The sequence below is a fragment of the Triticum aestivum genome, chromosome 4A (assembly GCF_018294505.1).
Source record: "Triticum aestivum cultivar Chinese Spring chromosome 4A, IWGSC CS RefSeq v2.1, whole genome shotgun sequence".
NCBI classification, from domain to species: Eukaryota; Viridiplantae; Streptophyta; class Magnoliopsida; order Poales; family Poaceae; genus Triticum; species Triticum aestivum.
This window is the reverse complement of record NC_057803.1, coordinates 493,000,118-493,072,206: the sequence shown is the minus strand read 5'-3', so window position 1 is coordinate 493,072,206 and position 72,089 is coordinate 493,000,118. Positions and strand designations below refer to the sequence as shown.

Genomic DNA, 72,089 nt, shown 5'->3' with positions numbered 1-72,089 from the left:
TCCTTTATAATCACCCAGTTACGTTGTGACGTTTGGTAGTACCCAAAGTGTTCCTCTGGTAAACGGGAGTTGCATAATCTCATAGTTATAGGAACATGTATAAGTCATGAAGAAAGCAATAGCAACATACTAAACGATCGGGTGCTAAGCTAATGGAATGGGTCATGTCAATCAGATCATTCTCTTAATGATGTGATCCCGTTAATCAAATAACAACTCATTGTTCATGGTTAGGAAACATAACCATCTTTGATTAACGAGCTAGTCAAATAGAGGCATACTAGTGACACTTTGCTTGTCTATGTATTCACACATGTATTATGTTTCCGGTTAATACAATTCTAGCATGAATAATAAACATTTATCATGATATAAGAAAATAAATAATAACTTTATTATTGCCTCTAGGGCATATTTCCTTCAGTCTCCCACTTGCACTAGAGTCAATAATCTAGATTACACAGTAATGATTCTAACACCCATGGAGCCTTGGTGCTGATCATGTTTTGCTCGTGGAAGAGGCTTAGTCAACGAGTCTACAATATTCAGATCCGTATGTATCTTGCAAATCTTTATGTCTCCCACCTGGACTAAATCCCGGATGGAATTGAAGCGTCTCTTGATGTGCTTGGTTCTCTTGTGAAATCTGGATTCCTTTGCCAAGGCAATTGCACCAGTATTGTCACAAAAGATTTTCATTGGACCCGATGCACTAGGTATGACACCTAGATCGGATATGAACTCCTTCATCCAGACTCCTTCATTTGCTGCTTCCGAAGCAGCTATGTACTCCGCTTCACATGTAGATCCCGCTACAACGCTTTGTTTAGAACTGCACCAACTTACAGCCCCACCGTTTAATGTAAACACGTATCCGGTTTGCGATTTAGAATCGTCCGGATCAGTGTCAAAGCTTGCATCAACGTAACCTTTTACGATGAGCTCTTTGTCACCTCCATATACGAGAAGCATATCCTTAGTCCTTTTCAGGTATTTCAGGATGTTCTTGACCGCTGTCCAGTGATCCACTCCTGGATTACTTTGGTACCTCCCTGCTAGACTTATAGCAAGGCACACATCAGGTCTGGTACACAGCATTGCATACATGATAGATCCTATGGCTGATGCATAGGGAACATCTTTCATATTCTCTCTATCTTCTGCAGTGGTCGGGCATTGAGTCTTACTCAACTTCACACCTTGTAACACAGGCAAGAATCCTTTCTTTGCTTGATCCATTTTGAACTTCTTCAAAACTTTGTCAAGGTATGTGGTTTGTGAAAGTCCAATTAAGCGTCTTGATCTATCTCTATAGATCTTAATGCCTAATATGTAAGCAGCTTCACCGAGGTCTTTCATTGAAAAACTTTTATTCAAGTATCCCTTTATGCTATCCAGAAATTCTACATCATTTCCAATTAGTAATATGTCATCCACATATAATATCAGAAATGCTACAGAGCTCCCACTCACTTTCTTGTAAATACAGGCTTCTCCAAAAGTCTGTATAAAACCAAATGCTTTGATCACACTATCAAAACGTTTATTCCAACTCCGAGAGGCTTGTACCAGTCCATAAATGGATCGCTGGAGCTTGCACACTTTGTTTGCTCCCTTTGGATCGACAAAACCTTCTGGCTGCATCATATACAACTCTTCTTCCAGAAATCCATTCAGGAATGCAGTTTTGACATCCATCTGCCAAATTTCATAATTATAAAATGCGGCAATTGCTAACATGATTCTGACAGACTTAAGCATCGCTACGGGTGAGAAGGTCTCATCGTAGTCAATCCCTTGAACTTGCCGAAAACCTTTTGCGACAAGTCCAGCTTTGTACACAGTAATATTACCATCAGTGTCAGTCTTCTTCTTGAAGATCCATTTATTCTCAATTGCTTGTCGATCATCGGGCAAGTCAACCAAAGTCCATACTTTGTTCTCATACATGGATCCCATCTCAGATTTCATGGCTTCAAGCCACTTTGCGGAATCTGGGCTCACCATCGCTTCTTCATAGTTCGTAGGTTCATCATGATCTAGTAGCATGACTTCCAGAACAGGATTACCGTACCACTCTGGCGCGGATCTTACTCTGGTTGATCTACGAGGTTCAGTAGTATCTTGTTCTGAAGTTTCATGATCTTCATCATTAGCTTCCTCGCTAACTGGTGTAGGTGTCGCAGAAACATTTTTCTGTGATGTACTACTTTCCAATAAGGGAGTAGGTACAGTTACCTCGTCAAGTTCTACTTTCCTCCCACTCACTTCTTTCGAGAGAAACTCCTTCTCCAGAAAGTTTCTGAATTTAGCAACAAAAGTCTTGCCTTCGGATCTGTGATAGAAGGTGTATCCAATAGTCTCCTTTGGATATCCTATGAAGACACATTTCTCCGATTTGGGTTCGAGCTTATCAGGTTGAAGCTTTTTCACATAAGCATCGCAGCCCCAAACTTTTAGAAACGACAACTTTGGTTTCTTGCCAAACCACAGTTCATAAGGCGTCGTCTCAACGGATTTTGATGGTGCCCTATTTAACGTGAATGCAGCTGTCTCTAGAGCGTATCCCCAAAACGATAGCGGTAAATCAGTAAGAGACATCATAGATCGCACCATATCTAGTAAAGTACGATTACGACGTTCGGACACACCATTACGCTGTGGTGTTCCAGGTGGCGTGAGTTGCGAAACTATTCCACAATTTTTCAAATGTACACCAAACTCGTAACTCAAATATTCTCCTCCACGATCAGATCGTAGAAACTTTATTTTCTTGTTACGATGATTTTCAACTTCACTCTAAAATTCTTTGAACTTTTCAAACGTTTCAGACTTATGTTTCATTAAGTAGATATACCCATATCTGCTTAAGTCATCTGTGAAGGTGAGAAAATAACGATATCCGCCACGAGCCTCAATATTTATCGGACCACATACATCTGTATGTATGATTTTCAACAAATCTGTTGCTCTCTCCATAGTACCGGAGAACGGTGTTTTGGTCATCTTGCCCATGAGGCACGGTTCGCAAGTACCAAGTGATTCATAATCAAGTGGTTCCAAAAGTCCATCGGTATGGAGTTTCTTCATGCACTTTACACCGATATGACCTAAACGGCAGTGCCACAAATATGTTGCACTATCATTATCAACTCTGCATCTTTTGGTTTCAACATTATGAATATATGTGCTACTACCATCGAGATTCAACAAGAATAGACCACTCTTCAAGGGTGCATGACCATAAAAGATATTACTCATATAAATAGAACAACCATTATTCTCAGATTTAAATGAATAACCGTCTCGCATCAAACAAGATCCAGATATAATGTTCATGCTTAACGCTGGCACCAAATAACAATTATTTAGGTCTAATATTAATCCCGAAGGTAGATGTAGAGGTAGCGTGCCGACTGCGATCACATCGACTTTGGAACCGTTTCCCATGCGCATCGTCACCTCGTCCTTAGCCAATCTTCGCTTGATCCGTAGTCCCTGTTTCGAGTTGCAAATATTAGCAACAGAACCAGTATCAAATACCCAGGTGCTACTGCGAGCATTAGTAAGGTACACATCAATAACATGTATATCACATATACCTTTGTTCACCTTGCCATCCTTCTTATCCGCCAAATACTTGGGGCAGTTCCGCTTCCAGTGACCAGTCTGCTTGCAATAGAAGCACTCAGTTTCAGGCTTAGGTCCAGGTTTGGGTTTCTTCTCTTGAGTAGCAACTTGCTTGCCGTTCTTTTTGAAGTTCCCCTTCTTCTTCCCTTTGCCCTTTTTCTTGAAACTAGTGGTCTTGTTGACCATCAACACTTGATGCTCCTTCTTGATTTCTACCTCCGCAGCTTTTAGCATTGCGAAGAGCTCGGGAATAGTCTTGTTCATCCCTTGCATATTATAGTTCATCACGAAGCTCTTGTAGCTTGGTGGCAGTGATTGGAGAATTCTGTCAATGACGCAATCATCTGGAAGATTAACTCCCAATTGAATCAAGTGATTATTATACCCAGACATTTTGAGTATATGCTCACTGACAGAACTGTTCTCCTCCATCTTGCAGCTATAGAACTTATTGGAGACTTCATATCTCTCAATCCGGGCATTTGCTTGAAATATTAACTTCAACTCCTGGAACATCTCATATGCTCCATGACGTTCAAAACGTCATTGAAGTCCCGATTCTAAGCCGTAAAGCATGGCACACTGAACTATCGAGTAGTCATCAACACGCGACTGCCAGACGTTCATAACATCAGGCGTTGCTCCTGCAGCAGGCCTGGCACCCAGCGGTGCTTCCAGGACATAATTCTTCTGTGCAGCAATGAGGATAATCCTCAAGTTACGGACCCAGTCCGTGTAATTGCTACCATCATCTTTCAACTTTGCTTTCTCAAGGAACGCATTAAAATTCAACGGAACAACAGCACGAGCCATCTATCTACAAACAAGAATAAACGAGCAAGATACTTATCAGGTACTAAGTTTCATGATAAATTTAAGTTCAGTTAATTTACTTAAAGAACTCTCACTTAGATAGACATCCCTCTAATCCTCTAAGTGATTACGTGATCCAAATCAACTAAACCATGTCCGATCATCACGTGAGATGGAGTAGTTTCATTGGTGAACATCATTATGTTGATCATATCTACTATATGATTCACGCTCGACCTTTCGGTCTCCGTGTTCCGAGGCCATATCTGTATATGCTTGGCTCGTCAAGTATAACCTGAGTATTCCGCGTGTGCAACTGTTTTGCACCCGTTGTATTTGAACGTAGAACCTATCACACCCGATCATCACGTGGTGTCTCAGCATGAAGAACTTTCGCAATGGTGCATACTCAGGGAGAACACTTCTTGATAATTAGTGAGAGATCATCTTATAATGCTACCGTCAATCAAAGCAAGATAAGATGCATAAAAGATAAACATCACATGCAATCAATATAAGTGATATGATATGGCCATCATCTTGTGCTAGTGATCTCCATCTCCGAAGCACCGTCGTGATCACCATGGTCACCGGCGTGACACCTTGATCTCCATCATAGCATCGTTGTCGTCTCGCCAAGCTTGTGCTTCCACGACTATCGCTACCGTTTAGTGATAAAGTAAAGCATTACATCGCGATTGCATTGCATACAATAAAGCGACAACCATATGGCTCCTGCCAGTTGCCGATAACTCGGTTACAAAACATGATCATCTCATACAATAAAAATCAGCATCATGTCTTGACCATATCACATCACAACATGCCCTGCAAAAACAAGTTAGACGTCCTCTACTTTGTTGTTGCAAGTTTTACGTGGCCGCTACGGGCTTAAGCAAGAACCAACCTTACCTACGCATCAAAACCACAACGATAGTTTGTCAAGTTGGTGCTGTTTTAACCTTCGCAAGGACCGGGCGTAGCCACACTCAGTTCAACTAAAGTTGGAGAAACTGTCACCCACAAGCCACCTCTATGCAAAGCACGTCGGGAGAACCGGTCTCGCGTAAGGGTACGCGTAATGTCGGTCTGGGCCGCTTCATCCAACAATACCGCCGAACCAAAGTATGACATGCTGGTAAGCAGTATGACTTATATCGCCCACAACTCACTTCTGTTCTACTCGTGCATATAACATCAACATATAAAACCTAGGCTCGGATGCCACTGTTGGGGAACGTAGTAATTTCAAAAAAATTCCTACGCACACGCAAGATCATGTGATGCATAGCAACGAGAGGGGGGAGTGTGATCTACATACCTAGTAGATCGACAAGGGAAGCGTTTGATTGATGTAGTCGTACGTCTTCACGATCCGATCGATCAAGCACCGAAACTACGGCACCTCCGAGTTCTAGCACACGTTCAGCTCGACGACGATCCCCGGACTCCGATCCAGCAAAGTGTCGGGGAAGAGTTCCGTCAGCACGACGGCGTGGTGACGATCTTGATGCACTACAGCAGCAGTGCTTCGCCTAAGCACCGGTACAATATTATCAGGACTATGGTGGCTGGGGGCGCCGCACACGGCTAAGGAATAGATCACGTGGATCAACTTGTGTGTGTCTAGGGTGCCTCTGCCTCAGTATATAAAGGACCAAAGGGGGGAGGCTGGCCGGCCACATAGGGCGCGCCAGGAGAGTCCTACTCCCTCTGGGAGTAGGATTCCCCCCCCCCAATCCTAGTTGGAATAGGACTCGTGGAGGGGGGAAAAGAGAGAGAGGGGCCGGCCCCCTCTCCTTGTCCAATTCGGACCAAGGGAGGGGAGGGGCGCGCGGCCCACTATGGGCTGCCTCTTCTCTTTTCCACCAAGGCCCATTAAGGCCCATCTAGCTCCCCGGGGGGTTCCGGTAACCTCCCGGTACTCCGGTAAAATCCCGATTTCACCCGGAACACTTCCGATATCCAAACATAGGCTTCCAATATATCAATCTTTATGTCTCGACCATTTCGAGACTCCTTGTCATGTCCGTGATCACATCCGGGACTCCGAACAACCTTCGGTATATCAAAATGCATAAACTCATAATATAACTGTCATCGTAACCTTAAGCGTGCGGACCCTACGGGTTCGAGAACAATGTAGACATGACCGAGACACGTCTCCGGTCAATAACCAATAGCGGGACCTGGATGCCCATATTGGCTCCTACATATTCTACAAAGATCTTTATCGGTCAGACCGCATACCAACATACGTCGTTCCCTTTGTCATCGGTATGTTACTTGCCCGAGATTCGATCGTCGATATTCCAATACCTAGTTCAATCTCGTTGCCGGCAAGTCTCTTTACTCGTTCTGTAATACATCATCCCGCAACTAACTCATTTAGTTGCAATGCTTGCAAGGCTTAAGTGATGTGCATTACCGAGAGGGCCCAGAGATACCTCTCCGACAATCGGAGTGACAAAACCTAATCTTGAAATACGCCAACCCAACATGTACCTTTGGAGACACCTGTAGTACTCCTTTATAATCACCCAGTTACGTTGTGATGTTTGGTAGTACCCAAAGTGTTCCTCTGGTAAATAGGAGTTGCATAATCTCATAGTTATAGGAACATGTATAAGTCATGAAGAAAGCAATAGCAACATACTAAACAATCGGGTGCTAAGCTAATGGAATGGGTCATGTCAATCAAATCATTCTCTTAATGATGTGATCCCGTTAATCAAATAACAACTCATTGTTCATGGTTAGGAAACATAACCATCTTTGATTAACGAGCTAGTCAAGTAGAGGCATACTAGTGACACTTTGTTTGTCTATGTATTCACACATGTATTATGTTTCCGGTTAACACAATTCTAGCATGAATAATAAACATTTATCATGATATAAGGAAATAAATAATAACTTTATTATTGCCTCTAGGGCATATTTCCTTCATCGGCAACCTCATGAAAAAGGATGTAACAAATGACAGTGCCGGGAGTAGCAAAAAATCAAAACCGGTGTAGCAAAAAGTGGTACAACATGATTCTATGTAACGCCCTCGATGCGGCTATATCTCCCACGTGTCGAAGCACGACTTAGAGGCATAACCGCATTGAAAGCAATGTCGCAAGTGAGGTAATCTTCACACAACCCATGTAATACATAAGGGAAAGACATACATAGTTGGCTTACAATCGCCACTTCACACAATTACATGAATAAAGCATTACAACATCCAAGTACAATCAAGGTACGACTATGGAACCAAAATAAAAGAAGAACCCCAAATGCGACAAGGTCCTCGATCGACCCCAACTGGGCTCCATTACTCATCAACTAGAACGACACAACACACAAAGGACAAGATCTTCATCGAGCTCCTCCTGAGCTTGGTTGCGTCATCTGCACGGACTCATCGACACCTACAAACTGGTTTTGGAAGTATCTGTGAGCCACGGGGACTCAGCAATCTCGCACCCTCGCGATCAAGACTATTTAAGCTTATAGGTAAGGCAAGGTAAATATGTGGAGCTGCAGCAAGTGACTAGCATATATGGTGGCTAACCTGTTCACAAAAGAGAGCGAGAAGAGAAGGCAAAAGCACGGTCGAACAACTATGATCAAGAAGTGATCCTAAAACAACCTACGTCAAGCATAACTCCAACACCGTGTTCACTTTCCGGACTCCGCCGGAAAGAGACCATCACGGTTACACACGCGGTTGATGTATTTTAATTAAGGTCAACTTCAGGTTTTCTACAACCGGACGTTAACAAATTCCCATCTGCCCATAACCGCGGGCACGGCTTTCGAAAGTTCAATCCCTGCAGGGGGTCCCAACTTAGCCCATGACAAGCTCTCACGGTCAACGAAGGAATAGACCTTCTCCCGAGACATTCCGATCAGGCTCGGTATCCCGGTTCTACAAGACACTTCGACAAGTTAAAACAAATCCAGCAAGACCGCCCGAATGTGCCGACAAATCCCGATAGGAGCTGCACATATCTCGTTCTCAGGGCACACTCAGATGAGACATCCTACGAGTAAAACCAAACCTCGAGTTGCCCTGAGGTGGCCCCGTAGTCTACTCGGTCGGACCAACACTCAGGGGAGCACTGGCCCGGGGGGGTTTAAATAAGATGACCCTTGGGCTGGCCGACCCAAGGGAAAGAAAAGGCTAGGTGGCGAATGGTAAAACCAATGTTGGGCATTGCTGGAGAAGCTTTATTCAAGGCGAACTATCAAGGGGTTCCCATTATAACCCAACCGCGTAAGGAACGCAAAATCCGGGAACATAACACCGATATGACGGAAACTAGGGCGGCAAGAGTGGAACAAAACACTAGGCAAAAGGCCGAGCCTTCCACCCTTTACCAAGTATATAGATGCATTAATTAAATAAGATATATTGTGATATCTCAACAAGTAAACATGTTCCAACAAGGAACAACATCTCCATGTTCCAACAAGTAACAAACTTCAATCTTCACCTGCAACTAACAATGCTATAAGAGGGGCTGAGCAAAGCGGTAACATAGCCAAACAACGGTTTGCTAGGACAAGGTGGGTTAGAGGCTTGGTTCAACAATATGGGTGGCATGATAAGCAAGTGGTAGGTATCGCAGCATAGGCATAGCAAAAGAGCGAGCATCTAGCAAGCAAAGATAGAAGTGATTTCAAGGGTATGATCATCTTGCCTGAAATCCCGCAAGGAAGAAGAACGAGTCCATGAAGAAGACAAACGGACGTAGTCGAACGGGTCCTCACAAACGTGACGTTATCGGAACCAACCCGAGGAAGCAAACACCGGAAAGAAGCACACAACATAGTAAACAACCAACACATGAACATGGTATGATATGCGGGATGCGGTATGCGATGCATATGCATGATTTGACAAGAGATGAATGAACCTGGCCTCAACTTGGAAATCCAAGTTTGCCACTGGAAAGATGAGATGAAATCGCTTGAAAACGATATAAAGAACGCCGGAATCGGAGTCACGGTTTGGAAATGGCAAGCGATTCAAAAATGACACCGGTCTGCGATTTACAGCAAGTAGCCAACTAAATGCAACGAGATGAACATGCTACAGCACTCAAACATGGCAGAAAAATACATGGCAGGAATCCATTCATGAAGCTTAACAAAAGACTAGCACTGAGCTACGGCCAATTCATCCATTAACAGGTTCAAACAAGCATGGCAAAAATGCATTTGATAAACAGATCTCAGACTTAGTGAATTTAACACAAGCCTGGAATTCATAACAGGTAGCACACTTTGGAGCAATAAAACTATATGCTACAGGACCTGAACATGGCAAAGTAAAGCATGCCATGGAGCTACTTAAAGAGCTTAACAAAAGTTCCTTAGTGACCTTGAGCCAAAAGGGATCAGAAAATACATTTGCAAGCATGTGAACATGGCAAAAACATAATCAGTTCTCAGACTTAGTGAAAACTAGGACATGCAAAATCAGATATCAAGTAGGCATGTTTACGAGCTCGATGCACTCACTACAGAGCATGTCATGACAATCTAAGCATACACCCATCAAGAATACACATTATGCAAGCTATACATGGCAAGAACAATAACATAGCATGCACGGATCAACTACAACATCATTGGCAAAATCGCTAACAAGTAGACAATCTGCCCAGATCCACGAAATGGCAAAAGTAGAGCTCGATTGACTCAAGCTAGGGTGCTCCATAATTAAAAACAAAGACATGGATGGATAGATCACTACAAGATTAACAAAACATCCTTACTGATCATCCTCAAAAGAGGCACGGATCACTAGGAAACAACATGAACATATGGCATAATGAGATAAACAGATCAAGGACTTAGTGGAAATGCTAAGTCCCTGAAATCAGCATTAACAAGTGCACCACTTTGCAAGCTTGTGCTAGTCACCACACACATCACAAAAATACATGGATGGCACCACTGGAAAGATGGAAAAGCCTATAACAAAACATATGTAGAGCTCATGGGCATATCATGCACACAATAATCATGGCAAAAATGACAAATATCTAAATGGAGCAGCAGATCTGACAATTATCTCAACTAGCATTCTTCCAACAGCATTTTGGGCATCAAGATGAACTCAAATGAAAATGATGCAATGAGATGAAATGATGTGCTCTCTGAGACGAACATTTTGATATGCTATATGCATGAATCGGAGTTGCGGATGCAAAGTTACAACATGATGAACATGGGCATATGAATCTGGAAACTTCGGGGACTTAGTAGAAATTTGGACCTCTCCGAGAAAGTCAACGGGACGGAGCGGTGCAGGACGGCTCGGTGCGGATCTGAACGGGGTGTTTGGTTCGGGGAGTGGTGGATCTGGTCCACCTTCTTCTCCGGTGAGGCACGAAACTCCGGCGAGGACGAGGAGGTCCGGCGAAGACGGCGATGACCGGAATTGATGGATCCGGACCTCGACGAGGTTCGGCGAAGACGGCGATGACCGGATCTCAACGAGGGCGGCACGGTGAGGTAGCAACCGGCTGCGGGCCAGGAGGCCGGTGGCGGACCTCGGGATATGAGGCGGCGGTGCCATGGCTTCAGGCGGCGGGGTGCGGGCTTCGCGGCGGAGCGCGTGGGGCGAGGCGCGAAGGCGGCGTGCGAGCAAGGCGGCGGGATGCGGTGGCCGGCGGCGAGCAACTCCGGCGAAGACGACGGAGTCCGGCGATGCTCCGGCGGCGGAGTCGGTGGCTGATGGGCGGTGCGACTCTCGGGCACCCGGGCGGTGCGGCCAGCGAGATCCGGGCCGGGCGGGCCGCGCCTGGGCCCGCAGGGCCACGACGGCGGAGGAGAGAGAGAGGAGCCGGCAGGATTAGGTGGCGAGGCATGATTGGAGGTGGGAGGCGGCGGTGATGACGTGTTGCGACGTGATTCGCCGGAGTGAGGTGGCGGCTGGACGCGTCCGGCGGGCGCGGACATGTCCGGTGGCGTGCGGGGAAATCTTTAGGGTTACATCTGCGCGAGAATTTCGGAGGGAGACACATATTTATAGGTAAAGGGAGTTAGGAGAGTTCAAATGAGGTGCGGTTTTCGGCCACGCGATCGTGATCGAACGACCGAGAGGATGGATGAGGTTTAGGTGGGTTTTGGGCCATTTTGGAAGGGTGTTTGACTGCAACACACACGAGACCTTCTCGGTCCCTCGGTTAACCGTTGGAGCATCAAACGAAGTCCAAATGGTACGAAACTTAACAGGCGGTCTATCGGTAGTAAACGAAGGCCGCTTGGCAAGTCTCGGTCCAATCCGGAAGTGTTTAACCCCCCCACACAAAAAGAGGTAGAAAGGGACACCGGGTGACATAGGAGCGTCGGATTGCAAAACGGACAAGGAAAATGCTCGGATGCATGAGACGAACATGTATGCAAATGAAATGCACATGATGACATGATCTGCAATACATGACATGCAAGCAAAGACAAGGCAACAACAACGAATAACTGGAGGACACCTGGCACATCGGTCTCGGGGCATTACATTCTAGCAAAAGAACATGGCAGGAAAATTTGGTTAGTTCCGGCAAAATACGAAGACCGTGGTATCAAAAGTACACTGGTTCCAGCAAAAACAAATACGGGAGCAAAATCTGGGGTTGGTTCCAACAAAACCCGAAGATACTAGTAGCAAAATTTAGAGCTGGTTCCAGCAAAAAATGCCTGGTTCCAACAAAAAGAACTCGAGTTGTGCCATGGTCGAAGACCTGCGGCGCTCCCATGGTCAAAGACATGTGGCGGCCACTACCACGCCGCACCGATTGCACGGTTGCAGCTCTCCATCGCCAGATGCCAACAGATGCAGCTCCACCGTCAGGTGGTTGTAGCACCACCAGCGACCGGTGGTAGCATCTCCGGCGAGGTGGTTGCAACTCTGACGCCCCAACGGTCACCGCACCTTCGCGCCCAAATCCGCCGGCGGCCGCCTTGCTTGCAGCATCAGCCACACCAATCGCTCAACGCCCTCGCCGTCTTTCACAGAGAAGAGCAAGCGCTAGGCTGGCGAAAAGTGTTGCGGCGCTGTGTGGCCAGAGGAACGAGGAGAAAAGGAAGAGATAAGGTCCAGGCATCTTTTGGTTCATAGGGTAGGAATGTTATAGGAATAGAAATATCATAGGAAGTGAGATGACATGTCTCTCAATTCCTATAGAGAAATAGATGTCATTTGATGCATAGAATAGAAATTTTTCCATTAAGTCTTAGCTAATGTTTTTTTCCTTCAAAACGTGAAGGATTGATTCCTATCCTACATAGGAACAGGAATTCCTTCCTACAAATCAAAGAGCTTTAAAGAAATTTTTCCTATGCAAATTCTATCATATAGAAATTCTATGAGATTCATACAAACCAAAGGAGGCCGGGGAAGGGCGGTTCATGCGGACCCACAACAACACACGTCTCGTGCGGGATCGTTTTTGCGTGGATGTGTGAAGCCAGCGTGTCACGCGGACGGCCGAAAGGTTCCGCCGGTGCTCCGGCTCGAAACATTTACCAAACTAATTAGGGTATTATGGAGATGCAATTTCAACTTTCCAGTCTTTTACATTACCACATTTTAAATCTCCCAAGCAAACCTACACTTTCAACACTTCCATAACTAATTGAGAAGTCTTGCAGATGGTCAACTATTCAACTCATGGGAGCCTAGTGACATAGTGTGATTGAAGCGCTCACATACACACTCGTGTAAGCTCTTCTTTTTTTGCGGGAATCGTGTAAGCTCTTCGTTGGAGCGATATAGAAGTTGGGGATAATACGTCCCGAAATTGTGCTTCAACTAACATTGTACACTTGCACGACACCCCAGCACCAACTACCAGTCTGCCCGGGTCTTCATGAGTCTCTCTTTCGATGGGAGCACCCACTGCTTAGTTGTGATGATGAAGCGCCACAGATTTTGCACAGTGCATTATTACTAGTACATGATGCCCATCTACAAGTTCCCTTCCACACAGAGCAAAATCTGGTGTGTGATCCATTTTCCTCTTCAATATATTGTTTTGTGCTCCGACCGCAACCTCTGCTAGATTCCACCCAAAGACAAACCTTTTGAAGGGCTAGCACCTGCCAAATAAAATTCCAAATCTTACGCCCTTTTTCCTGAAAATAGACTCCTTTCGCCTTGCTTCACAAGTTTGATGTGATCACACATTCCCTGTTTTCTCCGGATGCCAAGTACCCACTTCGTTCCTAAATATTTGTTTTTCTAGACATTTCAAATGACTACTACATACGAATGTATGTAGATATATTTTAGAGTGTAGATTCACTCATTTTGCTCCGTATATAGTCATTTGTTGAAATGACTAGAAAGACAAGTATTTAGAAATGGAGAGAGTAGTATATTCCTTAATACAGCTCCAACATCATGTGGGAGAAAAATGCTCCGAATAAACCAATCATCACCGGTCCCACCTATGTATTCAACTGCCTTACCCAGTGAAGACATGAACGCAACCTCAAATCTGACACTTTCACCAATCCATCATCTGGTTATCATGCCAAATTTTGTACTTTTGAAACCTGATCAGATCCGCCAAATCATAACATGTTTTAATAGAGCTAAGCCATGCTCCACACCCTGCTGCGGCAGCGAAGACAACATCCGGAAATTAAGCCGTGGCCAGAGTATATACCATTTGGAAAATGGTTGGCCTTCAGAACACTAGCACATGAACTCTCATTGAATAAGCCTGCAGTCTTGTCTTGCCCGCAATGCTTGGTTGAATGCCCGTAAATCACCAAGACCGCCAAAATGCTTCGAAAGTGAATTTAGTTTGCAGCACATCCATGGCAAGGTGAGTGGGCGACTATCGTGTCAGCCGATTTTGCTGCCGCGCTAATATTCCTCTCGTCCCCATCGACCTATAAAAAGGCTTCCAGGTTAATCATTCACAAATTTGCTTCGTAATTTGATGTGGCTAAGTCGCATTATTTCTTCTTCTTTTTTTCATTACCTTGGTCCTTACTAGTAAGCGTGCACGCATAACACACGTATTCTAATAAACTACAATAAAAACATTAACTATGTCTTGTGTTTTTACCTGAACATTTAAATGCGTGTCGCGCCCAATGATTTCTATATAGTAATTTATTTTAGATCAAGTCATAGGTCTTGTTTGACCGGTGAAAGACTTCCATTGTTGAAATGTTGTGATCCCAAAATTCCAAAACTAAAATACGTAAAAACTCACGCATGTAACACACGACCAATACACATGTCTTCACATAAAATTAACGATCACATAAATATATCGTAATTGTTAATTATTACAAAATATGTAAAAATAACAACTAAGCAACATTATCAAGCAAAATTCATCTATTAAGCCGTTGTTTGTTGGAGTGACAAACGGCGAAAGGATAAATGATTGCGACATGAGCTCAACTTGTGACGAGGAGTTGGATGCTTTGGGTTTGTTAGGAGGTCTTTCGACAATCATACAATCGGGGGATCCGTGTTGGTTTCATCACCATCCAAGTCTTGGTTTCTTATATCGTCATCATTGAATTCCGAGTTGACTAAAATCACAACTAATTTTGTTCTAAAATCTGTCATATGAACCTAAAGTGAAGTAGTAATAATAAGACTTAGTTTTCAAATAATGATACAACACAAAATAATTAGTATCATGATACCATGCAACATATACCTGTTCGGGAGTGTCGGACAAACTATCTCCTATGAGGTACTCCATGTAATTTAACATGCAGAGACCACAAGATGACCTAGATGATAAAGAAATTTTGATATGCTTAATAACAAGAATATTAGAAAAATATTAATATTATAACATGATGATGACTGAACCACATAGTCATACCGGAGACGCTCGATAAAAAAAGAATTGAATAACGTTTGCCGCTAATATAAATCAAATGACCTAAAGGGCTATCAATAAAAATAATTGAATTTATGAACGCATATTATTTTATTTAAATCAAATGAACAAAAAAAGCTATCAATAAAAAATGAATTTGTGAACGCATAATTTATTTGAGAGGAACCCATATAATTATTACTTCACCAAATGGGTACATATAAAATTTTATTCAGATTTCACTCGCGCGTTGTACGTGAATGCAAATTTCTTTTGAGAGGAAACCATATGAAAAATAAAACAAAATAGGCACGCCCAATAATTCATTTGGTCGATGATATGTTTAATGTGGGTGACGTAATCAGGCCACACAAAAGCAGCCAGAGGTCGAATTGCAAAAAAGAAAAAACCAGAGGAACACTAATAAGGAGCAGCGGGTGAAAAGTAAAATAAAAGAACGGGCAGCGGTTGATTCACATTAGTCCCTTTCTCACAACAGGATGTATCCCATTTTTTTTCTTTTGCAAAATGGATGTATTCCGATCTGAAACACCTAGCACTTGATTTCTCCAGCGGTGTGTGTGCGGTGAGAGACACAGGCACCCATCATTTTGCTTTCTCCGCCAGCCGCCTACTCTGTTGCATGCCGCCGCCTCTCCCGCCACAACGTCGCCCGGCGCCCCCCTACCCCCCAACCCACACCACCACCACGGCCTCGCCCCTTCTCGTCCTATCCCCACGACGGCCTCGCCCCACCGGCCCTTATCCCCACGACGGCCTAACTCCGCCAGCTCCTGTCACCACCGCGGCCTTGCCTCGCCGCCAACCCCGCAAATTTTCCCTACATCGACTTTGCTGCCGCCATCCTACCGCCCCAGAGCAGATCGAGATGCGAGCTGCTGGACACGATGCGGGAGGATGCATCTCGAATTGGACGGAGATCCAGTGCGTTGACGTGCCCGCTGTAATCATCGCCCCCCGTGTTTGGCTCACACAGTTGCTCCGGGAAGGAGTTCGCAGCTCGCGTGCATGCTCGGTTGCTGAAGGTATGCGTTTGTTTAGATGTTGTTAATGCACCTATGGTTATCAGTGGGGATTTAGTCTGATGACATTTTTGAGGCAACCATGTTGTGACAAAGCTGATTGATTTGTGGATTTGAATTCTGGGTGGCTTAATTTGTCACTATCAGCTATCTATGATTGATGTTGAGTTGTTGCTTTTTGTGGCTGTTGCTTGATTAGTGTGGTATTCTCATGTTGTAATGTCGCATTATTACTGGCACTAAGTAACAGAGAGTTCCAGGGTCACAACTAAGTTGGTATCTACACTATTTGTATCAGAAATACATGTGACACCATCATTTGACATCTAAACATTGCCGATGCTTATGCCATTGTATGCACAACAGGCGCCTTCGCCACATTGTCATTCATTTGTGAGATGTTTCTCTTTCTCTATGTTGGCATGGATGATATATAGAGTAGTGGAAGATTGTTAGTGAAACACATTCCGGTATGCTATCTATCTGATTCTTTCCATGTGTGTAGTAACATATTCGTTGTTCAAATCCAGAAATTGTAACACATTTTCTATACTACTATATGCAGCCCAATGAAATGTATCGCCTTGAGCTCCATTATTTAGGCCAGATCACATGAGAGATGTTGTGTCAATTGCATTGGCATCCAATAAGGTAAAAGCTCTGAGTTATATTAGGAGGCGTACCCATCTGTCTGAAGACTGCTCTTAATATATTCTTCTCTTTCTCATGTTGTAACATTTAGATCAGTCCACTTATCGAATTTTAATTCCATGTGCTCGGATGCATATTTGAATAAATCATCCAGTCCCTCTAGCTGTTGTACCAACAAATGAAAAAGTATAAGCATCACAAGTGAGAAATAAAGAAGAAGAAAAACTACATATGAAAAGATGGGGCAGTAGGACTAACTACTAACCGTATTAGTGAGGTCTTTGCAGTTCATTGATGGGCCTAGCGAGTCGAGCACTTGAACACATAGTTTTCTGGCATTTATAACACATAGGTACCAGTGAATGTCGTCCATATTTATTGGAATGAATATCTGAATAAAATGATTATTTTAGTTGTACTCCTATGTGGACGAATCGGTCGTTCTCGCTGTAATTCATAGAAATATGTAGAAAACTAAGACTTACCATATCATTTTCCAAATACTCTTTGCCTCTGTTTAATACCCATTCTGGTGTGGCATTCGTGTCATCTGAGGATGGATAGCAATCGATCTTTATCATCTTATAGATGCATGCATTCTCTAAGAACACACTTCCACCTGACCTCACTTGTAGATGCTCCGTAGCCAATCACAATCTTCATCAGCTGTAGAAATTGAGTGACTGTCAGTCAGGAAGTCAAAGATTGGATATGCAGTGTTTCATGCAGCTGGCATCACCTGTGTCAGATTGTTTTTGTTCTCCAGTTGTGAGGACTACTGTAGATTTGGCTCGACGCCGTTTGTCACGTAGTCTTTGTAATATACCTTGTTTATGTTGCTCATATCGGGCACTTTCCCTCTGCCTCTTGAGTGCTTGTTTTGCTTTTGTATAATAAGTGTTAATTAGGTACAAGACAACATGAGCAACAGTGTTTTGTCAATCAGATGTACGGTGTAAGTGTAAATTATGTATGATAGTTAATATGAGCCATAATTGAGTACCATATGAACTGCTGCATCTGTAGGCTTGAAATGGCGGTCGTAACACAGTCGGTTGGGAGGACTCAATGTCAGAGTCGATATTATGAACATTTTCCTTGTTAGAACCGGCACTATCCGGTGTTAATGAATTTGGAGCATGAAGTGGAGTCTGATCACTCATTATCATATCAAGAGGTATGCCTGCATCATAATTGTATGTACAATGTCGGTTGTTGACACACAAACTAAGGTATTATGTTTGACAAGAGAACACATGACCTTCCGCAGCTGGGGTGTGTCGTTGCTGGGTGACAGTAGACTGCGCATTGGGCATGTCCACAGTGTCAAAACATGTCCAAAAGAACATGACTTTACTTGTGATTCATGAAATGTATGATAAAGAACATAGAAAATGGAATAACCAGGCGACATGGCCATGGGCGGCTTAGATGGAGTGTTGGTTCCATTTAGAATAGCAGACGTGGCTTTCTTAGATCCCTTGCCTCCTGTCTTAATTTTTTAGTATTGCATCCCTGTTTACCTCTCCCTCTATCTCTGTCTCTTTAGTTCTTTTGGATCTGTTTTTTGACCTATGAGGCAACGACATATTCTGGATTTACAAGATTGAAGTAGGTAAGAGTACGTGATAGATGTATTTACCTGAATTCCCGTTGTTCGTCAGGTCCTGAAAGGGAGTATGTGCCCCACTATGCTTAGAGGATGCCATATTGTCAACTCAGTTTGTCATGCAGATCATGATGTAATGTAAGTATCAAATTTCATAGTACAAATTACAGACTGTCAGATTAAAAGAGCAATTTCCTTTTGTCTTCTGACTGATCATCTATACTTGCTAATTCAAATGATGTAACATGTGCGCTGGCAGATCAGAAAGTAGTCATATGTCCTCAGATGTTGCAGGCCACACGGGGTGATGACACCGGAGGTAGGGCAGCACGCCGGGTGGAGGAGGTCGTGGCCACCAGGGGCGACGGCGGTGTGGAGATGACGACGGTACGAGGAGAGGTAGGGCAGCAAGGCGGGTTGAGGAAGGACGTGCACCAGGGTGGAGGACATCGCGGCCACCAGGGGCTAAGGCGGCGCCGCGACGGCGATGGGGCGAGGAGAGGTAGGGCAGCAAGGCGGGTCGAGGATGTCCGCCAGGTCGAGGACGTCGCAGACACCAGCGTTGATCACGGGGGTTCATGGCGTGGTGGCGGCGTAGATCGTGGAGGTGTTGTTTAATTCCCAGGAGTTGTCATCGTGGGGGTGTGTAGCATCCTGAACGGGGGAGTCTGTCGGCAGAACATTTGTTGTGAACCGTCGATCTGATTGTAGTATGGTTGATCTAACGTGGACAGTTGGATGATACCAAGTGGGTCTGATCGGACGTGGGGGTTATCCCGTGTGCACTTTCTGATGTGGATGTAGGGAAAGTCATATTTGGTCTTTTAATAGTAGTATAGATATAAAAGTATAGAAAAGGAGTAATTTTAGAATACCCGGATGAGATCAAAGAATTTATTTTGGTGGCTGCTACAAATCTACCGGATGATTTCTTTAAAAAAAAAAATCATCCGCCTAGCATGCCGTCCATTTTCAGATTCGTAACCGTCCGATCTCCCCTACAGCATCTCGTCCTTTCTCACGTCCAAGCTCCCCATTGTAGCACAGCAGCACCCTGACCACCAATTAATGCCACGAAATAGCAGCGCCTCTGACTCTTCCCTTCCGCACCGGCATCTGCGGGGACGGCGTTGACTGTAGCATCAACACTCTCTCCGGCGACTCTGACGGCAAACTGCATCGCAACACTTCCCTGCTGCTGCCACCGATGCTCCACGAGCGACCAGTTCGCAGCAGGCTACTTGTAGCAAGGGCTCTCTCTCCGACAAGCTACAATGCGGCACTCCATGGCAGCGCCGACGGCCAGCGACGAAGCTCCATGGCAGCACAGCGCGACGCGGCGAAGCTCCATTGTAGCTCCGGCGAAGCTCCAATGCAGCCAGCGAAGCTCCATTGCAACTCCGGCGAGGCTACATTGCAGCGCCAGCTATGCTTCCGACGGACCGGCGTTGCTCTGGTGCAGCTTCAAGGCAACATCGCCGGAGTTGCATTGCCCCCGTCAGCCGCTCGCCGCGGTCACCATCGCAGCGCCGACGACGCTCCGGTGCACCACTGTACAGCCTCGACAGAGCTTCACTGGAACACCGGCGCCCCCCACCCCTCTCTGTGAAGCTCCATAGGCGGCGACGGGTGCTGTGACGCAGCATGGCGGCCATGTCGGTAGCTCCGACGCAACGCATGGTGACGATGATAGAAGCTAAGATGTAGCACCGGCGGCCATGGCGGATGCTGCGACGCAGCGCGTGGTGACAACGACGGAAGCTGAGATGCACCGCCGGCGTCCATGGCGGATGCTGCGATGCATGCGCTCCATTGCAGCTCCGCCGCCGGGGACTTGAAGCACCAGCAGCGTTGCCTCGAGGTTGCACCGCAGAGTTGTGCGTGGATGAGTTGCTGCGTCGCCGAACCAACGGTCGTCGTAGAGCGTTGCATCACATCGTCGGCAGTGCCGACGAGCGACCGCCTCCCCCATGCGTGTGTGTCGCCTCCATGGAGTTGCAGTGTGGCTCCACCGTCCTTCATTATGCCGCGCGATGCAGCAGGGTGGTTGGCGCCGTCGCCTTCTGGTTCGCTTCCATGAACTTGTCGTGTTTTGCGTCGCCATGGAAGCCTCTCTACGAACAGAGACGGGGAATAACGGGCGGAGGAGAGACGACGTGAAAGGCTGCAGCTGGGAACGTGTCGATCAATGCGCCTGGTTTATCTTTCCCTGTTATCATCCGGTAGATTCTAAACGTTTTCCATTTATTTTTAGTAATGCAGCACATACAGTAGTAGCGTGGGGGCATTACAGCGTTTATGAGAAGAAAACAATATCATACCGAACAAAGAAATCACAACACAAAGGGGATGTAGCTCAAATGGTAGAGCGCTCGCTTTGCATGCGAGAGGCACGGGGTTCGATCCCCCGCATCTCCATATTTTTTGTTTTCACTTTGTCCCCATGTTTTTCCTTTTTGAGTATCCTTTCTTTTACCTGTTGTCCATGTTTTTATCAGAACGAAAAATACCACCTCTGGAAGTCTACATTACCCACAGAACACATACGCGAAGCTTCATTGCCATTTCTTGGACGACGAGCTAACATGAGCGTTTGTGGCGGTGAGAAATGGAGGTTATTTTGCACGGTCAGGGTAGCTTTGCTCGTTCGTGGGAAGGCCGGTTCATCCCTATCCCCAAATAAAACAACGTGGATTTATATTAGTTTTTTGCGGATTTATAAGTAGAGAAATAACGAGCGCCTCACAATGATCATCTGGTCCGTATCAAACTGAAACAAATTAACATTTTCACAAGGCCATGGTTTATTTCTCTGGTTTCTTCTTCCCTCTGGTTCTCGTTACCGGGGAAAAAACAGTGTCAACATGTGGCGCAGGACACCCGAAGCCCGTCGTATCTGAACCATTGCGAATGCGATGTGGTGCCCTCATCCGCTCCCCACCGCAACTGGCATGAACACAACCGCACCTCAAAACTCCTCCGTAACCTCTACCTGTGCTCATTCCTCGGAAGTACTGCACGGCTGCCGCCTCATGGCGGCATCCACAGCGTCGTCTAGCCCCTTGACGGCCTTCCTCCATCGGCACGACGAACGGAGCCGACGTCGCGCAAGGTTCGTCGTCGCGGCAAGCACGGCGGACGCCGAACCATCCCCAGAGGCTACAGCCGCGGCGTCGACGGCAGGGCCCGGGATGAAGAAGACGGTGGACACGAGGATACACTGGTCCGACCCGGACGAAGGGTGGGTGGGAGGAAAGGCTAAGAAGGAAGGCGACGGCCGCAAGGACGAGCCGATGGGGCGACGATTCGCCGACCTCATCAACAACCCGTCCGAGTCACACTACCAGTTGAGCTCAGACCAACAGAATTCACCCTGCGTCTCTTGTCCATCTGCCTGAAACTGACAGCACCAGATTTTCTCTGGCATAACCAGGTTCCTAGGAATATCGCCTGGCGCGGACTTGGAGGAGATCAAGGCGGCGTACCGGTGGCTGTCCAAGGAGTACCACCCGGACACGACGAGGCTGCCGCTCAAGTCGGCGTCGGAGAAGTTCATCCGGCTCCGGGAGGTGTACAAGGTGCTGAGCAAGGAGGAGAGCCGCCGCTTCTACGACTGGACGCTGGCGCAGGAGGCCGAGAGCCGCCGGCTGCAGCAGCTCAGGTCCCGCCTCGAGGACCCCTACGAGCTCGACCTCCAGAACTACGAGCCCGTGCCCGACACAGTGGATCGCCTTGGCGGGAAGAACATGGAGCTCAGCGACCAGGCCATGACAGCCCTCGCGTTCGACATCGGCATCATCATCTTCAGCATCTGCTGCATCATCTACGCCCTCTTCTTCAAGGAGCAATACTGATAGAACAGAAAGATGCTGTATGGTAGTACTGGACTACAGACACGAATGATATAGTATATGCAAAGGTAATAGCAGATAATATGTCATATAGCGTATGATGTAACATGAAATACAAGCTAGGAATCACTCATAGGTATTATCTCAACAATCCTATAATTTTGTCCAAAACTTGGATGTTTGAGTGAATGAGAAGCTCTCTTCACTTTATTAGGGCAACAAGTATGTAAATCTAAAATACCAAGGTGCTAAACAGGGCAACCTTGTCGTGCTATACTACTCTTTTATCTCTGGTCAAAGTGAATGGAGAACAAAAAGAGGAGGCAATCTCAGGCATATAGTTGAAACTGTTGCCTGAGAAGGGTCATTCATCTTTCAGAATCGTCGCACTCGATGATCTTGACAACAGAAGAATCACCGATCTTTTCAAAAATAATCACCCTGTCGTATGGCCTTATTATGCCGACTGACCGGCCATAGTTCAGTGCAAGTTTTATCCCGTATTCTTCCTTGGTGAGCCCACCAGTTTCAGCCTGTTAAGAGATAAAAAATATTAAGCTTGGACTCAGAAAGTTAATAGCTGTAATAAGAAAGTTCAATGCAACTCTCAGATAGTTGCTCCGTAGACAAAAAGCATCCTGAGCCACCATATATGCTTAACATTGGAAATAACAGAACTTGCTCTGGTATCACCAAGTAAGAAGTGCATACATACCTCGTCAGTACTCCCCATCAAAGGGTAGACACCTCTCACAGAAAAACATTGCCTCGCCTGTAACAGTCAGTAAGTGTAAGTTTACGGATCCCTTTAAAGAAAAACACATACAGATAGATACGCCTGTTACTTACCTGTGTCGTGCCATAAGAACGCCACTTCGATGGATCAGAGCCCTCGCGTGGGAACACAACTGCTAAAACTGGCATTGGGGCCCTGTATTTAGCAATTAACCTGCAGAAGACGATGCATCAAGTAAAGATGATAGCATATTTGCATGACAGAAACATGTCTAATCAAGTGCTGATCTTGTGTAGTATAGAGCACCTAGCAGCTCTCCCCGAGAAGGTGAACACAACAATTGCAGCAGCTTTTACTTTCATTGCAGAACGAACCTATATGTACACAAAAGATTGCTATTAATGTTCTATAACAATAGAATATGTCCTGCTTAATGATTTAGATGTATTTACCGCTGATGATGCCACAGATTCTTCATGGGCCATTGGTTCACCTACATGCCTCACTACTTTCTTGAAGTGAAGTGACTGGTTATACACGGTCTCAGCCTAGAAGAATGGTATCATTGATCAGCCAGTCAATTTAGATGAGTTTACAATTATTATTACTCCCACCGATCCAAAATAATTGACGCAGTCAAAGTTGTACTAAAGTTGCATCAATTAATTAGAGAGTACTTTATTTGAGAAAATATTATTTCACAAGTTATTATTGAATGAGGTAGGAACGTACTTCTGCACATATTCTGCCCACAGTACGCACAGCATCAACAGGATACTGCCCTCGAAGTGTCTCCGCACCGAGCAAAATGCCATCAGTTCCTGCAATGAGAGCAGTATACGAAATAAGTACCTACAAATATGACTAGTTCTAAGAACAGTGCAGGTTTACAGACCATCTAGGACAGCATTTGCAACATCAGTAGCTTCTGCGCGAGTAGGGCGCAGATTGTCAATCATGCTGTCCACAACCCTAGTAATGATCACAGGTTTGCCGGCCATGTTGCATTTATGAATACCAGTCTTTTGGGACATGAACACCTGAAGAGCCAAAACTGTAGGTTATGAAATGAAGCAACAATTAAGGAATCCACTGATATTAAAGTATCTGCTGCCTAAAACAGCTAGATGAGTTAGTTTTAACTTTAAACTGATAAGAACATAAATGGTAACTTTTGCACCATAAGAACAAAGATATTCTTGTACAGACATTTCTGCACTACTCCCTCCGTCCCAAAATGTAATAGCGTCATAGTGTCAAAAATGATAACTAGTACTATCATTTCAAGGCAACACACCACCGTGAGTGGAAATGATTAGACACATAGCTGAGAACACTTAGGGTTTACAAGGTGCAAAATTTGGGTATTTTGAGGAAGACCAAAATTTACCCTCTCTGGTGGGAGGTCAATTCCCAGGTCTCCTCGCGATATGATGATACCATCTGCCTCTTGGAGAATTTCATCAAAATGTTCCAAACCCTAGAAAGAAAGAAAATACTGCACGATGAAATTAATCATAATATAACAGTGAAACAAACAGAACAGTATCATCATAAAAACAATAGTTACCTCAGCATTTTCAACCTTCGCATATATCTGTGTGTCTTGAAGATCATGAGATTTTAAAAAGGCTCTAAGCTGCACAAAAAATATATTTGAGGATCAGCAGTGTTCCCCCAGCTAACTAAGCTTCTATTCAATTGACTGGCAATTGATTCATATTTGAAGTCTAAACTGTAGATACATACAAGAGCTCATTCATGAAATCCCATCTACTCAATTGACTGGCAATTTGCATCACTAAGCTTCTAAGAATCTAATTGCTGTTGAGTGCACATAAGAGCATGAAAAGCCTCTAAACAAGGTATTACAAAAACCATGGAAAGGAAATCAAGAAGCAGGTGTGTGAATAACTATATGTATGATTCAGGTGCAAGAGTGGATGATTCAGAAAAGAAAACTCACCTCCCTGACATCCTCAGAAGAGCGGGTATGGGAAAGCGATATAATGTCAACACTGTTTTGCAGCCCCCATGTTGATATGACCTATTGTAGGAAAAAAAAAGGTGCTTAGGATGACCGGGAAGATGTGAATTTATAAAACAGCATCGACAAATATGTATTTTACGTGCAAGCAATCTTGAAATAAACTATTTCCTCTATTTTCTTTTACTTGTTTTGGGAGCCTTGGCGCAGTGGTAAAGCTGCTGCCTTGTGACCATGAGGTCATGGGTTCAAGTTCTGGAAACAGCCTCTTACAGAAATGTAGGGAAAGGCTGCGTACTATAGACCCAAAGTGGTCGGACCCTTCCCTGGACCCTGCGCAAGCGGGAGCTACATGCACCAGGTTGCCCTTTTTTTCTTTTACTTGTTTTGGACTTGGACAGAGCATCCAACAGACTAATAGATACTCCCTCCGTTCACAATTATAAGATGTTTTGGATATTTTAATATGGACTACATACGGATTGAAATGAGTTAACAAACACACTTAAACATGTCTACATACATCCGATTTAGAACAAAGTTAGAATATCTTATAATAGTGAACAGCGGGAGTACCTTTTAACACTTGTTCTATTTTATCAAAATATGATTAAAAAATGATGGCATTGAGTTTTTGTGATGTGTTTAAATATTTGTGTAGACATTGGTTGTCAAAGTTTTAGAGGGCTGATTGCACACATTCAAGGACGGCAAGTAAAAGAGACAAAAGAGGAAGCAAGTTGAACTTCTAAAGAACGTTGTTTAACAAATCCTCAACCAAGTTATTTAACAAATCCTCAACCGCAACTAAAGATCAACAATAGCCAGAAAGAAGCAAGTTGCCATTGTATTTACGATTTTATCCAACATGGGATCAGAACAGATTGTTTGGTTTGTGCAGCGTTTTAACTTGTAATGCGTGACTCGTGAGTGGTCTCTTCCACTGAACAAGTCATAGCTTTATACCATTAAATGTTGGTAAGAAAAAAACTTTAACAGATAAAAACAAACAAAAAACATAGTTGGGGACCTTATATTACTACAAAAAGTAGCTAGTCGAAATATTTTGTACAGGAAAACATTGCGATAGATTTATGAGAGTGTATATCTGAGTAGTGTTGTACAGAAACTCAAAAGTAGTGCACATTACCTGTTTATCATATTCACTCAAAGTGGGCATACTGATATGTACTTGTGAAACATGTAGAGTGAAAATGGGCCCCGACAGTGTAGCTGTGTTCTTCACATAACAAATCACTTCTGCACCAGAAGTCTCCGTAACCTGTAGATTATAGTATATAAGGACATGTCAATATTGGAAAATGTCACATATATGAGTAGAATCTAAGAATTTACGTACTTCAAGCCATAGAGATGTTGTTTCACTTCCTGTGAAAAGATATTGACCAATGAAAAGAGTATCACCCTTCTTCACAACCTGAACTCAAGGAATGAAAACAAAGTTAAATATGCAATATTCCAAATTGTGAACTTCAGAAATAGCAAAAAAATTACAACCAAGTAGTTTCCCCAGCACAATAGAGAAGTCAAATAGATTTTGTTTGTTGCGTAAAATCTATTAATTTTACTTTAATGCCAACATGTAAGTGGTGGTTGCACAGAGCAAAAAGGAACCTAGCGACCTATAAATGCATACAGATAAACATGATTCAAATAATGCATTATAATACTTCATATCCTAATTATTATTTTTATTATTCACTTACTTTTGCAAGATCGCCAAATTTAATTGGTAGGATATCAGCCGAAGGAGCTTTAGAAAGATCTGGTGTTATTGTGACATGATTCCCCCCTATCAACTCGATTGCTCCACCAGTTGAATTGTGAACCTGAATTTCTGGACCCACTGTATCCAGCATTATCTATGAATATTCAGATGAAATTAGATGCTGACATCATATGACTCTTAGCATCAATCTTAAGAGCATCACCATAGAAGCTTATAAAGACAATGTACAAGACAAGCCAAAATAAGATACTGAAATGGTATGAACATAAATGAATTTCTAAATTTTAACTATGACAAAATATTGAACAATGGCAATATGCGAACAGACGGTTGCTGCCTCAAGTCACAGGTACTGAAGATACATTTAAAGTTAACTGAAGGAATATATTTGACCAATGAGGAAGTACCAAAATATAAAGGCATCTCCAAATACCATACATATCTGAATGCATATATTTAACAGTATATATCTCAAGGTGAAAAAGCTAGCTAGGTTTAGCATTTCCCCAATAAACCATTTTTTGTAAGTGAAGGCTTTTCATATAACAAAGCAAATATGCACACGGAGCTGAAATGTGGAACTTGGGAAGATGCAGATTTAGAATATGGTCCATATGTTAGAAAAAAGGTCTGCAAAGTTTACATATGCAGCATCATGAAATAACTAAGCATGGAAAATTAAAGTACAGACTGGACGATAAAAGTTACCACACAAACCAACATAATGATGAGGTGACCGCACGTACCGATAGAAAACGTGATGTGCATGTAGAAAGAATTAACATATGCGCACATGCCCATTACTAAAACATTCCCCAAATGTTCAATGCTTACTGCTAAAAACATAATTGAAACAAATAAAAACACATTCATGAGCCGCACTGTCTCTTATTAGGAAAACATTGTTGCAGACCCAGCGCCAACCAGGGTGATGGAAGAGCAACAGGTCATAAAACAATGTTATGGAATCTGGATGCAGTAACCTTAGTCAACGACACCGTTTTAAAGCGGAGCATTGTTACTATCATCAGAAACACTATTACGGCATAAGTGAATCAAAACAAACAAACCACAATAAGTCCTACAAAATCAATAAAAGTGTGAAGCATGACTCATACATAGGTATTCACTAGGTAACTGTTACTCGACTGGCCCATCACCTTATAGCAATTATAAAGAACTCGACCTTGTAACCGGCTTTTCATTTTAAACTCTGGACTTGTATGTCTACATTGATAAATATGTAACCCATATTGTCAAAACTATATCACTGGCTACTGCTCAGACTACAGACCGGTAAGTGACGTGAATAATCAACAAGATTCAGACTACAGATCCAAATTCAATCCATGAACCACCGAATCTGCCCCCCCCCCCCCCCCCCCCCGCCCTCCTGTGCGCACAGCACTGCTGCACTGCCTATTTCTCCCTTGTGTGCACTAACAAATTTTATCACCCTAACGCACGTAGTAAACCTGTGAGCGTACCTTATATATGAGTATAATGGTATGGTATAGGACCTAGTATACCTATTTTAGAATACTTGCTCAGTTGCTCTACTATCATACAGTAACGCAGGTGATAAACTGATCACAAAGGATATTTTCTTTTCTTTTTTCCTTTATGAGGAAGCAAATAACTGAAGGTTGCGACAGTTTTTATTTCCCAGTTCTCAATCTCCAAGAATAACTTGCGTATCAAAAGATACATATCAACATTTACAGATAATTCATTAAATCAACTTACAGGACATAACTTCTTCACATTCTGTGCCGCTTTCCTCAGATTGTCGAGGGTCTCCTGATGATAAGTAGCATCCTTCCAAGAGAAATCAAACCGCGCAACTGCAAAAATGAAAACAAACACAGATCATGATGATAATTATTATCATCAGAACAAAAGCAGAAAAATCATGACTGGCCCATTGCAATAAATCCAGCTGTTTAAAAGAAAACTGTCGTTAAACCTGACATCCCAGCAGTGAGGCATTCTTCAATCACTTCGACTGAGTGCGAGTTGGGCCCAAGCGTCCCAACAATCTTAGTGAGGGATGGGAAAACTTTCTGCAAAAGAGCACAGGCAATGTATAAGGGTCGCCATCCAGCGTCCTGAAAATGAAACCAAAACTGTCTCCATTTCGTTGCCTCCCACTTGCCAATAGAGGATTCGATTTGCAATTAGAAAATCAGACGACCTTCACAAAATCATAACGGCACATTTTGGTCGCACGCAACAGTAAAAAAACAAAACAAATCCCCAATCCCGCACGATCGCTCCCGTTGGAGACACGGGTCATTCACATTCTGACGAAACAGGTCACCGGTATTTCCGCCACGCCCGCTCGCCCCGGCCTCTCTGCACACCAAATCGGATCGAGACAACCAAACACACACACACATACTGTACATGGTGAACCACATCCAGAGGAAGAAGCCCGAATCCACCCACAAGCACCACGGATACGCAGAGTTCGAGATCGGTAGAGGGAGGAGGGGAGAAATGGTGGAGGTGAGAGGCGCTTACAGGCTTGGCGGGGGCGAGGACGGAGGCGAGGCGGACGGGCTCCTCGAGGAGCATGTGGTTGCCGCCCTGCATCTCCTCCGGGGGCGGAAGGTCGCGGTAGGCTTGGGAGGGATCTGCCTAGGGTTTTGCCTCCCTCGGATGTGACGCGATGCGATCGAGTCTAGCTCCGAGCGGGCAAAGCGAGAGGAAGACGAGGCGGGGCCGCGAGGGGAGGGGAGGAGAGGAGATCGAGAGCGAGGCGTGGGGAGAAAGAAAGGAAAAAAGAACTGCAGACGTGGCATTTCGATCTCGTTTTGTTTAATGAAACAACTGTTGACGGTTTGAAGCGACAAAATGTGGCGTTGATGACAAGGGTGGGCCCTCGCGGAAGGGCCTTAGGGCATATACAATGGTGCTATCTTAGGAGTGCTACATAGGATAAATGATAAGGTGGAGGAGAGAGAACTCATAAAAAAAGGTTTGTCTTCTCTTATTTAAGATAAGACAAGAGATGATCTCTTAGCACAATTTGTCTCACCATGTTTTAAGGAATTGCTAGTTATTGAAGATAAGGCTAAGATATAACTCATTGTAGACATATTTTTTTATCATCTTTAATTTACATGCAAGATTTAAGATAAGACTGTCTTATCAACCATTGTACATGCCCTTAGGCTGGTGGTAACGGCGATACTAGTACTCCCTCCATTCCAAAATATAGTGCGCTCACGCTTCTCGAGGTCTAACTTTGACCATAAATTTAACCAACAAGACCAACTGCGGCGGGAGAAAAAATTATATAATTGAAAACTTCTTTCGAATACGAATCCACTAATATAATTTTTGCTCCCGCCGCAATCGGTCTTGGTAGTTAAATTTACGGTCAAAGTTGAAGCACGGAGATAGAGGAAGCACTACATTGTGGAATGGAGGGAGTATATGATACTACTCCCTCCGTTCCTAGATACTTGTCTTTCTAGGCATTTCAACAAGTGACTACATACGAAGCAAAATGAGTGAATTTACACTCTAAAATATGTCTACATACATCCGTATGTAGTAGTCATTTGAAATGTCTAAAAAGACAAATATTTAGGAATGGAGGGAGTACATCCGTAGTGTATAGTATCATAGCTAACCTCATTTTTTTGTGAGGGTGAAGGGAGTTTATTAAAGAGTTATAGAGTTACAGTCGAGAGGCCACAAGTCCTCAATACAAGGTGGAACCGAGCGCAGCCAGACAGCCGTGGCACGCTCGGTGCGGCTATACTTAGCCAACCGATCGGCAACTCTATTTTGAAGTCTAGTAATCTTTTGAGGAAAAAACTCCCTGGTACCAAGAAGTGCTTTGATCTCCATGACGACCTGTCCATACGCCGAATGAATAAGTGCATCATTTGTGAAGCTAGACAAAACTTCAGACGAGTCCGTCTGAACCACCACCGGCAAGTCAGAGTGTTGTAGTGCTAAGGCCAAACCTTGCATGATCGCATGTAGTTCTGCTTCCAGCGGGTCATTGCAATAGAAGATGAAACGGTAGGCAGCCATTAGGACATCTCCTTTGTCATTTCTAAGCACCATACCAACAGCAGTAGATCCATCCTCCTTCAGGAACGAGCCATCAACTGATAGAGCCACCCTACCTGGCTGAGGCACCGGCCATGGAGACGATATGACCCTGCCCTTTTGGTCTGGTATCGGCATCTCCCGGTTGACATTTTTCCTTTAATGATCTCCTCCGTAGTGTAGCATGCAGCCAGCTTAATGGACTTGTAGTAACTGTTGTCAAGGAATTTGACAGGGGCTGGAATAGGAGGGATCTCCTTCCCATGGATCAGGTCGTTACGTAGCTGCCAAATCCGCCAAATAAACATAAGTAGCATGTCCTGGACATCGGTCGAGCACTTCGCCAGTAAAGTAGTTAACCATTCTCTCCCATCATGGATTAAGAAATCATCCTCCGGGAGTGGCCAGCGGTAGGCATGTTAATCCAGAGCAAACGTGCATGTGAGCAAGTCACCAAGGCATGAAATGAGTCCTCCTCCTCCACCCCACAAATCTGACAGGTTGATCGTGTCGTCAGATGTCTGTATGCCTTGCAACTCTGCGTTGCCAAAGTCCCCGTCACACATCTCCATGTGTTGATCTTCATTTTCTGAGGAACCCTAGACTTCCAGATGTAGTTCCATCCTGACCGGTTCCCATCTGGGGCAGTACTCGAGGCACCATTTGTTGTAATAACATTGTGATCATATGTAGCCAGCTTGTATGCACTCCTCACCGTAAACCCCCCACTCTTTTCCGGGAACCAGGCCAAAAAGTCCTCACGTTGGCGAGGCGAAGTTCTCATTCTCAGGATGTGATCAACATCCATTTGCCAAAAGAACTCCCTCAGCCGAGTCTGATTCCATGCACCATTATCATCCAAAAAGTCAGAGACTCTGTTAAAATGACAGTTTCCCTTAGGAGTTATCGGACGGAAGGAAAACGGCCGGGGCAGCCAAGGGTCGCGCCAGGTGCGGATCATCATGCCTTTACCGACCCGCCAGATGACGCCTTTCTTGACCAACGCAAGGCCATGTAGAATACCTTTCCATACCTCAGAACCAGAGCCCGGGAACACCATATCCAAAAACTGACCAGAAGGATAGTATTTTGCCTTCATCAACCGCGCACATAGGCTATCTGGTCTATCCAGGAGCCTCCAGGCTTGCTTAGCTAGTAGCGCTTGGTTAAACGCCCTCATATCCCTAAACCCCATGCCCCCCATGGGTTTAGGCAGACACAGCCTATCCCAGCTCATCCATGCCATCTTCTTCTTGCCGTTCTCTACCCCCACCAATACTGACGTATCATCCTTGTAAGATCATCACAAATAGAAGCCGGGAGTTTGAAGACACTCATTACATATGCTGGTATGGCCTGTGCCACTGACTTAATAAGAATCTCCTTGTTCCCCGACGACATGTACTGTTCACTCCAATCCACAAGCACTTTCCTCAAACGCTCTTGGAGAGTCTCAAATTTCCCTTTATGCATCCTCCCCTCCGGAACCGGCAAGCCCAAGTACTTGGGTTCGAACGCTTCTAGGGTGATATCCAGCGTGTGTTTAACTTCCTGAATAATATCCGAACGACACTGGCTTGAGAAAAGAATGGAACACTTCGACGGGTTTATGAGTTGTCCAGTCGCCGTCGCAAATGTGTTCAACACCCCTTTCACTAACAATGTCTGCTGATTTGTAGCATGGAAAAATAGGAGGGAATCATCCGCAAATAATAGGTGCGTAATCACCGGAGCACCCCTACCGATCTTGACTCCACTAAGACCATTCTCCCTTGCAGCCTTTTCCACCAATGCAGAGAGAGCATCAGCCACAAATAAGAAGAGAAAAGGAGATAAAGGATCACCTTGACGGAGGCCCGTCGACGAAGAGAAGGATTCCAGCAGCTTCCCGTTAAATTTTACCGAGTATTTCACCGACGAAACACATGCCATAACTCGAGCAATCCATTCAGGTGAGAAGCCCCACTTGGCCAAGGCTTTTTCCAAGAACACCCAATCCACCCTGTCATAGGCCTTGGAGAGATCAAGTTTGTAAGCACAAAGATCCTCTGCACTGTTCCTTATTGACTGGATATGATGAATACATTCAAACGCAATAATAGAGTTATCAGAAATCAGCCTCCCCGGGATGAAGGTGCTCTGATTTTCAGAGATGAGATCATTAAGAATAGGCCGTAATCTGTTGACCATGCATTTTGAGATGATCTTGTATATAACATTGCACAAGCTTATTGGCCTAAAATCTTTCAGGTCCTTGGGATGAGGAACCTTAGGAATTAGCACAATAGCCGTATCGTTAACATCATCCGGCATAACTCCAGACGCAAAAAACTCATGAACCGCAGCAACAATTTCAGTTTTGGGTAGAGCCCAATTCCGTTGGAAAAACCTAGCAGGTAGTCCATCGCGACCCGGAGCTTTGAGGGGCCCGATCTGAAATAAAGCATTAGAGATCTCCTCTTCGGAATAAGGCCTGCATAACATAATGTTCATCTCCTTTGTAACTTTTGGAGCAATGCAATCCAACACCTCGTCCGGGGATAGGGTTGGATCTTTTGTGAAGATCTCCTTAAAATAGGAGTGAGCCATCCTCTCCATATCTGATGGAACACTGCACCACGTTCCATCCTGCATCCGTAGGTGTTGTATCAGGTTCCTACGGGCCCGCCAAACCGCTCTCCGATGCAAATATTTGGTGTTGCGCTCACCTTCCTTCAGCCAGGTGATCCGCGACCGTTGTAGCCATATCATCTCCTCTCTGTATAGGAGCTCATCGAGCTGGTTCATTTTATCCTGGACTGTAGTACGGTCTGCTCCAGCCATCTGAAGGTCTGTCAGTTGTGTGCGGAGCCTCTCAATATCCTTCAACACATTGCCAAACTGGTTTTTACTCCATTCTTTCATATCCTTTAAAACCTCCCGGAGGGACTTGGCCACCGACCCCATGCTGCCTGTAGTTTTGTGTTTGTTCCATGCATCCGCAATCACTTGAGGCAGGCCAGAATCACGTTCCCGCATAATTTCATAACGCAAGGAGGAGGGTCGACGCTGCTGGTCCTGCAAACCCTCCAAGTGTATCAACAGGGGGCAATGATCCGAACATGAGGTGGCCAAATGAACCACCCTTGCTAACGGGAACGTATCCCGCCAGGCTTCATCAGCACAAGCACGATCCAACCGCACTTTAACATTACGGTCAGAGTCCTGGCCATTGTTATACGTGAATGGAATCCCCGAGAAGCCTAGGTCTTCGAGTTCACACACCTCCAAACAATCTCTGAAGGCCACCATCTAAGCTTCCGAGCGTTCTGTCCTTGATAGATGTTCATGTTGCCACAAAGCTTCATTGAAGTCGCCGCACACCATCCACGGCTCGCGCGAGAAAGCTCGAAGCCGGAAGATGTGCTCCCACATACGATAGCGGTTTTCCACCCTGGGCTCTCCATAGACAAAGGTGCACCGCCAAGATGTGCCTGATCCACCATCGACCACACTGACATCAATATAACGATTACAAGAATCATTCACCATGATCGAGAGGGACTCATCCCAGAAGAGTGCTAAGCCCCACTCCTCCCATCACTACTCACACCATGAAAACCTTTCAGACCAAGTCTCTAACGTAACTTTTCTATTTTCATAGTAGCTTGCCTAGTCTTGCACGGGAAGACAAGCTTGGGGTTATTGGCTTTTGAGAGGGCCAAAACCTCACGAACTGTCCGGCGGTCCCCCCCCCCCCCGGCAGTTCCAAACTAGGGCATTCATTGCATCCGGCGGTCTTCCTCGAGGGAAGCCGCCGATCTCTGAGTTGTTGCATATCCTTGGTGAGCTTGACACGTTTGCTGCCAGAAGAGCTGCTCGTTGGCGAGGCATTCTCTCCTAGATCTTGACCGCTGCCATCCGTGATGGCCAGCACCTCCTTCTTGCTTTTTGGTTTGTTTAGAGTATCATCTCCCACACTATCCATATTCAACCTCTTCCTCGCATCCCTATCAACATCCATGATTGTACCCGGGTTCTTCACCGGGCTTGTTGCTGTGTCAAGCATATCGGGGTCCAAAGCCTTGAGGCCAGGGTCCAAAGAAGCACTAGGGCTGCTATTCTTCCTCATCGGGCGAGATTTATCTGCCCTACTTGTAACGCCCGGATAATTAAGCTACAGTGATCCCATGCTAATGGTGCCACGTCACCACGGTTACTGCTACTAATTTATCGTTAGAACAAAAACCGGTCCTAAATTCAAATTCAAATTAATGATAACAATAAAAGTTTTCAAAAATTAAAATAAAAATGTTTGGTTTGTACTAAATATTACAAATGTAATTATGGTGCAACAAACCCATTTTTATAAAATGTCTAAATAATTTAAAATGAGTTAAAACAGAAAATAAAATAAATAAAAGAAAAGAGATAAAACAGAAAAACAAAAGATAAAAAAAAAATAGAAGAGAAACCCCCCCGGGCTTCGGCCCAGCTGACCACAGGCCCAACTGGGCCAAACCCCCCCCCCCCCAGGCCCAGCCGGCCACCCACCCCCTCACCTTATCCGCTCCCCCTCACCCCCGAAACCCTAACCATCCACCCACTCGCCCCCCCCCACTCGCTCCCCCTCCCGATCCAGATCGGATCGGGACCGAACCACCCCGACCCCCCTGCCATCGCCGCCACACGCCTCGCCGGCGTCGCCTGTCCCCGCCGCCACCAGACGCCACCGCGTCGGCCCCCCCTGCGCCCCTCGCCGCCGCCCGGATCGAACCCCATCGTCGCCCCGAGCACCGTCGTCGGCCGGCTCCCCGCGCACCCGTCGCCGCTCGCTGCGCCTGACGCCGCCCGGAGCTCGTCCTCGCCGGCGCCCCTCCCCACCGGCCTGCCTCCTCTACGACGTCGTCACCGTCCTCCTCCTCGCCCCCCGTTGCCCCGAACCCCACGAACCCCCCTGTGAGCCCCCCGTTCTTCTCCTCCGCCTCGCCCCGCACGCGTTCAGCAGCGCCGTCCCGACGCCCGCGGCGTCGCGCCCGCACGCGCGGCACCCGCGCCGTGGCCGGCTCCCTGCTCATGACCGCGCCCGTGGACGCACCCCCGGCCTCCTCTTCTCTCCCCGTCTCCGTCGTCCGTTCCGTCGCGTCGACGGGATTGCCGAACGGCACCACGGCCACCGCACCGCCTTCCCCCTCCTCCCGCTCGCTCGCACGCCCATGGTCGCGCGCCCGCGCCGACCGCAGCTGCGGCTGCCCTTCCCCGCCCCCCTGTGTGCCCGCGCGCCTCGCCGCGGCCTCGTCCCCTGGCTGCGCTCAGCGCTCCCTGCCGGCGCCCGTCCGCGCGGCCCCACTCCGGCGTCGCCTCCGGCTGCCGCGCGCACCACCGCGGCCTCGCCCCGCTCCGGCCATGGCCACGCCGTGGCCACCGGCCTCCCCTGTTCCCGTACCCTCCCGGGTCTGCCTGCACCTGGGCTTGCGCCCGTTCGGGTCGTGCGTTGCGCCCGCAACCACTAGCGACCAGACCCGCTAGGCCCTCTGGGGCCAATGACATGGGGGCCCCAGCCCCAGAACGATTAAAAAAAAGAATTAAAAGAGAATTAAAAAAATATAATAAATAAATTAATAATAAAATTAATTAATTAATTAATTAATTAATTAACTAATTAATTAACTAATTAATTAACTTATCTAATCTTGTTTAGTTTAACTAATTAAGATTAATTAACCTAATAACTAATTAACCTAATTAACTACTGTTAATTAAACTTAATTAGGTTAATTAGTTAACAGTGTATGACGAACGGGACCCACCTGTCAGGGTTGACTCAGTCAACCCCTGTTGACTGCTGACGTCAGCATGACATCATGCTGACGTCATAAATACATTTTTCGAATTAATTAAATAAATAATTAAATTCCAAAATTGTTAAAATCTTTTAAAAATCATATCTTTAACCGTAACTCGGATTAAAATATTTTCAACATGAAAGTTGCTCAGAACGACGAGACGATTCCGGATACGCAGTCCGTTCGTCCGCCACACCCCCTAACCTATCGAACCCGCAACTTTCCCCCTCCGGCTCCTCTGCCCGAAAACACGAAACACCGGGAATACTTTCCCGGATGTTTTCCCCCCTTCACCGGTATCACCTACTACCGCGTTAGGGCACACCGAACACCGCGTATTGCCTTGTTATATTTTGTGATGCTTTGTTTGCTCTGTATTCATTATTTCTTCCCCCTCTTCTCTCCGGTAGACTACGAGACCGACGCTGATGCCACCAGTTCGACTACGGAGTTGACGACCCCTCTCTCTTGCCAGAGCAACCAGGCAAGCCCCCCCCCTTGATCACCAGATATCGCCTATTCTCCTCTATACTGCTTGCATTAGAGTAGTGTAGCATGTTACTGCTTTCGTTAATCCTATTCTGATGCATAGCCTGACATTGTCGCTACATCTGTTGATACCTTACCTGCAATCCTAAATGCTTAGTATAGGATGCTAGTTTATCATCATTGGCCCTACATTCTTGTCAGTCTGCCTTGCTATACTATCGGGCCGTGATCACTTGGGAGGTGATCACGGGTATATACTATACATACATACATACTATACAGATGGTGACTAAAGTCGGGTCAGCTCATTGAGTACCCGCAAGTGATTCTGACGAGGGGGCTGAAAGGACAGGTGGCTCCATCCCGGTAGAGGTGGGCCTGGGTTCCCGACGGCCCTCGACTGTTACTTTGTGGCGGAGCGACAGGGCAGGTTGAGACCACCTAGGAGACAGGTGGGCCTGGCCCTGTTCGGCGTTCGCGGATACTTAACACGCTTAACGAGATCTTGGTATTTGATCTGAGTCGGCTACGAGCCTATACGCACTAACCATCTACGTGGGAGTAGTTATGGGTATCCCGACGTCGTGGTATCAGCCGAAGCACTTCAGACGTCAGCGACGGAGCGGCGCGCGCCGAATTGGACTGGAACGCCACTAGGCTAGGTCTGCTTTCGGCCGCCCTCGCAACGTGCAGGTGTGCTCAGGGCGATGGGCCCAGACCCCTGCGCGCTTAGGTTTAGACCGGCGTGCTGGCCTCTCTGTTTTGCCTAGGTGGGGCTGCGACGTGTTGATCTTCCGAGGCCGGGCATGACCCAGGAAAGTGTGTCCGGCCAAATGGGATCGAGCGTGTTGGGCTATGTGGTGCACCCCTGCAGGGAAGTTAATCTATTCGAATAGCCGTGATCTTCGGTAACAGGACGACTTGGAGTTGTACCTTGACCTTATGACAACTAGAACCGGATACTTAATAAAACACACCCTTCCAAGTGCCAGATACAACCCGGTGATCGCTTTTCCGCAGGGCGACGAGGAGAGGATCGCCGGGTAGGATTATGCTACTCGAGATGCTACTTGGAGATGCTACTTGGAGATGCTACTTGGAGGACTTCATCTACTCTCTCTACATGCTGCAAGACGGAGGCTGCCAGAAGCGTAGTCTTCGACAGGATTAGCTATCCCCCTCTTATTCTGGCATTCTGCAGTTCAGTCCACTGATATGGCCTCCTTACACATATACCCATGCATATGTAGTGTAGTTCCTTGCTTGCGAGTACTTTGGATGAGTACTCACGGTTGCTTTCTCCCCCCTTTTCCCCTTTCCTTTCTTTCTGGTTGTCGCAACCAGATGCTGGAGTCCAGGAGCCAGACGCCACCGTCGACGACGACCCCTACTACACCGGAGGTGCCTACTACTACGTGCAGCCCGCTGACGACGACCAGGAGTAGTTTAGGAGGATCCCAGGCAGGAGGCCCGCGCCTCTTTCGATCTGTACCCCAGTTTGTGCTAGCCTTCTTAAGGCAAACTTGTTTAACTCATGTTTGTACTCAGATATTGTTGCTTCCGCTGACTCGTCTATGATCGAGCACTTGTATTCGAGCCCTCGAGGCCCCTGGCTTGTATTATGATGCTTGTATGACTTATTTTATTTGTAGAGTTGTGTTGTGATATCTTCCCGTGAGTCCCTGATCTTGATCGTACACATTTGCGTGCATGATTAGTGTACGGTCAAATCGGGGGCGTCACAAGTTGGTATCAGAGCCGACTGCCTGTAGGAATCCCCATTCCACACTCCTTGGCCGAAGTCGAGTCTAGACATTGCAAAACTTTTACTAACATGGCTGTGCGGCCCATGGGCCCACGTCGCCATTGGGTGGTACTAGGATCTTTTACTCCTCGACCTTTACTCTGGGATTCTGAACTCTCTTCTATTCGGGTTAAACGATTTTTACAAAAATCTAACTTTAGGTTCTCGAAAATACTTTCTCCCGGAGAGGCCCTTCAGTCCAGATGATCACCGACTGCACCAGAAGATTTCGAAGATACTCTCCGATTTTCTCTTGAGACCTTGTGCCCGTTGCCTTTGCAATTCCCTACCACTGAAATATCCCTATGGATAAATACTTACACCTGTCGTGCTTACTTTTATTCTCAGTCGATCTTGTTATTACAAGATACCCTGAGAATATTTTGTGCCTACTGCCTTGCAGTTCTTTGCCACCTGAATACCCCTAAGAATAACTTCTCGCACCTTCCGAGTATCCGCTCATCCCCAGTTGTTCTTGTGTTTCACAAAAGTCTTCAAAATAATATTCGATCTTCCGAAAATCCTCTGGAGCCTTTGGCTCTTGAAATTCTTGCTTGCTTGCATTATGGTTAATCCCATAACTCTCGTAGTCTTATTGACATTCCTTGTCATTATCTTTTTTGAGTCTGTTGACTCAATATGTTTGCGAATACACGCAATCATCTTTGATCCTTATAAGTTACTTTTCCGGCTGAGCTGCCATTCTTTTAACTGGAATTGGTTCTCGACCAATCCAATTGTCGTCGATTGTACCCCTAAGTCTATTCAGCTTATCCATCCTTGATCAGAGCATTTGCTCCTGATCCCTCGATTTGAAAATCATAATTACTTCGCTAATTAAGCGTTGAACTATTCAGATGTTCTATAAACCGATGCATTTGCAATCTTTCTTCCTCTGATTGGGTATCGATACTCATATCAGCCCCATTTTGGATCGCCATATCCACTGTTGGATTATTACCCGACAGTGTCCTTCATAATTAATCACTTTGTGAGTTCTTTCTCCGATACATAATGCCTTTGGTAAATTGTATCCTTTCCTTTTGTCAACCATGCTCTGCTTTCGGGCTGATGATATTTACTCTTGAAGCTTATGGTATATGTTCGTAAGAAGCCCCGATGGGATTGAACCAACGCCTTCCCTCATCGGTGTGAACCCGGAAGTTTTCACGAGTCATACTCATCTGGTATTTCACCAGGTAAAACTTTCAACACTAATGCCTTTATCAAAGCGAATAGTGAATGGAAGGTTATACATTGAAGAAGTGGGAGTCGACCTTGAACCTTGCGTTCATGCCCAGGGACACGATGTATAACTTATCATGGAAGCTGCTCGTAAAAATAATTATTCCTTTGGTATAAGTTCATCTTATATCTAGGATCTGGCCTTTTGCAACCGTGGTTCCGACCATGATTGTTCTTCTTTGTTCTCCTTTCTCGGACAAGTCAAAATAATTGTCTTCTATGGATCAATACACCAGTCCAACCTTTACTTTGATCTTGTGTCGAGTATTACCCCCCTGGTATCTCGAGATTATCATGGAACTGCATAACTTTTTATGAGTTCTTCATCAAGTGCTACCTTCCCACTGATTCCAATTTTTCGCGGGCTCTGAGTTATTGAACACTCAAAGACACCGATAACTGAACCGAGTCCGCTTTACGGTTCAACAACTCTTCCGTAAGCTTCTATAAGTACGAGTTTGTACCCAATGGCGTGATCATTTTAACTGTGCTACCCGGTCCTTCTTCTCGGAGCACAATTTTCGACGATGAACTAACCTTACGTCGATCCTCATCGTCATATCATTTCGCCTTGAACAACAAGCTTGAGTTCGAGTTTGTGTCTTACCCATGGTTCCAATAACCTTTCGCTTCATCACCCCTTTCAACTTGATGTCATCGCCGATCGATTACATCTTCATGAGATCTCTTGACAAATGTGTCGTGATCATCATGAGCATTATGAGCTCTTCCAGGATATCGATTGAATTCATGATGAGAAATACCATCCTTGCCCTCGGTGATCTGTATTATCATCGACCACTTTATTGACTTCCCTCCAACACAAACTTGTCGTGTTTTGTGTTATACCTTGAGTTCCTTGCTATCCAGCATCTGTTCTTCTTTACCTTGGAGTATTACCCTTTACATGTCAAGAGTGTGGCAAGAAATTCACCACCCTTAAGAATTCTTGACACAAGGGATACTTATTAACATCACCATTCTTTCCTTGGTCCTCGTGTTGTTTCTAACCGGAAAACCGACAAATGGTCTGTGAGGTGTAAATTCTAAACTTCTAGCAACCCTATTGCTTTGAAGTTTATTACTTATTGAATCATCATTCGAACATTGATCGTGCTACCTAGTCCAGATTCCTGGGTACACCCTTCTATCATTGTTCAGTTGTGTATGTTTCCCTCGAGCATACATCATTACATCGTTTGATCCGCCAAATGATTATCTCCTTGTTCACGTAATTGTGGAAATCCATCTTTTTGGAATTCTCGGTGAATGGTCGCTGAGTCCATCATCCACATCCTCATCTTCTCCTTGGTTAATGATGAACTATTGTTTCGAAACTTGCTTCTATAGTTCATTTCCCGAGAATCTTACAATGTCATCTCGCCAATTGTGTTACACCTTTTCTTCTCAGACATCCTGAGTCTGACATATCCTAACACCAATCAGATCTGAATCTCGGTCAGATATGATGGTTGGGACATGTTTCCAAGAGTTATAACAATGGTCTTTATTCGTGCCTAGCACACCTGACCGGAGGCCCTATTGTTATAGATTCCTTTTAGCAAGGTTATCCATTCTTCCATGAGGAAATTGTAAGACTTATCCTATAAGTTGTTTCCGATGAATCCATTGAGTATCTAAAGTCTGACCTTGATTGAAGACCTTGTCAATGCTATCTCGAAGCATGTCTGTGGTACTCCGATTTTCAATAAGAACCTTTGAAGCACAAATGCTAAGTTTTCCTTATTAATTACCCCAACACCGTTGTATGGGTAATGTCATAAATTTCTTCCCCCTTTACTAAAGAGTTTTCTACATTATATCCTATCATGGATATCATGCTCTGCTTGTCCTTGGGAAGGATATAATCTTGAAATGTGTGTTTAAACACGTTTTCCTTTCCATTGTTCTGTTTAAATCTGATAACCATATTTTCCTTTCCATTGGTTGGTTTAATGTTTCTTGTGATCTATATGATCTAAGCAGTAATATTCTCCTGCATATGTAAACACCTCGGTGTACAATTCTGTCAGTAAGACCCTGTTACTATTGTTGATGACATTCCGGTAACCACCGATGGATGAGAACCTTGCCTATTGGTCCGCCTCGTTCAACAAGCAGGAAAATGGCTCTCTTCGTCCCTCGCCCTTGGTGCCGATGTTATTGCCGACATAATCGACAGGTTACCCTCTGACATGCCTTGCTATCATGACCATGTAAGATGTCACCAGTCCTCCTAATTTTATCCCACATGGTGGGCCCATAACCCACAGTCCCACAGGATCGAAACCTGACTCTCTTGTACACCCTGTTGCCCAAGTTATTCCTCACGCTTGGCTTCGTATGTAATTCACGAGCCACCTTCCGTGTGATCCTCAATTCTGGTATTAAACACAATACTTATTTCCGTTGTTTTGAACCCCCTTCACACTCTGTTTTAGGCAACGAACGATTGCCTATCCGCTTGAAACTTCTCATGGTACCTCCTTACTTGCTCTCGATATTTTCTTAAGTTTTAGTTCGAGAGTTACTTTCCGCCACCTTCCCCGATGTTAGCTACCAGGTAGCAACCTTGTAGAGGTCTGATCTTTTGAAGCTACCCCTTACCCTTTTCGTAAGTACGATGGAGATCCCAAAGAAAGGACGTTGACATCACCATGATGACCTAAAGCGGAGAAATGAAGATGTCAATGTAATGGATCGACCTCTTCAAGAAGAGCAACCAAGACTCAGAAGATTCGTTAGGATTTCATAACCAGACCTTTCCCCCTTAGTCCCCCTCTTAAATCTCGGGACGAGATTTCTTGTAGTGGAGGAGATTTGTAACGCCCGGATAATTAAGCTACAGTGATCCCATGCTAATGGTGCCACGTCACCACGGTTACTGCTACTAATTTATCGTTAGAACAAAAACCGGTCCTAAATTCAAATTCAAATTAATGATAACAATAAAAGTTTTCAAAAATTAAAGTAAAAATGTTTGGTTTGTACTAAATATTACAAATGTAATTATGGTGCAACAAACCCATTTTTATAAAATGTCTAAATAATTTAAAATGAGTTAAAACAGAAAATAAAATAAATAAAAGAAAAGAGATAAAACAGAAAAACAAAAGATAAAAAAAAATAGAAGAGAAACCCCCCCGGGCTTCGGCCCAGCTGACCACAGGCCCAACTGGGCCAAACCCCCCCCCCCCCAGGCCCAGCCGGCCACCCACCCCCTCACCTTATCCGCTCCCCCTCACCCCCGAAACCCTAACCATCCACCCACTCGCCCCCCCCCCCCACTCGCTCCCCCTCCCGATCCAGATCGGATCGGGACCGAACCACCCCGACCCCCCTGCCATCGCCGCCACACGCCTCGCCGGCGTCGCCTGTCCCCGCCGCCACCAGACGCCACCGCGTCGGCCCCCCCTGCGCCCCTCGCCGCCGCCCGGATCGAACCCCATCGTCGCCCCGAGCACCATCGTCGGCCGGCTCCCCGCGCACCCGTCGCCGCTCGCTGCGCCTGACGCCGCCCGGAGCTCGTCCTCGCCGGCGCCCCTCCCCACCGGCCTGCCTCCTCTACGACGTCGTCACCGTCCTCCTCCTCGCCCCCCGTTGCCCCGAACCCCACGAACCCCCCTGTGAGCACCCCCGTTCTTCTCCTCCGCCTCGCCCCGCACGCGTTCAGCAGCGCCGTCCCGACGCCCGCAGCGTCGCGCCCGCACGCGCGGCACCCGCGCCGTGGCCGGCTCCCTGCTCATGACCGCGCCCGTGGACGCACCCCCGGCCTCCTCTTCTCTCCCCGACTCCGTCGTCCGTTCCGTCGCGTCGACGGGATTGCCGAACGGCACCACGGCCACCGCACCGCCTTCCCCCTCCTCCCGCTCGCTCGCACGCCCATGGTCGCGCGCCCGCGCCGACCGCAGCTGCGGCTGCCCTTCCCCGCCCCCCTGTGTGCCCGCGCGCCTCGCCGCGGCCTCGTCCCCTGGCTGCGCTCAGCGCTCCCTGCCGACGCCCGTCCGCGCGGCCCCACTCCGGCGTCGCCTCCGGCTGCCGCGCGCACCACCGCGGCCTCGCCCCGCTCCGGCCATGGCCACGCCGTGGCCACCGGCCTCCCCTGTTCCCGTACCCTCCCGGGTTTGCCTGCACCTGGGCTTGCGCCCGTTCGGGTCGTGCCGCAACTAGCGACCAGACCCGCTAGGCCCTCTGGGGCCAATGACATGGGGGCCCCAGCCCCAGAACGATTAAAAAAAGAATTAAAAGAGAATTAAAAAAAATATAATAAATAAATTAATAATAAAATTAATTAATTAATTAATTAACTAATTAATTAACTAATTAATTAACTTATCTAATCTTGTTTAGTTTAACTAATTAAGATTAATTAACCTAATAACTAATTAACCTAATTAACTACTGTTAATTAAACTTAATTAGGTTAATTAGTTAACAGTGTATGACGAACGGGACCCACCTGTCAGGGTTGACTCAGTCAACCCCTGTTGACTGCTGACGTCAGCATGACATCATGCTGACGTCATAAATACATTTTTCGAATTAATTAAATAAATAATTAAATTCCAAAACTGTTAAAATCTTTTAAAAATCATATCTTTTAACCCGTAACTCGGATTAAAATATTTTCAACATGAAAGTTGCTCAGAACGACGAGACAATTCCGGATACGCAGTCCGTTCGTCCACCACACCCCCCTAACCTATCGAACCCGCAACTTTCCCCCTCCGGCTCCTCTGCCCGAAAACACGAAACACCGGGAATACTTTCCCGGATGTTTTCCCCCCTTCACCGGTATCACCTACTACCGCGTTAGGGCACACCGAACACCGCGTATTGCCTTGTTATATTTTGTGATGCTTTGTTTGCTCTGTATTCATTATTTCTTCCCCCTCTTCTCTCCGGTAGACTACGAGACCGACGCTGATGCCACCGAGTTCGACTACGGAGTTGACGACCCCTCTCTCTTGCCAGAGCAACCAGGCAAGCCCCCCCCCCTTGATCACCAGATATCGCCTATTCTCCTCTATACTGCTTGCATTAGAGTAGTGTAGCATGTTACTGCTTTCGTTAATCCTATTCTGATGCATAGCCTGACATTGTCGCTACATTTGTTGATACCTTACCTGCAATCCTAAATGCTTAGTATAGGATGCTAGCTTATCATCATTGGCCCTACATTCTTGTCAGTCTGCCTTGCTATACTATCGGGCCGTGATCACTTGGGAGGTGATCACGGGTATATGCTATACATACATACATACTATACAGATGGTGACTAAAGTCGGGTCAGCTCATTGAGTACCCGCAAGTGATTCTGACGAGGGGGCTGAAAGGACAGGTGGCTCCATCCCGGTAGAGGTGGGCCTGGGTTCCCGATGGCCCTCGACTGTTACTTTGTGGCGGAGCGACAGGGCAGGTTGAGACCACCTAGGAGACAGGTGGGCCTGGCCCTGTTCGGCGTTCGCGGATACTTAACACGCTTAACGAGATCTTGGTATTTGATCTGAGTCGGCTACGAGCCTATACGCACTAACCATCTACGTGGGAGTAGTTATGGGTATCCCGACGTCGTGGTATCAGCCGAAGCACTTCAGACGTCAGCGACGGAGCGGCGCGCGCCGAATTGGACTGGAACGCCACTAGGCTAGGTCTGCTTTCGGCCGCCCTCGCAACGTGCAGGTGTGCTCAGGGCGATGGGCCCAGACCCCTGCGCGCTTAGGTTTAGACCGGCGTGCTGGCCTCTCTGTTTTGCCTAGGTGGGGCTGCGACGTGTTGATCTTCCGAGGCCGGGCATGACCCAGGAAAGTGTGTCCGGCCAAATGGGATCGAGCGTGTTGGGCTATGTGGTGCACCCCTGCAGGGAAGTTAATCTATTCGAATAGCCGTGATCTTCGGTAACAGGACGACTTGGAGTTGTACCTTGACCTTATGACAACTAGAACCGGATACTTAATAAAACACACCCTTCCAAGTGCCAGATACAACCCGGTGATCGCTTTTCCGCAGGGCGACGAGGAGAGGATCGCCGGGTAGGATTATGCTACTCGAGATGCTACTTGGAGATGTTACTTGGAGATGCTACTTGGAGGACTTCCATCTACTCTCTCCTACATGCTGCAAGACGGAGGCTGCCAGAAGCGTAGTCTTCGATAGGACTAGCTATCCCCCTCTTATTCTGGCATTCTGCAGTTCAGTCCACTGATATGGCCCTTTACACATATACCCATGCATATGTAGTGTAGCTCCTTGCTTGCGAGTACTTTGGATGAGTACTCACGGTTGCTTTCTCCCCCCTTTTCCCCCTTTCCTTTTCTTTCTGGTTGTCGCAACCAGATGCTGGAGTCCAGGAGCCAGACGCCACCGTCGACGACGACCCCTACTACACCGGAGGTGCCTACTACTACGTGCAGCCCGCTGACGACGACCAGGAGTAGTTTAGGAGGATCCCGGGCAGGAGGCCTGCGCCTCTTTCGATCTGTATCCCAGTTTGTGCTAGCCTTCTTAAGGCAAACTTGTTTAACTTATGTCTGTACTCAGATATTGTTGTTTCCGCTGACTCGTCTATGATCGAGCACTTGTATTCGAGCCCTCGAGGCCCCTGGCTTGTATTATGATGCTTGTATGACTTATTTTATTTGTAGAGTTGTGTTGTGATATCTTCCCGTGAGTCCCTGATCTTGATCGTACACATTTGCGTGCATGATTAGTGTACGGTCAAATCGGGGGCGTCACACTACTGGGGGTTTGCTCAGGCCTCGGCCGACTGGGGCCGTCAGCGTATAGCCAGTCGCCAAACTTGAGACTTTGCTTATCATGAACCCCGGATCCGCACTCCTTGTGCTCATGTCCAATCCGACCACAGAAACTGCAAAAACGGGCCAACTTCTCATACCGCACCAAATAAACCTGTCTCTCCTGCGCACGGACAATGCTAACAAACTTTGTCAGAGGCTGCTTGATATCATGGTTTACCCTAACCCTAATATAGTCTCCACGGGTGTTGCCATTCAAATGCATCTCTAGGATTTCTCCAGCCCCTTTAAGGAGTCGCTCAACAATACCTTGTTTGCAGTAGGGATCAGGTAGTTTGTGGACTTGTAGCCAGATGGGCATATGATCGAAAATCACATCATCCGCCTTGGTAAAACCATCATACGAACACAACAAGACCGCCATGTTACAGAAGAGCCAAGGGCCCTGCATCATCATCCGCTCCCAGTCGCCCAGGCAGGAAGCTTGGACAACAAATCTATTGGGTCTGACCGGGCGAAATCTGACCCTTTGCGCCGGATTCCAGGCCGCCCTCATATCCTTGTAGAAGGCTGCCTGCGAGAAATTCTTGTCGGTGTGAACCCTAGCTAGGGCTAGCCACCTAACGCTCTCCCTGATTTCTGGATCCTCCTCATCAATCTCAACATCATTGAACTCCTCATCGTTCAGATCTAACTGATCGAAGAAATCTTCTAGGATGGGGGTTGCGGCCGCCGAAACGCCTCCACTGGTGGCAGAGTTGGCGTCCGAGGGTGAGGCCATCCTGGCGTGGTTGGGGCGCTGCACGATCGATGGAGACAGCGATCAGACTTTGCGGAGGGTGGAAGTACTCAGGGGCAGCAGATCGCCTGAGAGGATAAAAACCCTAGGCGCGAGGCGTAGGGGAGTCTTTCGAGCTAGCTTTTTGTGTGATCACATATAAACTTTAGCTAACCTCATTTATTGCCATGCAAGACACATAGTAGCACATTATTTAATATGATACGGTATCATGATATGATACTCAACCCTCTCTTTCTTCATTTAATTCTATGTCAGCTCATCAAATTTGCCTAGTTGACATGTATGATACTACCTATGATACTACCATTACGACCAGCCTTAGCCGTGCCGAGACCGGGTTGGTCATGTCCCACTGTCTGTGTGCATGAGGCATGTGATTTTTTTAGGGAAATCGGGAGTTTTATTCCATTATGGAGTACAGTACATTATAAAAAGATTACAGATATATAAGGTTAGTACTCTCTTTGTTCAAAAAAAATTATCCCAAACTTGTTTCTCACAAGCTTTTTCGGACGGAGGGAGTATAATACTGAAGGGGCCCTGGAAGCCAACAAGTCGTGCTATGCTCCGTCCTACGATAGTTGGCAAGAGAATGTGCAACTGTTTTCCTCTCTTTGAATCTTCAATGGGATGAACTCCCCATCCAACATCGACTTTCAGAAAGAAAAACAAAAGCAAAAAACTTGTCTTGTCAATTGAATAAGAAAAAGTATAGAGTTTTTTTTCATAAAGCAAAAGAAAATTACAAAATAAGCTACTCCCGTGTCATGAATTGCATCAAGTGTTTCGCGCCCACAATGGTGCTAAGGGTCGCCTCCGCCTTGATATTCTGGAGGAGCATGCGGTCAGCACCTCCTTGTGGTGGAAAACTCACAGTCCTCTGGTTCCAAATCATCCAACTAGTAAGCATGGTGGGAGAGGCCATAGCTTTATGTTTGGGATGTGTGAATCTGACATGTTGATCTACACTCCTTCAATGATTGTGCCTCGAGCCAAGTAGATGTGTCGATGTAGTCGATGCTAATCTAGCCTTGATCATGCCCCAAAGCCTAAATGTGAAGCAGCACCTAAAACGTGGTGAGCAACTGAATTCGGGTTCTTTCTTACATAGGGGGCATAAAAACCACAATTTGGCCACCCCTGCTTCTCAAGTATATATGGGCGGTCCAATTGTGGTTTTGAATTGTGAGCCAAGCAAAGAATTCGACCTTGGGGCCACCCAAACCTTCCAAACAACTTCGGTCATGGGGAGCGAGTGGAGCCTAGAAATTGCATCTTATAGGCGGAGGTGGCAGAGTAGAATCGACTTTTTTGTGTGCTTCTAAGTAATGTTATCATCAACATCAACCTTTCGATTTCTACAACAAGATGTTTGTATGTTGATCACCTCAACGAGTCATTAGACAAGGTTGATAGCGTATATGCATTTGGCTGCACTAACATAGGAGGATGTGACCATTGAATGTCCAGAGCCACACCTTCCATTAGAGCATGAATTTCTTACTCAAGTGTGCCATACCTTCCATTAGAGCGTGAATCTCTTACTCAAGTGTGTCACTGCAATAAAACACATAACAACAGGTTGTGAATATAATTGTGTCCGCCGAGCCATCAACTGCCATGAATGACTCACCAAAATTATGGTAACAACCCCTTTGATAAACATCCTCTTGTTGCTCTTCCTCTCCATATATTTGGCGATGACTCAATAAACCCGTCCAAATTATTGATGAAACTATGTGTCGTCCTATTCCCACACATCCCACTTGGACCCCGAAACAATTGACATTTTTTATATAAATTATTCACTCATATTCCAACAAACACATGGTTGAGAAAATTACTAATTCGGTCAACGAGGGTGAATGAACTTCGGAGATATTTTGTTCCTAAGAGGGGAGGATCAATCAAGGCCTTTCTATGACAAGGATTAATCCGTCTGAGGAGATCTTAAGGAAGGAGTACAAGCTAGATCTAGACCTAGAGAAGCGAAATGGAGATCTAGCTTTGGAGGAGAGAAGGTCATTCAGATTTCGAGGAGGCAGAGAGCTTAGCTCCTTCCCATCAGAAAGTCGTCACTAACATGCTGCTATACTTCACATGCAGGTGGTCTCTTGACAAGCCCTGGGCATATAATAGGGACAACTCACCACTGGTGGTCCTAGAAGTTGCCCATATGTATTGATCATATCATCGACTGGCTAGTCAAGGAACCCCTCAAACAAGAGTGGTTGTTAATGATGTGACACCTGAGGGTGGCCGCAATCGCTCCACTTACTTTGACCGGTTGTTCTTTGGGGCATCAGTGCTTGCTCGGTAGCCCAACCGTCCATGAAGCACCATTTACGACTCATTAGTGGCATGTCGCTGGTGAGTGTCACTGCTATTGACTTGACCTAGGCCCGCCAATGATGACTCGACTGTTGTAACATACTTTGTAGTAGTAGGAAGTAGCAAACACCCATTGTAAAATAATGATAGCATGAAAGACGACATCGGTCTATCAAAGTTGAGTCGACATGCTCTCGCTATTTGATTCTTTCATTTCATGCTAACCAATATCAATAATAGAGCTTGGCTCCCTTCCAAGACTCTACCGAAAGACATCGATGAATTTATATTTGAAACTTCGGTTTTACCATCGAACAAGTCTTACAAATCTCCCTAAAAAACAAGTCTTACAAATCATATATACCAAGTCATCTCCACTAACTTATTTATCTCAATTTCCAAGCATACCACCTCATCATACAACTAGAATGGGATAACACCCACTTCAACATGCAATCATGCATGTGAAAAGATCCCCAACAACATTCAACCATGCATGAAAAAAATCCATTCAATTATTCTAGTTATATTCAACAAATATTGCTACAACTATACATCGTCAAATATACAATCGTATGTATTTTAACTTTGGTTATCATGTTATCAACCCAATTTTTATCAACCAATTCCCACATCAACGCGCGGGGTATCCTCTAGTTAATTTTTGAGAAAACTCCCATCCGGGGGCACTTCTTGTGGATTTGGCAAAGTGACTGCAAAATGAGGTGCATTTATTTTCTCTTCGGGCATTCCATTGAAGAAAAGAGTGGTTCAACTTTTGGCCTCTCATACAAAATGAGTTACCCATTATCTCATTCTCCTCTAAGACACAGATGAATTGTGAATCTTTGTGCATTTGTTCTGGAATGACCTTTAGTTCGTCGATGTACGACTTATCTCAACATGCAAGCATACCACCTCACCATACAACTATGAATGGAATAAGACCCACCTCGACATGCAATCATGCATAGGAAAAGATCCCCCACACCATTCAAACATGCATGGCAAAATGTTTTCCATTCAATTATTCCACTTATATTCAATAAAAATCGCTACAAATACATCATCAAATATAGTAAGTCATATGTTTTTTAACTTCGGTTATCATGTTATCAACCCAAAATTTCATCAACCAATTCCCGCAGCAGCGCACAGGGTATCTTCTAGTTATCCTATATACTTAAGAAGTTCACCCTTACTACTTGATGTATCTCAACATGCAACATAGACACATCAGCATCCAATCACATCCAGCCACATCACACCTCATGCTCCTCATGTCTAATCAAATATATTAGTAGGAAAAAAATCTTTAAGATGTATCGAAGCGTACGCCAATAGAGTTCAGCGAAACGAACGGCTGCTTCGTTTCCCATAAAAATACATATGCCATAATGTTGGGAACGTAGTAATTTCAAAAAAAATCCTACGCACACACAAGATCATGGTGATGCATAGCAACGAGAGGGGAGAGTGTTGTCCACGTACCCTCGTAGATCGAAAGCGGAAGCGTTAGCACAACACGGTTGATGTAGTCGTACGTCTTCACGATCCGACCGATCAAGTACCGAACGTACGGCACCTCCGAGTTCAGCACATGTTCAGCCCGATGACGTCCCTCGAACTCCGATCCAGCCGAGCGTTGAGGGAGAGATTCATCAGCACGACGGCGTGGTGACGATGATGATGTTCTACCGACGCAGGGATTCACCTAAGCACCGCTACAGTATTATCGAGGTGGACTATGGTGGAGGGGGGCACCGCACACGGCTAAAAGATCAAACGATCAATTGTTGTCTCTAGGGTGCACCCTTGCCCCCGTATATAAAGGAGCAAGGGGGAGGTGCGGCCAGCCAGGAGGGGCACGCCAGGAGGAGTCCTACTCCCACCGGGAGTAGGACTCCCTCCCTTTTCCTTGTTGGATTAGGAGTGGAGGTGGAAAGAGGAGGGAGAGAGGAAGGAAAGGGGGGCGCCGCCCCCTCTCCTTATCCTATTCGGACTAGGTGGGGAGGGGCACGCGGCCCTGCCCTGGCCGCCTTTCCTCTTCTCCACAAAGGCCCATTATGGCCCATTAAGCCCCTCAGGGGTTCCGGTAACCCCTCGGTACTCCGGTAAAATTCCGATTTCACCCGGAACACTTCCTATATCCAAATATAGGCTTCCAATATATCAACCTCCATGTCTCAACCATTTCGAGACTCCTCGTCATGTCTGTGATCACATCCAGAATTCCGAACAACCTTCGGTACATCAAAACTCATAAACTCATAATATAACCGTCATCGAAACTTTAAGCGTGCGGACCCTACGGATTCGAGAACTATATAGACATGACCGAGACATGTCTCCGGTCAATAACCAATAGCGGAACCTGGATGCTCATATTGGTTCCCACATATTCTACGAAGATCTTTATCGGTCAGACCGCATAACAACATACGGTGTTCCCTTTGTCATCGGTATGTTACTTGCCTGAGATTCGATCGTCGGTATCTCAATACCTAGTTCAATCTCGTTACCGGCAAGTCTCTTTACTCGTTCTGTAATACATCATCCCGCAATCAACTCATTAGTTACAATGCTTGCAAGGCTTAAGTGATGTGCATTACCGAGAGGGCCCAAAGATACCTCTCCAACAATCGGAGTGACAAATCCTAATCTCGAAATATGCCAACCCAACAAGTACCTTCGGAGACACCTGTAGAGCACCTTTATAATCACCCAGTTACGTTATGACGTTTGGTAGCACATAAAGCGTTCCTCCGGTAAACAGGAGTTGCATAATCTCGTAGTCATAGGAACATGTATAAGTCATGAAGAAAGCAATAGCAACATACTAAACGATCGAGTGCTAAGCTAATGGAATGGGTCAAGTCAATCAAATCATTCTCCTAATGATGTGATCCCGTTAATCAAATGACAACTCATGTCAATGGCTAGGAAACATAACCATCTTTGATCAACGAGCTAGTCAAGTAGATGCATACTAGTGACACTCTGTTTGTCTATGTATTCACACAAGTATTATGTTTCCGGTTAATACAATTCTAGCATGAATAATAAACATTTATCATGATATAAGGAAATAAATAATAACTTTATTTTTGCCTCTAGGGCATATTTTCTTCACATAATGGTTTTGTTTCCAATGTAAGAGACGAACAAGCGCCCTCCCATAGACCCTCGGCGAACGATGGGCGCCGGCGCACCGGCCAAAATTTCGGCCGTGCGTCCGTTGGATTCGTCCAATAATACCCATCAGATCTCTACCCCCACATCATCCTCTATGAAAAAAACGATTCGTCCTCATGCCTCCTTCCACACCTCACATCCCCGTTGACCAGTAGCTCGTGGCCATGGCCGAGACTGCGCTCGCCGCGGCCACGCTTGCCGGCCATCAGTGATGCCAACGCTTGCCTCCCACGGCCGCCCCCGCACTCTCCAGCCTTTCACGCTCATCCAAAAAGAGGGCGGCCATCACCAGCCCTGCATGCTGTGTTCTATGTAGCACGGACCACTGAGCCATCGCTGTCCCCAGCATTGTGTGGCCGTCATAGCGTCCCTGGGCATGGAGCCATGGACATGGAAATCTCGGTGGCCTTCCGAAACTCATACTTGTTCCAGCAAAAACATATGTCCGTGGTAGCAAAATTTATTATGGATGCAGCTCCGCCTCGCCGTCGTTCCCGACGCTCGACTGGTTCCAGCCAAAAGACATGGCGGTGGTAGCAATTTTTAATATGGATGCAGCTCTGCCTCGCTGTCGTCACCGATGCTCGACTGGTTCCCACAAAAAAGACATGCCAGTCGTAGCAATTTTTGTTTGTGGATGCAGCTCCGTCTCGCCGTCGTCACCGATGCTCGATTGGTTCCAGCAAAAAGATATGCCGGACGTAGCATTTTTGTATGCCGATTGTAACATTTTTTGTCGTGGTTTGCAGCTCCGCCGCGTCGACTCTCGCAACCGACGCTGGAATGGTTCCAGCAAAAAGATACGCCGGACGAAGCATTTTGGCGTGCCGGACGAAGCATTTTGGCGCACCGGTCGTAGCATCTTTGCCCCGTGGATGCAGCTTTGCCGTGTGCTGCCGCTGGTTGTAGCAGACTTCCCCGTGGTAGCAAAAATCCTCTTGGATGAATTCAGCCAGCCGCCCCATGGTTGTAGCTTCATGTGCGAGCTCACACCATGGCCGGCCTCATCACAGCTTTGCGGTACTTGCAGTCCCAGCAAGTGCGGGAGCCGCACGCAGCACATGATGGCCGCCCCATCGCAAAGACGATAACAGCCAACCGCATGGGGGTATGGTCACGCTGGGCACCAACAGCTGCGCGCGACGACGTATGTGTGGAGGCGCTCTAGCGGGGGCGAACAAATGGTCGAGAACATTTGGGGAAGAGGAAGGGGAAAAGGGGAAAAGGAAAGAGGGCGGTGCGTGGGATTGATGTCTACTACACAACCTAGCTAGGGGCGTTAAACGATGGCTTTTTGCTCCTGTTTTTGCTCTTGTATGATAATTCATATGCTATCGTTTGACGCTCCTAACTAGGCATGATGATTTCAATGATGCTCACATAAGACATAAGAATTGAAACATAAAGAGAGCATCATGAAGCATATGACAAGCACATTTAAGTCTAACCCTCTTCCTATGCATAGGGATTTTGTGAGCAAACAACTTATGGGAACATTAATCAACTAGCATAGGAAGGCAAAACAAGCATAACTTCGAAGTTTTAAGCACATAGAGAGGAAACTTGATATTATTGCAATTCCTACAAGCATATATTCCTCCCCCGTAATAATTTCCAGTAGCATCATGAATGAATTCAACAATATAACCATCACCTAAAGCATTTTTTTCATGATCTACAAGCATAAAAATTTTATTACTCTCCACATAAGCAAAATTCTTCTCATTCGGAATAGTGGGAGTATCATAAGAGACTCGAATACTATAAATTGTTTCCACATTAAAAGAGTAATGTTTAGAAAAGGGGTAATCATAATCATGACAAGTTTTATAAATATAATCACTACTTTTTATAGCATAAGTATCATCATAATAATCATCATAGGTAGGAGGCATGCTATCGTCATTATAAATTTGCATATCAAAACTTGGGAGACTAAAAATATCATCTTCATTAAACGTAGCATCCCCATGCTTGGGACAAACATTAATTGTGGCAAATATATTCTCAAAAACATCATCTTCATCAAACATAGCATCCCCAAGCTTGGGCCTTTTCATATCATAAGCATAATCACTCTCATAATTAACAGTATGGATAGCACCAATAGTATAGCAATTATCATATTCTTCCAAGCAAGTGCCAAAAAGATTTTCAAGATCATAAGAAGTATCATTATCTTCCACAATTATATTTTCATGAGGCACAATAGTAATAGGAGCAGCATTATTAGGGAGAGATATATTTTTACCTCTCTTCCTTTTTCTTTTCTTCTTCTTCACCACATTATGTGTGGGTTCAATCCTCTTTTTGGAGCTCCTTATTACTGAGATTGGTTGAATAGGAAGCTCCTCCTCGTTACCTGATTCATCATACGAAATAATAGGAGGGTATTGGGAAGTCTCTTCCCTTTCATTAGTATTCTCTTCATCTTCTATTTGTTTTCTTTTCTTTATGTAGTTGGCAATATAAGGATTTTCAATGCAATTCACCGCACAATACATATAAATTTCCTCTAGATCAAATGAAGAACTCTATCAAGGGCAAATTTTGGATATCCTTAGTTATATGTTTCATTTCTTCATAACCCAAGAGCAAACTAAGTTCATTATGATGTGCAAGGGAATATCCTTCGTTCCGCAGTCAGTGCGGCAGACGCCAGCAGAGAAGCCTGGATACGCATATTGACTCCTTTTTGTTAGACTCCTGCGAATTTTATTTGATCCTCTATTCGGCTTTTATTCCCGAACGCCAAACAGAGCATCAGGGGCTACTGTCTATGCGGTAATATTATTTACACATTCTTTACTTACCTAAAAGTCTGTTAAAAGGCTAGCACAAGCTTCAGTCAGTCCGCTCTTGGCAGACTGAACCTTCTGGACCACCGCACTCATAATGGTGCGGTGCTCCTCGTCGATGGAGGCGCCTTTGAGCACCTCCAACAGATTGTCTGGCGCCTCTGGTTGGACGGGGGTCACCGGCACGGTGGGCTTGCTCCTCTTGGAAGGAGGTTGCCCGCCGGACTCTAGAACCTTTGAAGGTTCCGGAGCGGCGTCCGGCCTAGATCCGGACTTGGAACCCTGGGGGGTTTTATCCCCTTTACTCCTGGAGTCCGGGAGGTCGCCTTGCGGCGCCTCCAGGACCACCTCCTCCTAGCTTGGAACCTGTTGGGACAACACTTCGGCATCGTCCGTAGGGCGGGGGGAGGTAGCCGTCGGAAGCGAATTCACATCCGACGAGTCCAGTGAACCGCTCGACGACACGTCGAGCCGGTCTTTGGGTGGGCTGCATAATCATATTCGACATAAGGGAAAGCTGTGCAATAAAGGAATACTATGAATTACTCTGGTATCCGGATACTTCCGATTCCGCCAGGGGCTTGGCCCTGAGCGGCCACTCCTCTCCGCCATCGTCGGCGTTGGTGGAGTAGTCCGGAAGAAGGGTTTTCCCCTTCTTGGACCCTTCGGCCTCCCTAGTGAGGGCGTCCCTCCTTTTCTTCTCTCCCCCCGCTGGAGGGGGAGAGGTCTCTTCTTCCTCCTCCTCGTCTTCACGGGAGGAATGCGCCTTGGAGCCGTCGGGTGATGAACCCGACACCTCCTGGCGCCGGGCACTTTTTTGAGTCCCCGTGGCCTTCTTCTCCGGCACCACATAGGGTGCCAGAACCAGCAGCTTCGCCAAGCGGGCATCGGCTGGGTCTTCGGGCAAAGGAGCCGGACAGTCGATCTGTCCGGACTTCGCCTGCCAATCCTGTCAAAGGTAAGGGAGCTTAGATCCCGCATAGAGTTAAACTATGAAAAACTAATACCCTATAAAAGGTACAAACAACTTACCGCGCTAGCGTGACGCTGCGCGCTGAATCCGCGATCCTTGGTAGCGGATGCGGGAGCCTCGGCGCCCTTGAAAATCACCTTCCGGACATCTTCGTACATCGTGTCGAAGAGCCTTCTCAGAGTTCGGTGCTGCGCCGGGTTGAACTCCCACAAATTGAAGGCCCGTTGTTGACACGGGAGGATCCGGCGGATGAGCATAACCTAGACTACATTGACGAGCTTGAGCTGCTTGTCCACCAGGGTTTGGATGCATGTTTGCAGTCCAGTCACCTCTCCTTTGCTGCCCCATGACAGGCCCGTCTCTTTCTAGGACGTGAGCCGCATTGGGGGTCCGGACCGGAACTCAGGGGCCGCGACCCACTCAGGGTCGCACGGCTCGGTGATGTAAAACCACCCCGATTGCCATCCCTTCAGGGTCTCCACAAAGGAGCCCTCGAGCCATAAGACGTTGGGCATCTTGCCCACCATGGCGCCTCTGCACTCCGCCTGGTTGCCGTGCACCACCTTCGGCTTGACATTGAAAGTCTTGAGCCATAGGCCGAAATGGGGGCGGGTGCGGAGGAAAGCCTCACACACGACGATAAACGCCGAGATGTTGAGGATGAAGTTCGGGGCCAGATCATGGAAATCCAGGCCGTAGTAGAACATGAGTCCCCGGATGAATGGGTGGATAGGAAAGCCGAGTCCGCGGAGGAAGTGGGGAAGGAACACTACCCTCTCATGGGGCCTTGGGGTGGGGAGGAGCTGCCCCTCTTCGGGAAGCCGATACGCGATGTCGTTAGACAAGTATCCGGCCTTCCTCAGTTTTTTGATGTGTCCCTCCATGACGGAGGAGACCATCCACTTGCCTCCCGCTCCGGACATGGCTGGAGAAGGTTGAGGTGGGGAGTGCGGACTTGGGCGCTGGAGCTCGAGTGCGCGAAAATGGATAGGCAAAGGAGGAAGAAGGTGTAGGTGAAAAGGTGGATCCTTATCCCCTTATATGGGTGGACGCAACTACGTGTCCCCACCAGCCTGGTAAAACTCGCTTATCTCCAAGCGCCGTAATCAATGGCGCAGTTGGGTTACCCACGCCCGTATTGATGAGAATCCCGGAATAAGGGGACACGATCTCTGCTTCGACGAGACGTGCCAAGGAAATCGCCTCGTGTGACACGCTGGGGTGGGACAATAAAACGATTCGAATAAAGGCTTGGCTGTGGTGCGATGTCACACTACGAAATACGTCAGCAGATTAGATTTGTGTAAATATTATTCTCTCCATGGCAATATGTGGAAACTTATTTTGCAGAGCTGGACACTATCTTTGTGTTCAAAATCTTCTATGAAGTACTTGGAGGAGGAACCCGCCTTGCAATGCCGAAGACAATCTGCGCGCCGGACTCGTCGTCATTGAAGCCTGGTTCAGGGGCTACTGAGGGAGTCCTGGATTAGGGGGTGTCCGGATGGCCGGACTATACCTTCAGCCGGACTCCTGGACTATGAAGATACAAGATTGAAGACTTCGTCCCGTGTCCGGGAGGGACTTTCCTTGGCGTGGAAGGCAAGCTTGGCGATACGGATATGTGAATCTCCTACCATTGTAACCGACTTTGTGTAACCCTAACCCTCTCCGTGTCTATATAAGATGGAGGGTTTTAGTCCGTAGGACAACATACAGAACAACAATCATACCATAGGCTAGCTTCTAGGGTTTAGCCTCCCCGATCTCGTGGTAGATCTACTCTTGTACTACCCATATCATCAATATTAATCAAGCAGGACGTAGGGTTTTACCTCCATCAAGAGGGCCCGAACCTGGGTAAAACTTTGTGTCCCTTGCCTCCTGTTACCATCCGGCCTAGACGCACAGTTCGGGACCCCCTACCTGAGATCCGCCGGTTTTGACACCGACACTAAGCCTGAGACTGAGTGCTTCTACTGCAAAGGGATTGGTCACTGGAAGTGGAACTGCCCCAAGTATTTGGTGGATAAGAAGGATGGCAAAGTGAACAAAAGTATATATGATATACATGTTATTGATGTGTACTTTACTAGTGTTCATAGTAGCCCCTGGGTATTTGATACTGGTTTAGTTGCTATGATTAATAACTCGAAACAGGAGTTACAAAATGAACATATACTAGTTGAGGACGAGGTGAAGATGTGTGTTGTAAGTGATTCCAAGGTTGATAAGATCACCATCACACACTCCCTTTACCTTCGGGGTTAGTGTTGAACCTAAAATAAATGTTATTTGGTGTTTGTGTTGAGCATAATATGATTGGATCATGTTTATAGAAATACAGTTATTCATTTAAGTCAAAGAATAATTGTTATTTTGTTTACATGAATAATACCATTTGAGGTCATACACCCAAGGTGAATGGTTTACTGAATCTCGATCATAGTAATACACATATTCATAATGTTGATGCCAAAAGATGCAAAGTTGATAATGATAGTGCGACATATTTGTGGCACTGCCGTTTAGGTCATGTTGGTGTAAAGCGCATGAAGAAACTCCATGCTGATGGGCTTTTGAAATCACTTAATTATGAATCACTTGATGCTTGCAAACCATGCCTCATGGGCAAGATGACTAAGACTCCGTTCTCTGGAACAATGGAGCGAGCAACTGACTTATTGGAAATAATACATATTGATGTATGCGATCCAATGAGTGTTGAGGCTCGTGGTGGGTATTGTTATTTTCTGACCTTCACAGATGATTTCAGCAGATAAGGGTATATCTACTTGATGAAACATAAGTCTGAAACATTTGAAAACTTCAAAGAATTTCAGAGTGAAGTGGAAAATCATCGTAACAAGAAAATAAAGTTTCTACAATCTGATCATGGAGGAGAATATTTGAGTTACGAGTTTGGTCTTCATTTGAAACAATGCGGAATAGTTTCGCAACTCACGCCACCTGGAACACCACAACATAATGGTGCGTCCGAACGTCGTAACCGCGCTTTATTAGATATGGTGCGATCTATGATGTCTCTTACTGATTTACCGCTATCGTTTTGGGGTTATGCTTTAGAGACGGCTGCATTCACGTTAAATAGGGCACCATCAAAATCCGTTGAGACGACACCTTATGAACTGTGGTTTGGCAAGAAACCCAAGTTGTCGTTTCTTAAAGTTTGGGGCTGCGATGCTTATGTGAAAAAGCTTCAACCTTATAAGCTCGAACCCAAATCGGAGAAATGTGTCTTCATATGATACCCAAAGGAGACTGTTGGGTACACCTTCTATCACAGATCCGAAGGCAAGATATTCATTTCTTATAATGGATCCTTTCTAGAGAAGGAGTTTCTCTCGAAAGAAGTGAGTGGGAGGAATGTAGAACTTGATGAGGTAATTGTACCTTCTCCCGAATTGGAAAGTATAGTTCATCACAGAAATCAGTTCTAGTGATTCCTACACCAATTAGAGAGGAAGCTAATGATGATGATCATAAAACTTTAGATCAAGTTACTACTGAACCTCATAGGTCAACCATAGTATGGTCCGCACTAGAGTGGTACGGTAATCTTTTCCGGAAGTCATGTTACTAGACCATGACAAACCTATGAACTATGAGGAAGCGATGATGAGCCCAGATTCCGCAAAATGGCTTGAGGCCATGAAATCCGAGACAGAATCTATGTATGAGAACAAAGTGTGGACTTTGGTGGACTTGCCCGTTGATCGGTAAGCCATTGAGAATAAATGGATCTTCAAGAGGAAGACGGACGCTGATAGTAGTGTTACTATCTACAAAGCTCAAAATATCGCAAAAAGTTTTCGACAAGTTCAAGGTGTTGACTACGATGGGATTTTCTCACTCGTAGCGATGCTTAAAGTCTGTCCGAATCATGTTAGCAATTGCCACATTTTATGAAATCTGGCAAATGGGTGTCAAAACTGCATTCCTTAATGGATTTCTTAAAAGAAGAGTTGTATATGATACAATAAGAAAGTTTTGTCAATCCTAAAGGTGCTAACAAAGTGTGCAAGCTCCAGTGATCCATCTATGGACTGGTGCAAGCATCTCGGAGTTGGAATATATGCTTTGATGAGTTGACCGAAGCATATAGTTTTATACAGACTTGCGGTGAAGCCTGTATTTACAAGAAAGTGAGTGGCAGCACTACAACCTTTCTGATAAGTATATGTGAATGACATATTGTTGATCGGAAATGATGTAGAATTTTCTGGAAAGCATAAAGGAGTGTTTGAAAGGAGTTTTTCAAAGAAAGACCTTGGTAAAGCTGCTTACATATTGAGCGGGACGCTTGATAAGTTTTTTCAATGAGTACATACCTTGACAAGATTTTGAAGGAGTTCCAAATGGATCAGTCAAAGGAGTTCTTACCTGTGTTGCAAGGTGTGAAGTTGAGTAAAGAATAAAAACCCGACCATGGCAGAAAATAGAAAGAGAATGAAAAGTCATTCCCTATGCCTCAGTCATAGGTTCTATAAATTATGCTATACTATGTACCAGACCTATTGTATACCTTAGCATGATTTTGGCAAGGGAGTACAATAGTGACTAGAAGTAGATCACTGGTTAGAGGTGAAAATTATCCTTAGAGGACTACGGAAATATTTCTCGATTATGGAAGTGATAAAAGAGTTCGTCGTAAAGAGTTACATCGATGCAAGCTTTTGACACCGATCTAGATGACCCCAAGTCCCGATCTAGATACATATTGAAAGTGGGAGAAATTAGCTAGAGTATCTCCATGCAAAGTATTGTAGACATAGAAATTTTGAAAATACATATGGATCCGAATGTTGAAGACCCGTAGACTAAACTTCTCTCACAAGCAAAACATGGTCACTCTTTGGTGTTAATCACATAGCGATGTGAACTAGATTGTTGACTCTAGTAAACCCTTTGGGTATTAGTCACATAAAGATGTGAACTAATCACATAAAGATGTGAACTATTGGTGTGAAATCACATGACGATGTGAACTAGATTATTGACTCTAGTGCAAGTGGGAGACTGAAGGAAATATGCCCTAGAGGCAATAATAAAGTTGTTATTTATATTTCCTTATATCATGATAAATGTTTATTATTCATGCTAGAATTGTATTAACCGGAAACTTAGTACATGTGTGAATATATAGAAAAACTGAGTGTCACTAGTATGCCTCTACTTGACTAGCTCGTTAATCAAAGATGGTTAAGTTTCCTAGGCATGGACAAAGAGTTGTCAATTGATAAACGGGATCACATCATTAGAGAATGATGTGATTGACTTGACCCATCCGTTAGCTTAGCACTTTGATCATTTAGTTTACTGCTATTGCTTTCTCCATAACTTATACATGTTCTATGACTATGAGATTATGCAAGTCCCGAATACCGGAGGAACACTTAGTGTGCTATCAAATGTCACAATGTAACTGGGTTACTATAAATATGCTCTACAGGTGTCTGCGATGGTGTCTGTTGAGTTGCCATAGATCGAGATTAGGATTTGTCACTCCGATTGTCGAAGAGGTCTCTCTGGGCCCTCTCGGCAATGCACATCACTATAAGCCTTGCAAGCAATGTGACTAATGAGTTAGTTACGGGATGTTGCATTATGGAATGAGTAAAGAGACTTGCTGGCAATAAGATTGAACTAGGTATTGAGATACTGACGATCGAATCTCAGGCACGTAACATACCGATGACAAAGGGAACAACATATGTTGTTATGCGGTTTGACCAATAAAGATCTTCGTAGAATATGTAGGAACCAATATGAGCGTCCAAGTTCTGCTATTGGTTATTGATCAAAGATGAGTCTCTGTCATGTCTACCTAGTTCTCGAACCCGTAGGGTCCGCACGCTTAACGTTCGATGATGATCGGTATTATGAGTTTATGTGTTTTGATGTACCGAAGGTAGGTCAGAGTCCCGGATATGATCATGGACATGACGAGGAGTCTCGGAATGGTCAAGACATAAAGATCGATATATTGGAAGGCTATGTTTGGACATCAGAATGGTTCTGGGTGAGTTCAGGCATTTACCGGAGTACCGGGGGGTTACCAGAACCCCCCGGGGAGTATGTGGGCCTTAATGGGCCTTAGTGGGAGAGAAGAGAAGGTAGCCTAGGAGGGGCGCGCCCCCAAGCCCAATCCTAACTGGGTGGGGGGCCCGGCCCCCCTTTCCTTTCCCCTTCTCCCTCGTCTTTCTATTCCTAGTGGGACTAGGAAAGGGGGGAGTTCTACTCCTACTAGGAGGAGGACTCCTCCCCCTTGGCACGCCTAGAGAGGGCCGGCCGGCCTCCCCCTTCCTCCTTTATATACGTGGGGAGGGGGGCACCCTAGAACGCACAAGTTGATTGTTTAGCCATGTGCGGTGCCTCCCTCCATAGATTTCCACCTCGGTCATATCGTTGTAGAGCTTAGGCGAAGCCCTGCGTCAGTAAGTTCATCATCACCGTTATCATGCTGTCATGCTGACGAAGCTCTCCCTCAACACTCAGCTAGATCTAGAGTTCGTGGGATGTCACCGAGCTGAACGTGTGCAGATCACGGAGGTGTCGTATCTTCGGTGCTAGGATCGGTCGGATCGTGAAGACGCACGACTACTTCAACCGTGTTGTCATAACGCTTCCGCTTACGGTCTACGAGGGTACGTGGACAACACTCTCCCCTCTCGTTGCTATGCATCACCTAGATGGATCTTGCGTGTGCATAGGATTTTTTTTGAAATTACCGCGTTCCCCGACAAAACCCCAGTTTATGAGCTATTCCGTAAGGGACCAATTGGATCCAAAAGTTTAATGCTATGGTTAGAATCTATTCTTAATTCTTTTCTCGTAGTTGCCGATGCTTGCGGGAGGGTTAATCATAAGTTGGAGGTTTCTTCAAGTAAGAACAGCACCTAAGCACTAGTCCACCCACATATCAAATTATCAGAGTAGCGAACACAAATCGAACCAACATGATGAAAGTGACTAGATGAAATTCCCGTGTACCCTCAAGAATGCTTTGCTTCTTATAAGATATCGTTTTAACCTGTCATTTGCCTCAAAAGGATTGGGATACCTTGCTGCACTTTTGTTACTACTATCGTTACTTGCTTGTTACAAATTATCTTGCTACTACCACCATTTTAGCCTATCCTTTGCCTCAAAAGGATTTCAACACTTGCAGACATTACCTTGCTGAACACCACTTGTCATTTCCTTCCGCTCCTCATTGGTGGGTCGACACTCTTATTTATCGAAAAGAGCTACAATTTATCCCCTATACTTGTGGGTCATCAAGTCTATTTTCTGGCGCTGTTGCCGGGGAGTGAAGCGCCTTTGGTAAGGGAACATTTATATAGTGTGCTGAAATTTATTGTCACTTGTTATTATGGAAAGCAATCCTTTGAGGGGTTTGTTCAGGGTATCTTCACCTTGTCCGGAACCACAATTAGTTACCCCTCAACCTACTGCACCTACTAAAAATATTGAATATGAAATTCCTTCGGGTATGATAGAACAACTGCTAGCTAATCCTTATGCATGAGATGGAACCGAACATCCTGATATGCACTTGATATATGTAGAACAAATTTGTGGATTGTTTAAGCTTGCAGGTTTACCCGGAGATAGAGTTATGAAAAAGGTTTTCCCTTTATCTTTTAAGGGAAAAGCATTGGCATGGTATAGGCTATGCGATGATATTGGATCATGGATTTGGAATCGTTTGAAATTGGAGTTCCATCAAAAAAATTATCCTATGCATCTAGTTCATCGTGATCAGAATTATATATATAATTTTTTGCCTCGTGAAGGAGAAAGTATCGCTCTAGCTTTGGGGAGGCTTAAGTCAATGTTATATTCATGCCCCAATCATGAGCTCTCAAGAGAAATTATTATACAGAATTTTTATGCTCGTCTTTCTCGTAATGATCAAACCATGATTGATACTTCTTGTGATGGTTCTTTTATGAAGAAGACTATTGAATTCTAGTGGGATCTATTGGAAAGAATTAAACGCAACTCTGAAGATTGGGAACTCGACAAAGGTAAAGAGTCAGGTATTAAACTTAAGTATGATTGTGTTAAATCTTTTATGGATACCGATGCTTTTCAAAAGTTTAGCACTAAATATGGACTTGATGTTGAACTCCCTAAAGAGAAGTGGTTTAAATATCACCCACCTATTAAAGAAGAAACCAAAGAACCAATACCTATTAAAGAAGAAACTATACTTTATAATGTTGATCCAGTTGTTCCTTCTGCTTATATTGAGAAAGCACCTTTCCCTGTTAGAATAAAGGAACATGCTAAAGTTTCAACTATGGTTAACAAAAGCTATATTAGAACACCTAAACCTGATGAAAAAAATTAAAGTAGAACCTAGTATTGCTATGGTTAAAGATCTCTTGGAAGAAGATATGGATGGGCATGTTATTTACTTATGTGAAGAAGCTGCTAGAATTACCAAGCCTGATAAAAAGGACAAACATAGACCTGTTGTTGGCATGCCTGTCATCTCAGTTAAAATGGGAGATCACTATTATCATGTTTTATGTGACATAGGTGCTAGTGTGAGTGTTATTCCCTACACATTATATCAAGAAATTATGAATGACATAGCACCTGCAGAAATAGAAGACATAGATGTTACTATTAAACTTGCTAATAGAGACACTATATCATCAATTGGGACTGTTAGAGATGTTGAAGTCTTGTGTGGAAAAATAAAATACCCTAATGATTTTCTTGTTCTTGGTTCCCCACAAGATGACTTTTTCCCCATTATCTTTGGCTGACCTTTCTTGAACACCGTTAATGCTAAGATAGATTGTGAGAAACAAATTGTCGGTGTTAGTTTTGGTGATGAGTCTCATGAGTTTAATTTTTCCAAGTTTAGTAGAAAGCTTCATGAAAAAGATTTGCCTAGTAAGGATGAATTAATTGGTCTTGCTTCTATTCCTGTTCCACCTACTGATCCTTTAGAACAATATTTTATAGACCATGAAAATGATTTACATATGCATGAAAGAAATGAAATGGATAAAATTTTCTTTGAACAACGTCCTCTGCTTAAACACAATTTGCCTATTGAAACTCTAGGAGGTCCTCCTCCACCTAAAGGCGATCCTGTGTTTGAATTAAAATAATTGCCAGACACTTTGAAATATGCTTATGTTGGTGAAAAGAAGATATATCATGTTATTATTTGTAACGCCCTCGATGCGGCTATATCTCCCACGTGTCGAAGCATGACTTAGAGGCATAACCGCATTGAAAGCAATGTCGCAAGTGAGGTAATCTTCACACAACCCATGTAATACATAAGGGACAGAGATACATAGTTGGCTTACAATCGCCAACTTCACATAATTACATGACTAAAGCATTACATCATCCAGGTACAATCAAGGTCCGCTACAGAACCAAAATAAAAGAAGACTACCCCAAAAGCTACACAGATCCCTGATTGACCCCAACTGGGCTCCACTACTGATCAACTAGAAAGAAACAACACAAAGGACAAGATCTTCATCGAGCTTCTCCTGAGCTTGGTTGCGTCACCTGCTCGATAACATCGACACCTGCAAACTGGTTTTGGAAGTATCTGTGAGTCCCGGGGACTCAGCAATCTCACACCCTCGCGATCAAGACTATTTAAGCTTATAGGAAGGGTAAAAGGTATGAGGTGGAGCTGCAGCAAGCGACTAGCATATTTGGTGGCTAACATACGCAAATGAGAGCGAGAAGAGAAGGCAAAAGCACAGTCGAGAACTATGATCAAGAAGTGATCCTAAAACAACCTACATCAAGCATAACTCCAACACCGTGTTCACTTCCCGGACTCCACCGAGAAGAGACCATCACGGTAACACACGCGGTTGGTGCATTTTAATTAAGGTCAACTTCAGGTTTTCTACAACCGGACATTAACAAATTCCCATCTGCCCATAACCGCGGGCACGGCTTTCGAAAGTTCATAACCCTGGAGGGGTGTCCCAATTTAGCCCATCACAAGCTCTCACAGTCAACGAAGGATATTCCTTCTAGCGGGAAGACCCGATCAGACTCGGAATCCCGGTTACAAGACATCCTCGACAATGGTAAAACAAGTCCAGCAAGACCGCCCGATGCGCCGACATCCTGATGGGAGCTGCACATATCTCGTTCTCAGGGCAACACCGGAGGAACACTACGTACAACTAAAACCAGCCCTCAAGTTTCCCTGAGGTGGCGCCGCAAGTGGCTCTATTTCGGACCAACACTTAGATAAGCACTGGCCCGGGGGGGTTAAAATAAATATGACCCTTGGGCTGGCCGACCCAAGGGAAAGAAAAGGCTAGGTGGCGAATGGTAAAACCAAGGTTGGGCCTTGCTGGAGGAGTTTTATTCAAGGCGAACTATCAAGGGGTTCCCATTATAACCCAACCGCGTAAAGAACGCAAAATCCGGGAACATAACACCGATATGACGGAAACTAGGGCGGCAAGAGTGGAACAAAACACCAGGCATAAGGCCGAGCCTTCCACCCTTTACCAAGTATATAGATGCATTAATTAGATAAGAGATATTGTGATATCCCAACAAGTAAACATGTTCCAACAAGGAACAACATCTCCATGTTCCAACAAGGAACAAACTTCAATCTTCACCTACAACTAACAACGCTATAAGAGGGCTGAGCAAAGCGGTAACATAGCCAAACAATGGTTTGCTAGGACAAGGTGGGTTAGAGGCTTGGTTTAACAATATGGGAGGCATGATAAGCAAGTGGTAGGTATCACAGCATATGCATAGCAAAAGAGTGAGCATCTAGCAAGCAAAGATAGAAGTGATTTCGAGGGTATGGTCATCTTGCCTGAAATCCCACAAGGAAGAAGAACGAGTCCATGAAGAAGACAAATGGACATAGTCGAGCGGGTCCTCACAAACGCGACATTATCGGAACCAACCCGAAGAAGCAACATCGGAAAGAAGCACACAACATAGTAAACAACCAACACATAAACAAGGCATGATATGCGGGATGCAGTATGCAATGCATATGCATGATTTGGAAAGGAATGATTGAACCTAGCCTCAACTTGGAAATCCAAGAGTGCCACTGGAAAGGTGAGGTGATTTCGGTCGAAATCGATATAAAAATCACCGGAATCGGATGCACGATTTGGAAATGGCAAGCAAAACAAATATGGCAACGGCCTACGCTAATCAGCAAGTGACCAACTAAATGCATCAAGATAAATATGCTACAGCACTCAAACATGACAACAAAATACATGGCAGGGATCCACTCATGATGCTTGACAAAAGATGAACACTGAGCTACGGCTAATTCACTCAATAACAGGTTCAAACAAGCATGTCAAAAGTGCAAATGATAACAGGTTTCAGACTTGGTGAAATTAACACAAGTCTGGAATTTATCATCAGGAAGCACACTTTAGAGCATGAAAACTACAAGCTATAGGAACTTAACATGGCAAAGCAAGGCATGGCATGAAGCTACTCAAAGCACTTAACAAAAGTCCCTTAGTGACCTTGAGCCAAAAGGGATCAGAAAATACAATTGCAAGCATGTGAACATGGAAAAAACATAAACATATTCAGAATTAGTGAAAAACTGGAGCATGCAAACCAGTTAACGAGTAGGCATGTTTACGAGCTCGATGCACTCACTACAGAGCATGGCATGACAAACTACGCATACACCCATCAAGAATACATAGCATAGAAGCTAGACATGGCAGGAACAACAACATAGCATGCACGGATCAATAATAGCAAGCCCGACAAAATCGCTAAACATGTTAACAATCTGCCAGGAACAATTTATAGCAAAAGTAGAGCTCGATTGACTCAAGCTAGGGTGCTCCATAAATGCAAACAAAGACATGGATGGATAGAGCACCACAATATTAGCAAAACATCCTTACTGATCATCCTCAAAAGAGGCACAGATCACTAGGAAACAACATGAACATATGGCATAATAACAAAATCAGGACAAGGACTTAGTGAAATTCTAAGTCCCTGAAATCAGCATTACCGATTACGCTACTTTGCAAGCTTGTGCTAGTCACCACAAATATCACAAAAATACATGGCAAGCACCCCTGTAAAGATGGCATGGCATATAACAAAACACATGTAGAGCTCAGGATCATAGCATGCACACATTAATCATGGAAAAAATGACAAAAGGCCATTTGCTGAAACAGATCTGACAAATTCCTCACATAGCCCTCTTCCAAAAGCATTTCGGGCATCAAGATGAGCTCAAATGAAAATGATGAAATGAGATGAAATGATGTACTCGTCGAGAAGAACATTTTGATATGCTACACGCACGAATCGGAGCTACGGATGCAGAGTTATGATGTGATGAAGATGCCAAAAAGTTAGGGTTTCGGGAGGAGAAAGTCAACTGTCGAGTGGATCCAGATCTGGATCGGCGCGGCTTACGAGGATGGCCGGAGTTCCTGTTCACCGGAGGAGCTCGGGTCACCGGATTTGAGGGAGAGGCAGGGAGGCGAGGCGGCGCCGGCCGGTGAGCAGCTCCGGCGAGGCAGCGCGGTGGTGCGGCGGCCTTGGCTGCTCAAGGCGGTGGGGTGGCGGAGCCGGTCGGCGACCGTGGCCGGCGAAGGCGGCGGAGGCGCGGCGGGCGCCGGCGTGGAAGGCGGCGTTGCCGGACGGGCGCTACGGGGCGGCGGTGGGCGCTGCGGGCGGCGCGCGGCCCGGACGCGCGGAGGAGAGGGCCGGCCTTGGGCCGAGCGGGCCACGGCGGGGGCTGTGCGGTGGCGCCACTTGGTGGCTCCGGATTGGCGCGGGGCGGTGGCTGAGGGCGCGGACCTGTCCGTCGGCGAGGCTTTCGTCCGGCGGCGCGGAGAGGAAGAAGGTCTAGGGTTTGGACTGCGAGATTTTTCTGGGGAGGCCACATATTTATAGGTAGGGGGAGCTAGGAGAGTCCAAATGAGGTGCGGTTTACGGCCACGCGATCGTGATCGAACGACCGAGATGATGGAGAGGTCTTAGGTGGGTTTTGGGCCACTATGGAGGGGTGTTGGGATGCAACACACACGAGGCCTTTTCGGTCCATCGGTTAACCGTTGGAGTATTAAACGAAGTCCAAATGACACGAAACTTGATAGGCGGTCTACCGGTAGTAAACCAAGGCCGCATGACAAGTCTCGGTCCAATCCGAAAACGTTTAACACCCGCACACGAAAAAGAGGTAGAAAGGGACGCCGGATGACATAGGAGCGCCGGATTGCAAAACGGACAACGGGGAAAATGCTCGGATGCATGAGATGAACATGTATGCAAATGAAATGCACATGATGACATGATATGCAATGCATGACACGCAAGCAAAGACAAGGCAACAATAGCGAATAACTGGAGGACACCTGGCACATCGGTCTCGGGGCGTTACATTATTAGTGCTAACCTTTCAGAACATGAAGAAGAAAGATTATTGAAAGTTCTCAGAAGCACCGAGCTGCTATTGGATATACTCTTGATGATTTAAAGGGCATTAGTGTTGGCAACATAGTAATTTCGAAAAAAATCCTATGCACACGTAAGATCATGGTGATGCATAGAAACGAGAAGGGAGAGTGTTGTCCACGTACCCTCGTAGACAGAAAGCGGAAGCGTTAGCACAACGCGGTTGATGTAGTCGTATGTCTTCACGATCCGACCGATCCAAGTACTGAACGCACGGCACCTCCGAGTTTAGCACATGTTCAGCTCGATGACGTCCCACGAACTCCGATCCAGCAGAGCTCCGAGGGAGAGTTCCATCAGCACAATGACATGATGACGGTGATGATGATGCTACCGACGCAGGGCTTCGCCTAAGCACCGCTACGATATGATCGAGGTGGATTATGGTGGAGGGGGGCACCGCACACGACTGGGAGAGATCAACAGATCAACTTGTGTGTCTAGAGGTGCCCTCTGCCCCCGTATATAAAAGATGGAGGAGGGGAGGCCGGCCAGCCCCTAGGGTGCGCCAGAAGTGTGGAGTCCTACTAGGACTCCCTAGTCCTAGTAGGATTCCTCCTCCCACATGGAATAGGAAAGAGGGAAGGGAAAAGGAGAAGGAAGGGGGCGCCCCCCTCCCTAGTCCAATTCGGACCAGACCATGGGGAGGGGTGCGGCCACCTTTTGAGGCCTTTCTCTCCTTTCCCGTATGGCCCATTAAGGCCCAACATGAATTCCCGTAACTCTCCGGTACTCCGAAAAATACCCGAATCACTCGGAACCTTTCCGATGTCCGAATATAGTCGTCCAATATATCGATCTGTATGTCTCGACCATTTCGAGACTCCTCGTCATGTCCCCAGTCTCATCCGGGACTCGGAACTACCTTCGATACATCAAATCACATAACTCATAATACAAATCGTCACCGAACGTTGAGCGCACGGACCCTACGGGTTCAAGAACTATGTAGACATGACCGAGACACGTTACCGGTCAATAACCAATAGCGGAACCTAGATGCTCATATTGGTTCCTACATATTCTACGAAGATTTTTATCGGTCAAACCGCATAACAACATACGTTGTTCCCTTTGTCATCGGTATGTTACTTGCCCGAGATTCGATCGTCGGTATCTCAATACCTAGTTCAATCTCGTTACCGGCAAGTCACTTTAATCGTTATGTCATACATCATCCCGCAACTAACTCATTAGTCACATTGCTTGCAAGGCTTATAGTGCTGTGCATTACTAAGAGGGTCCAGAGAAACCTCTCCGACAATCGGAGTGACACATCCTAATCCCGAAATACGCCAACTCAACAAGTACCTTCGGAGACACCTGTAGAGCACCTTTATAATCACCCAGTTACGTAGTGACG

At 45.7% G+C, this 72,089-nt stretch overlaps 2 protein-coding genes and 1 non-coding gene across 3 annotated transcripts; 2 read left to right on the top strand and 1 right to left on the bottom strand.

Moving 5' to 3' along the window:
- The first annotated feature begins 20,947 nt into the window (after positions 1–20,947).
- Positions 20,948–21,020, top strand: TRNAA-UGC (transfer RNA alanine (anticodon UGC)). The gene has a single exon. It is a non-coding gene; the product is annotated as a tRNA-Ala (tRNA).
- A 509-nt stretch (positions 21,021–21,529) lies between these two features.
- On the top strand, positions 21,530–22,663 carry LOC123086549 (NAD(P)H-quinone oxidoreductase subunit T, chloroplastic). Its single transcript, XM_044508307.1, has 2 exons — positions 21,530–21,948; positions 22,036–22,663. Exons 1-2 carry the CDS (start codon positions 21,554–21,556, stop codon positions 22,454–22,456), a joined length of 816 nt encoding a protein of 271 aa, XP_044364242.1. The 5' UTR covers positions 21,530–21,553; the 3' UTR covers positions 22,457–22,663.
- On the bottom strand, positions 22,508–29,726 carry LOC123086547 (pyruvate kinase 1, cytosolic). The gene is made up of 16 exons (XM_044508306.1): positions 29,450–29,726; positions 28,893–28,989; positions 28,673–28,770; positions 26,904–27,059; positions 26,537–26,614; positions 26,327–26,458; positions 25,156–25,236; positions 24,760–24,828; positions 24,580–24,669; positions 24,085–24,229; positions 23,922–24,010; positions 23,642–23,737; positions 23,496–23,563; positions 23,303–23,402; positions 23,169–23,225; positions 22,508–22,986 (listed from the first exon to the last, which is right to left on the bottom strand). Exons 1-16 carry the CDS (start codon positions 29,519–29,521, stop codon positions 22,822–22,824), a joined length of 1,593 nt encoding a protein of 530 aa, XP_044364241.1. The 5' UTR covers positions 29,522–29,726; the 3' UTR covers positions 22,508–22,821.
- Positions 29,727–72,089: the final 42,363 nt, after the last annotated feature.

Coding starts and splice junctions, on each gene's coding strand:
- LOC123086549 (XM_044508307.1), top strand. CDS start 21,554: ATGAACACAACCGCACCTCAAAACTCCTCCGTAACCTCTACCTGTGCT. Junction 21,949..22,035: donor CCGTCCGAGTCACACTACCA/GTTGAGCTCAGA, acceptor TGGCATAACCAG/GTTCCTAGGAATATCGCCTG.
- LOC123086547 (XM_044508306.1), bottom strand. CDS start 29,521: ATGCAGGGCGGCAACCACATGCTCCTCGAGGAGCCCGTCCGCCTCGCC. Junction 24,230..24,579: donor TTGACCTCCCACCAGAGAGG/GTAAATTTTGGT, acceptor TTGGCTCTTCAG/GTGTTCATGTCCCAAAAGAC. Junction 24,011..24,084: donor TGCAAATGCTGTCCTAGATG/GTCTGTAAACCT, acceptor CTCTCATTGCAG/GAACTGATGGCATTTTGCTC.